Genomic DNA, 71,691 nt, shown 5'->3' with positions numbered 1-71,691 from the left:
CGCCTCTCAGTAAATGTATTACTTATTTATAATTATAAACTAACAGTATTGATATGACTTTATTACAAATATATGTAACAGTATGAATTGTGCAACAACAGTAAGTACTTCTGGAAACTGGTAGTTATCATGTTAAATGTGAGCCAAAATCATCACAATTAAAAGAACCAAAGACTTAAACTACTTCAGTCTGTGTGCACTGAATTTATTTAATACACGAGTTTCACAATTTGAGTTGAATTACTGAAATAAATGAACTTTTCCACGACATTCTAATTTATTGAGATGCACCTGTACATCCTTGAAAGCCAATTTATTGTACATGATTATGGATTGATCTTAACGGCATAGCACAGATCCAGTGCTGCAAACATGACACTTCCAGGAGTGCCAACACAAATATCTCCTGTCATGCACATGGACAAGTGCATGGAGAACAAATTCATGGCCACTGTTTGTGATTAATTTAATCATGGTAGACATCCGTTTATTTATTAAAGTTGCTTTTCCACACCATGGAATTAGACCAAAATACAAAAAAGCATATCATTTCTGTGCACAAAGATGTTTTAAATTAAAAATAAATACACAATACTAGGATAAAAGCTTCAGTGTGCTTTTTTGAAACACTAACAGCCCAGTTCTATAAAATTATTGTTTAGCTTACTTTTGAAAAAAATGCCGACACAATTCCCTGTATTAAATTAAATAATTTACCAAACGAAAAAAGCATTAAATTTAAAAAAATTAAATTATATTTTTAGACCTATATACTTACCTTTTCTTTACACAAACTTAAATGAGCCTTACCCTGTTCTGTAGGCGAAAAAAAGTCAGCTGAATGACATTCTCAGAATGTTCTACACTTCAAGACTATAAACTATCAGAACTATTTGTCCAATGCTGAGTTAACTTTCATAAAACTAGCTTTTGAACATTTTAAAACATTTAAATATTTTAAATCTAACTCTCTTTAACTAGGATCGCATTTGCTGAGCTTCTTCAAACAATGTAAATTGCATTATGACATTAAATTAATTTTAGATGACAATCAAGGTATCAGTTGGTCGTTAAAGTTGCTGGACAAATATACGGGACATAATGCAGTTGTGATGGCAATTCAAAATAGCCTATCAGGAATATATCATAAACACTGATGTTACACTGCATAATTTTTTTCTATAATAGCTGTGTACACAGCATATACACATCGATGGATGGTCCTTATACTAAGACTGAAAGTTCCCCCACTACTAGGTGCAGGTTGCCAGCTTGAACAGGGCCATGACGATTCGCTTTCGGGTCAGAACCAGTGGCAACCTGCAATCAGGACCAATATTACAGTCCTATCAAGGGCAACAGCTCCCTTTTGATTGCAATTCCTCATGTTCTGATTGCAATTTAAATTAAAATGACAGTAAGCTGGCTAATTTCAATGAATTGTCTCAATACTCTCCCCATTTTACCAAAACTTCGGAGGAAAAAAATTAGGGACAGCTGGGAGGCGAATTAGCGATAAGCACACATTTCTGTATGGAAACGGCTTCAGGGCAGATTTCTTTTGTGCTAAACCAAAACTTATGCGACAAAGTGTTTTTTTTAGGCATGATGTCATCATGCACACCATTTTTATCGATAAAAGGCCATTTGAATGGAAACAGGCAGAAGACGGCAAATTTCTTTTTTACTCATTTTCACTTTGTCAATAACAAAATAGCGTGAAAAGTGGATGGAAACTAGGCTCTAGCTTCTGCAATTTCAGCTCAAGAGGACAGAGAGTGAAAATATCTTAAAATAAAAAGTTAACAATATGCAACATAAGCCTTTTTTAGACAAGTCATTACCTCTTAAAGTGCTAAAAAAGGGAATTGCTTGTCTTAACACTCCTTTAGGTAGAGACACCCCTGAGAGAGCCTCTAAAACAGAACTCTTTCCAGAACTTTGGTCTCCCACCACTGCAATGGATGGCAAACCAATGTCTTCATCAATGCCAATCAATCTCAGAGAGTCAATCAATTCAATCAAGGGGCGAACAGATTTATTTAAATGTCTGTGGAATGCCCAATGATTTTGTGAAAAAAAGAGAAAAGGAAAAAAAAAAAGAAATAGATAGGTGCATATCATGGGTAAATGTCTGGGTCATATTTCAGCCCAAATTCAAAAGAAAGACATTGAATATGCTTCAGCATTGTTATACAGTTGCAAAAAAAATTATTCAACCCCCCCAAGACAGTAAGGATTTACAAAGGTAAGCTTTTCTGATGACCCAGAATTTTTAAACATTACATCTATATCGGTTGAGTGACACATTCAAGTCATAGTGTGAATATATAACCTAATATTTCTAAATAGCGGGACTTTTTAAAAATACAGCCGTGTCATAATTATTCAACCCTTATTGCATGTAGCTGTTTCATAAATATGTAAGGCTACACAAGTAATTGTTTTAAAACAAAATTAAGCCATCACTCTACAATGGCACTTATTTAAGTTTTAAAATGTAAGTTTAGTGTTGCTTGCAAAAATGGATTTCTATGCAAAAAATGCAATTAAATATAAGCTGTCACAAAAGCTAATAGAGGAGATTATTTAATTATACAAGAAAAGACCATGGCTAAAAGTACATTTCCAAGGCACTTCAATTTCCAATAGACAAAGTTGGCAGCACCATTCATACATTTTTTAAATATGGTACAACAGCAACCTTCTTGGGTGTGGAAGAAAGCAAAACTTCAAGGAAAATGTTGACTTGAATTTTAAAGAAGGAATTTGGAAAGACCTGTGGAGTCCTGGAAGAAGGTTTTTATGGACGTATGACACTAAACTGAAAATGAGTTTTAGACCCATGGGTAAGCTGTACATCTGGAGTAAGAAATGCAAGGTGATGACAAGAACGACACCATCCACACAGTCAAGCATAAAGTGTTATGGGGGTGTTTTGTGACTGCAGGAAATGGTTATCCTGACAATGTGACAGACGTCATGGATTCTTTCGGGTATCAGGCCATTTTGGCAAAAATGTGATGCCTTCAGTGTGTAAATTGAAGCTCGATGATCACTGGAATTTCCAGCAAGACAATAACACCAAAGATACATCCAAGTTGTCCAAAATCTGGTTCAGGGATGGGTCGTGGAATGTCCTTGAATGGCTCTTTCAGTCCATCATTAAAATCCCTTTGCAAATCTTTGTTGGGATTTCAAGGAAGCAGTGGCAGCACAGAAACCAAAGAATGTCAATGAGCTGGAAGCTTTTGCTCATGAGAAATATGTAAAGATTCCAATAAAGAGGTGTCCAAAGCCTGAGAACAATTACCTGAAACATTTATTTGATGTTATTAAGGGTAAAGGATGCTCCACAAATGATTGACTTTAGGGGGTTGAATATTATTGACATGACATTTGTGGAAATAATTAGTTATTTTTTATTTTTAAATTTGGGTAAACTGAGTTCAGCCATAGCTTTAATGTCATGGTACATCAGTTGTCAAACAGTGAAACTAATGCATCTGAATACTGTACCTCTCTTAGCCTTGGGAATCAGAGTCTGAAAGTTTGTTCTGACTTTCCATGGTTTGTCTAAAATGTAAGTACATTCTAAACTGAAATTACACTGAATTTGATGTTAGATTAAATAATTGTTGTGAAATGCTAGAATAGGCATTAAAACACTGAGGTAGAGCCCAACATCATCAAGCTTTATGTTTTGCTGTAAGAAACTTCACAATCATTTCAGTTCTTTCATTTTAATACCCCAAAAACTATTACATGATATAAAGGTAAATTGCCATCTTACCTTGTGCTTATGTCATACAGTATGTAGCAAATGATGATCAGGATCCTGCAAATATAGGCCTACTTTTACTCCAACATTTATTAACAGAATGTACACCAATAAAATCAAAGTTCATTGTTTATTAGCTACTTAACCCTAAAATTAATATGTGGGTCAAAAATTGCACAGCCGTGAACATTTTGACTATAATATTTACATTATACAAGTGGTCTTTTGATCTGCTACCCCAGGTATTCCTCAGATATGGTGTCTTTGACCATGTGAACTGACATTTAGTTGAATATTTTTTAAATTATAAGAGAGTTTGCATCACTACCACTAGAATGCATATGTGGGTCGCATATGATCAATATGTGTTTACAACGGTATTCAGTGCATTTAACACTGGTATTAAACTGGTAATACATTAATTGTTTTAATTTTTCATCTGTTAAGTGATAAAAAAGAATATGTTAAATACTGGGGATGTGCAAAGTAATCCTTCTGATTCTATAGTTAGAGTAGGAGTCATTCTTACAGTATATTTCTTCTTCACGAGGACCGAAGTTCCATCTTTCTCCTTTCTCTTGAGTAAAATATCGTCACATGTTTGTTCATTGTGTGTATACATCAGTTAAAGACCAGGAATGTGGGGCAGAATCCACTTGTATATTACATTTGGTTATGAGGATAGTATAAAGAGATTATTTACAATATAATCACTTTTAGGCTTATCATGGGCAAAGTTTTCAAAATCAATTTCTAAAACATTATGTCAAAGTCAAACTGAAGCATTATGACCATCATGGAATATGCAAAGAACTGACAGTAGCCTAGTTTCCATCCACTTTTTTCCATCCACTCAAACACACTATTTTGTTATCGACAAAGTGAAAATGCGTACATTTTTTGGGGGAAATTTGCCATCTTCTGCCTGTTTCCATTCAAATGGCCTTTTATCGATAAAAATGGTGTGCGTGATGATGTCATGCCTAAAAAAACACTTTGTCGCATACGTTTTGGTTTATCGCAAAATAAATCTGTCCTTAAGCCGTTTCCATACAGAAATGTGTGTTTATCGCTAATTGTGTACCTTTCGCCTCCCAGATGTCCCTAATTTTTTTTTTCTCCGAAGTTTTGGTAAAATGGGGGGAGTATTGTGACAATTCATTGAAATTAGACAGATTAATGTCATTTTAATTTCACAAATAAATGCAATCAGAAGAGGAGGAATTGCAATCAAAAGGGAGCTGTTGCCCTTCTGATAGGACTGTAAAATTGGTCCTCCTGATGTTGTGCCTATCGCAGGCTGCCACTGGTTCCGACCCGAAAGCGAATCGTCATGGCCCTGTTCAAGCTGGCAACCTGCACTAAGTAGTGGGGGAAACTTTAGGACTTAGTACAGGTGCATCTCAATAAATTAGAATGTCGTGGAAAAGTTCATTTATTTCGGTAATTCAACTCAAATTGTGAAACTCGTGTATTAAATAAATTCAATGCACACAGACTGAAGTAGTTTAAGTCTTTGGTTCTTTTAATTGTGATGATTTTGGCTCACATTTAACAAAAACCCACCAATTCACTATCTCAAAAAATTAGAATATGATGACATGCCAATCAGCTAATCAACTCAAAACACCTGCAAAGGTTTCCTGAGCCTTCAAAATGGTCTCTCAGTTTGGTTCACTAGGCTACACAATCATGGGGAAGACTGCTGATCTGACAGTTGTCCAGAAGACAATCATTGACACCCTTCACAAGGAGGGTAAGCCACAAACATTCATTGCCAAAGAAGCTGGCTGTTCACAGAGTGCTGTATCCAAGCATGTTAACAGAAAGTTGAGTGGAAGGAAAAAGTGTGGAAGAAAAAGATGCACAACCAAGCAAGAGAACTGCAGCCTTATGAGATTGTCAAGCAAAATCGATTCAAGAATTTGGGTGAACTTCACAAGGAATGGACTGAGGCTGGGGTCAAGGCATCAAGAGCCACCACACACAGACATGTCAAGGAATTTGGCTACAGTTGTCGTATTCCTCTTGTTAAGCCACTCCTGAACCACAGACAACGTCAGAGGCGTCTTACCTGGGCTAAGGAGAAGAAGAACTGGACTGTTACCAAGTGTTCCAAAGTCCTCTTTTCAGATGAGAGCAAGTTTTGTATTTCATTTGGAAACCAAGGTCCTAGAGTCTGGAGGAAGGGTGGAGAAGCTCATAGCCCAAGTTGCTTGAAGTTCAGTGTTAAGTTTCCACAGTCTGTGATGATTTGAGGTGCAATGTCATCTGCTGGTGTTGGTCCATTGTGTTTTTTGAAAACCAAAGTCACTGCACCCGTTTACCAAGAAATTTTGGAGCACTTCATGCTTCCTTCTGCTGACCAGCTTTTTAAAGATGCTGATTTCATTTTCCAGCAGGATTTGGCACCTGCCCACACTGCCAAAAGCACCAAAAGTTGGTTAAATGACCATGGTGTTGGTGTGCTTGACTGGCCAGCAAACTCACCAGACCTGAACCCCATAGAGAATCTATGGGGTATTGTCAAGAGGAAAATGAGAAACAAGAGACCAAAACATGCAGATGAGCTGAAGGTCACTGTCAAAGAAACCTGGGCTTCTATACCACCTCAGCAGTGCCACAAACTGATCACCTCCATGCCACGCCGAATTGAGGCAGTAATTAAAGCAAAAGGAGCCCCTACCAAGTATTGAATACATATACAGTAAATGAACATACTTTCCAGAAGGCCAACAATTCACTAAAAATGTTTTTTTTAATTGGTCTTATGATGTATTCTAATTTTTTGAGATAGTGAATTGGTGGGTTTTTGTTAAATGTGAGCCAAAATCATCACAATTAAAAGAACCAAAGACTTAAACTACTTCAATCTGTGTGCATTGAATTTATTTAATACACGAGTTTCACAATTTGAGTTGAATTACTGAAATAAATGAACTTTTCCACGACATTCTAATTTATTGAGATGCACCTGTATAAGGACCATCCATCGATGTGTATATGCTGTGTGCATAGCTATTTTTAAAAAAATGTATGCGTGTAATATCAAGGGTTTACATATGATACATTCCTGATATTCAATAGGCTATTTTGAACAATCATCTAATCTAAAGCATCACCATTACAGCTGCATTATGTCCCACATATTTGTCCAGCAACTTTTAACGACCAACTGATACCTTGATTGTCATCTAAAATTCATTTTAGCATCATAATGTAATTTATATTTTCTGAAGAAGCTCAGCATATGCAATCCAAAGTAAAGAGGGTTAGATTTAAAATATTTAAAAGTGAACTAAGCAATGGACAAATAGTTCTGATAGTTTATAGTCTTGAAAAAAGTGTACAACATTCTGAGAATGTCATTCAGCTGACTTTTTTTTTTTGTCTACAGAACAGGGTAAGGCTAATTTAAGTTTGTGTAAAGAAAAGGCATATATAGGTCTAAATATATATATACTTTCATTTGGTAATTAATTATTTTATTTAATGCTTAATTCATTTGGTAATTTATTTAGCCTAATTTAATACAGGGAATTTTGCTGGCATTTTTTCAAAAGTATAAACAATAATTTTATAGAATTGGGCTATGTTAGTGTTCCAAAAAAAAAGCACACTGAAGCTTTTCTCCATGTTTTGTGTATTTATTTTTAATTTAAAACATCTTAATGGAGTAGCGTGGCACCATGCAAGGTTCGGACGCGTGAACGATGAGCTCTGCGCACTTTGCTAGTTTGAATATTTCTTGTGTCATAAACTGGTGAGATTCGATACACCCTGTTCCATAACTGTTCTATGAAGACAAAATGTCAAAGAATTCAAAATCCTCGGGCTCTGGAGACATTAAAAGGCACTTACGTGCTCAAGCTGAAGCCCCCTGAGCAGCAGGCTGAAAGCCCGGGACTCAGTTTGGCCAGTGAGGTAAAAGAGATTCAGAGTCAACTGTTGAACATGTCGGCAATGCTGACGAAAGTCGTTGCTGACTTGGAGGATCTTGCTGTAATACATCCATCGATCACTGCCATGGAGACGAAATTCACTGAGTTGGTTACAAGAGTGGTGGATGTTGAGAAACGGATCAATTATCTGGAGTCATTGGAGAGAGAATTAGCTGCTAACATGCTAGCGACCAAGACAGACTTGGAGCACGTTTGGGAAAAGTTGGAAGACCTCAAGTAAGAGCAGGGGAGTCATTACATTGATAAGTAAACATCTACAATTCAAATGTCTCAAATAGATTAAAGATAAATTGGGAAGAGTCATTATTGTTTTAGCAGAAATTCAAGGGCAAAGGTTGATTTTGGCTAATATTTACACATCTAACGCTGATGATCAGGGCTTTTTTATAGATCTTGAAGGGATGTTGCAAGCCGCTGGCACCCCTCATGATATAATATTGGGAGGAGATTTTCAACTTTTGATGGACTCAGTCCTTGATAATAGTGAAGCAAAAGTGTGTAAGACCCCTAGAGCAACACTGATGCTTCACAGGATGTGTAAAAATTTTGGTCTTACAGATATTTGGAGACTTTTGAACCCATCTGGTAGGGACTATGCATTTTTTTCATCCGTCCATAAGATTTACTCTACAATAGATTTTTATTTATTTATATCTAAGTCCTTCATTTCATCTGTTGTTGATTGCTCAGTTAGAAAGTTCGTAGTCTCAGATCACGCCCTGGAGAATTTAGAGGTGTTGCCACATACAGAGAAAAATAAATCATATAGTTGGCACTTTAATGTATCCCTTTTGCAAAATCCTGAATTCCAACAAATGTTAAAGGCTGAAATCAATGTTTATATGGAAATCAACTGGTCCTTAGTATCCTCTGTGGGCGTGGCCTGGGAGGCACTTAAAGCGGTCCTTAGGGGTCGGATCATACAGTATGCCTCATTCATCAAAAAATCCAAAGCATGAGAACTCGTGGAGTTGGAAGGGAATATTAAAAGTGCAGAGGCAGAGCTGAAGTGCCGAATGTTGTCTGATGGCCTCAGAGAATTGACCTGATTGAAATACAGATATAACACTATTTTGTCACGGAAGGTGGAGTTTTGGCTATTCAGGACAAGACGGTCATATTTTGAGTCGTGGGAAAAGCAGTAAAAATTCAGGCTAGATATATAAAGCAGAGAGTCTTTTTCTACCATTCCCTCAGTGAAATCTGCTGGTGGTGACATATTACTTCGGCCATTGATACGAATAATGCTTTTAAGGAGTTCTATCTTGATCTCTATAGCTCCACGTCTTCGTCTACTGATGAAGATATTAGAAATTTTGCGTGAACCATTAGAACTCCCTAAACTGATGACTGAGCAAAAATATTATCTTGATTCTGTGATAATTGGAGGAGCTTGGCGAGGTAATTAAGGCCTTGCGTACAGGCAAGTCTCTGGGGCCAGACGGCTTTGCTGCTGAATTTTTTAGATCTTATGCTACAGAACTGGCTCCACTTTTGTTAGAAGCTTATATGGAATCATTAAAGAATGGAAAGCTTCCACCAACCATAACACAAGCCCGGATCAGTCTGATTCTTAAAAAGGACAAAGCTCCAAGCAAATGTAAGAGTTACCATCCAATTTCCCTGATCCAGCTAGATGTAAAAATACTGTAAAAAATTCTGGCTAAATGATTAAGTAAAGTTATGACATCTCTTATACATATAGATCAGGTGGGGTTTATTCAGGGCCGCAGCTCTTCTGATAACATTAGGCATTTCATCGATATCATGTGGTCAGTGGTGAATGATCAGACTTTTTAAGATTTTGGAAATATACAGGTTCAGAAATACTTTTATTGGATGGATTAAGTTACTTTATAGACACCTGGTAGCAGCGGTTCAAACAAATGGATTAATTTCAGATTATTATACTCTGGATAGGGGCACACGGCAGGGTTGCCATCTTTCCCCATTATTGTTCTGTGTTGCCCTGGAACCATTATCAGCTGCGATAAGCAGGGAAGATGATTTTCCAGGGGTGGTGGTGGGAGGTATGGCACATAAGCTTTTGCTTTACGCTGATGATATTTTATTATTCGTCTCCAACCCTACTAGATCTATGCCTTACCTCCACATAATTATTAATTCCTTTTCTAAGTTCTCAGGATACAGAGTCAGTTGGTCTAAATCCGAAGCTTTGGCTCTGACAGCATATTGCCCAGTAACGGCTTTCCAGCTGGGTGCCTTCCAGTGTTCCAAACAGGGCATTAAGTATTTGGGTATTTTATTCCCAGCAAATTTGTCTGATTTAGTCAGAGTTAATTTTGACCCCTTAATAAAAATGTTTTTGAGCGATGTGGGCAGGTGGGCTTCATTATATTTATCTATTAATGTGAAGATTAATGTAATTAAAATGAATTGTATTCCAAAATTTAAGTACCTGCTACAGTCTCTCCCTGTAGATGTCCCCCTCTCTTATTTCAAGCAATTTGATAGCATAGCGAAGTCCTTCATTTGGAATGGTAAGCGGCCCAGATTCAGTAAGATGCATAGGCCGATCGACAAAGGTGGTATTGGCCTACCCAAGATTTTGTTTTATTATTATGCATTTGGCCCCTCCCTGGTTGTGTATTGAACAGGAATTTCTTGCCCCTATTTTGCCATTGCAAAGCCTTTCAATCAAACTAATCGGAGAAGTTAAGTTACACCCCGTTATCTCGCATTTGCACTCGGTATGGACAAAAGTGTCCAGAATGTTTAATTATGACATTTATTTAAATGTTGCCTCAAGCATATGGCTAAACCCCAAATTATGTATTACTAAGTCCCCTTTTTGCTGGTCAGAGTGGATTGCGAGGGGGGTTACTACACTTAGTGACCTATATGAGAGTGGAGTGTTGAGATCCTTTGAAAATTTGGTTCAACATTTTGGGATTCCCAGATCTCAGTTCTATAGGTATTTACAGCTGTGCCACCTGTTCTGTGCTGTTTTTGGGAGTAGTTTACACCCCCCTAAAGCAGCAGATACTCTGGAAGAGGTGATTACTGCTTTTGGAAAAAGTCATGAGGCATCAGCGTATTACTCCCTGCTAATTCAGAGTCTGGGGGATGGAGCTTTAACCTCTATCAAGAGATTATGGGAGAAAGATTTAAACTTGGTATTGGAGGAGGGAGTGTGGGCTAGGATTCTAAAAAACATCAAGTCTGCATCTAGAGGTGCAAGGGTGCGCCTTATGCAATTCAATATTTTACATAGATTCTATTGGACCCCCTCTAGACTGTATAGGCTTGGTCTTAAAGACACACCCACCTGCTGGTGATGTCAGTCAGAAGATGGAGACACAACCCATGTCTGTTGGGGGTGTGTTAAGATCCAAGAATTTAGGTTGATGATTCAGAGTTTTATGTGTGATGTATTGGGCACTCAAATTTTATTTTGTCCCAGACTCTGTATTTTAGGCAGTGGGGCTGTTATCAATATAGAGAATAAGTTCATAAAAAATTGGGTCCTGACCAGCATCATGATCGCCAGACTGATAGTTTCAAGGGGATGGAAGTCAGCTGGAGCACCCCCATTTCAGGAGTGGTGATCGGAGATAGGGAGGGGGGCAGCTTTTGAAGAGGGGTCATCCAGAAGACTGGGGAATTTAGACTTGTTTGTGGGGAAATGGGGCAAATATCTGGCATTTTTGGAGGACTTTTGGGGAGGGACAGTGGAGAGAGAGGTGTAGTGGTTAGTGTGTGTGATTATTATTATTTTTTATTTATTTTTTTGTTTGTGTGTCTATAATCATGTGACCACTGTGGTGTTGTTGGGGGTCGGGTTGGGAATGGGGGGGTTAATATTGGGGGTTAAGTATTGATTCTGTTTGTATATAGTTTGCTTTTCTTTGTTTAACAGATGAATCAATAATAAAAAATAAAAAAGTTAATCATAAAAAACATCTTTGTGCACAGAAATAATTTAATTTTTTTTATTGTGGGATAATTCCATGACTGCCATCTATTATTTTGAATGGTGTGGAAAAGCAACTTTAATAAATAAATGGATGGCTTAAATTAATCACAAACAGTGGCAATTCATTTGTTCTCCGTGCACTTGTTGATGTGCATGAAACGAGATATTTGTGTTGGTACTCCTGGAAGTGTCATGTTTGCAGCATCAGCTCTATATGCCGTTAAGATCAATCCATAACAATGTACAATAAATTGGCTTTCAAGGATGTATACCGTTATCATGATTAACACAGGCTAAGTACTGGGGTAAATTCTGTCATGTGACACTACATTTTTGTGTTAATGGCAATTTTTTCAACAAAAAGTGTTTTCAAACCAGTTTATCGTGACATTTGAAGTATCGACATAGAGTTTATGCACTAGAGTTAAACGGAAAAATATTATGTCGACACTTGTGAAATTGTAGCTATAATTTGCATTTTCGTCAGCTTTATTTTGATGCGCTAAAACTTTAAAATCTTTGAGATGTTTCTACACTTTGATTGGAGTCCACCTGTGGCAAATTCAATTGATTGGACATGATTTGGAAAGGCACACACCTGTCTATATAAGGTCTAACAGCTGTAAATGTATATCAGAGCAAAAACCAAGCCATGAGGTCAAAGGAACTGCCTGCAGAGCTCAGAGACAGGATTATGTCAAAGCACAGATCTGGGGAAGGCTACAAAAACATTTTGGCTGCATTGAAGGTTACCAAGAGCACTGTGGCCTCCATAATTCTTAAATGGAAGAAGTTTGGAACAACCAGGACTGGGGGACTGGTCAGTGTTGAAGGAAAGCTGAACACAGCAAAATACAGAGATATCCTTAAAGAAAACCTGGTCCAGAGCATTCAAGACCTCAGACTGGGCTGAAGGTTCACCTTCCAACAGGACAATGGCCCTAAGAACACAGCCAAGACTATGCAAGAGTGGCTTAGGGACAACTCTGTGAATGTCCTTGAGTGGCCCAGCCAGAGCCCAGACTTGAACCCAATCGAACATCTCTGGAGACACCTGAAAATGGCTTTCCACCGATGATCCCCATCCAACCTGACAGAGCTTGAGAGGATCTGCAGAGAAGAATGGCAGAAAATCCCCAAATCCAGGTGTGCAAAGCTTGTCGCATCATACTCAAAAAGACTTGAGTCTGTAATCGCGTCTAAAGGTGCTTCAACTAAGTAGTGAGTTAAGGGTCTGAATACTTATGCCAATGTGATATTTCAGTTTTTTCCTTCTAATTAATTTGCAAAGTTATCAAAAATATGGTTTTTGCTTTTTCATTATGGGGTATGGAGTGTAGATTGATAAAAAAAATAAATAAATAAAAAAAATCATTTAAATCATTTTAGCATAAGGCTGCAACATTAAAATGTGAGAAAAAATTAAGGGGTCTGAATACTTTCTGAATCCACTGTATATAAGTATTAATGTTATACAGCACATTGCAGCTACATAATCCCCTTACTTCAAACAAACAGAACTACAAATTATTATTTTTTTCACCCTAAAATGAAGTATTCAGATTAAAAAAAGATTAGAACAATCATTTTGGAAAAAAAAATTTTTATGATTGTATCAAACATGTAACTATCTTACATCAGATTTTTGTTACAGAGGGATATTGTAACAAGTAGATCATTTCAGAGCTAGAAAATGAAATGAATTTAAAAATAGAGCTCTAAAGATATTGACTGTCTATGGCAATCTCTTTCATTTGGATTCTAAGTTTCATAAACTGTTCAAAGAGGTAAATTAAATATTATTATTTAACATAATATATATACAGCACTGGAAAAAAATATAAGACCGCTCCAAATTTTTCTTAAATCTGCATCTCAACATGTATGGCGGCCATTCCATTCCAGTGTCTGTTGAATTCCAACACAAGTACACCTCATTCTACTTAATAAGGTACTGATTAGGTGATCACCTGAACCAAATCGTATTTAACAAATAAAAGTATAAAAACCACTGCTGTGGTTATCACTATCCTCTTGCAACAGGACCAGCTGGATGGCAAAAACAGTGCTAGTAGTACCTCAAAATTAATTGGAATAAAAAAATAACTACTGACCATACCATAAGAGTTGAAAAGAAAAGATTTCAGTGAGGAAAAGAAGGGTTCAGTTCTGGCTTTACTGGCAGAGGGATACAGTGAGTGTCAGGTTGCTTCCATCCTTAAAATTTCAAAGACGACGATTCATAAGAACAAGATCAAGCAGCAGACATTGGAGACAACAAAGCTACAGGCCGGCAGAGGGCGAAAACGACTCTCCGGGATGACAGCCAACTCATTCTAATGTCACTCAACAACCGTAGGATGACATCAAGTGACCTACAAAAAGAATGGCAAACGGCAGCTAGGGTGAAGTGCATGGTGAGGATGATTCGTAAAAGGCTCCAAGGGGCAGAGCTGAAGTCATGCAATGCTAGAAAAAAGCCCTTCATTAATGAGAAGCAAACAAGAGCCAGGCTGAGGTTTGGAAAAGACCATAATGATTGGACCATAGAGGACTGGAATAAGGTCATCTTCTCTGAAGAGTCCAGTTTTCAGCTTTGCCCAACACCTGGTTGTCTAATGGTTAGATGGAGACCTGGAGAGGCCTACAAGCCACACTGTCTCGCACCCACTGTGAGATTTGGTGGAGGATCAGTGATGATCTGGGGGTGCTTCAGCAAGGCTGGAATTGGGCAGATTCGTCTTTGTGAAGGACGCATGAATCAAGCCACGTACAAGGTTATCCTGGAAGAAAACTTGCTTCCTTCTGCTCTGACAATGTTTACCAACTCTGAGGATTGTTTTTTCCAGCAGGACAATGCTCCATGCCACACAGCCAGGTCAATCAAGGTGTGGATGGAGGACCACCGGATCAAGACCATGTCATGGCCAGCCCAATCTCCAGACGTGAACCTCATTGAAAATCTCTGGAATGTGATCAAGAGGAAGATGGATGGTCGCAAGCCATCAAACGAAGCCGAGCTACTTGAATGTGCCAAGAGTGGCATAAAGTCACCCAACAGCAATGTGAAAGACTGTTGGAGAGCATGCCAAGACGCATGAAAGCTGTGACTGAAAATCAGTGTTATTCCACCAAATATTGATTTCTGAACTCTTCCTAATTTAAAACATTAGTAGTGTGCTGTTTAAAAATAAATATGAACTTGTTTTCTTTGCATTATTCGAGGTCTGAAAACACTGCATCTTTTTTGTTATTTTGACCAGTTGTCATTTTCTGCAAATAAATGCTTTAAATTACTATTTTTATTTGGAAATTAGGAGAAATATTGTCAGTACTTTATAAAATAAAACAAAAATGTTCGTTTTACTCAAACACATACCTATAAATAGTAAATTCAGAGAAATTGATCATTTTGCAGTGGTCTCTTAATTTTTACCAGAGATGTGTGTGTGTGTGTGTGTGTATATAAATATACAGGTATTTATAAATATTTTATTATAATTTTGTTTTAAACTGTCCCACATTCTAAATAGAAATGCTCTTCCAACAGAATATAGGTAAAATATCTATCAAACATTTTTCAAAACACAGACTGCATCAATTTCCGCATCAAATTCCACAGCAAAGGTTTGGTGTATAATTATAATGGTCATTACACTTGAGTTACAGCTCAGCATTCACATTGTGCCTGCAACAATTGAATAATGCTCTGGGGACCTAGCTCAGAGTTTTCTAAGGATTCACAAATTTTCACATTTAATACAAAAAACACAGATAATAAATAAAATTCTGCTTCATTTTCACTTTTGCATTGACTTTGCAGTTAAATACAAACATGTTGATTGTCACAGAACCAGAAACCACGAAATGGTGCATAGATGTCAACAAACAAAATAGCATTCATCAATGACCGTGACCCTGTAATGTGGTTAAAAGAAGTTTGGGTGATACACTGTTAGTATGCCAGATAAATGAACAAATCTTTGTGAGATCCTTGATGATTACTAACATTACCTTGGAAGCTGTGTAATTCAGGAAAATCAAAGGCATTTAGAACAGTAAACAGTAATGAGAAAGTATTTTTTAAAGAAGTTTTTTGGTAAATGATGTTTCTGACTATTCAGAAGAACATTTTAGGGTTTGGGTTTTTTAGAACCTTTGGGTTTGTTATCAAAATGACAAAAAACCTGTCACATATTTGTTTAATATTGCTCCTAGGTTCTTGTTTTGCTTTGCAAACATTTAAAAATGTAATTCAGAGAACAGTTTAAAGTCATGCTGCCAAAATTTGTATTTGAGGATGGTTTATGAGATTTACTACATATATTGTGGCACCATGATTACATAGGCAATTACATAGACAATTAATTAACGGCATAAAATATATTGTTATATTGTTTAAAATATGTTGTATGGTGCCTTAAAGGTAATGTGTGTAATTTTTTCAGATGTTTTGCAAGCTAAATGTCAAAAGATAAGTATAATAAGCCATTTGCAAGTTTGATTTCTCCTCTGTGGCACATTCAATACATTGCTGTCTTTGTTCGAGCGACCAGTTCAACATACTTACATTGGTTAAAGGGATAGTTTACCCAAAAAAGAAAATTCAGTCATAGTTTGCTCACCACTTTCTTTCATTTTCTTAACACAAAGGGAGAAATTGTGAAAAAAAATTTGTTCTCAGTGATGTCATACAATGACAGTTTTTAGTGACTACCTCTTCAAACTTCAAAAGAATGCAAAAATATAATTCAGTAGTTTAATAAATTATCCCATGAGACTCATGATTGTTATGAAAGCATACGATAAGGTTTGGTGAGAAACAAACTAAATCTAATGTATTATTTAGTGATAAGGCATGAGAGCAACAGTTCATGCAGCCCCCTTGCAACGTTGGGGCGTTCAATCGAAAACTCATTTTGTTTATCTAAAAACAGGTCCTCTACAGCACAAAAGAACACAACACAGCTGCACAAAAACCAGAGAACAGAACTTACTAAACATGTCTCAAGAGTTTGTAGTCAAAGAATTGATGCATTTCTATGCCCAGTCTTATTTTTTGGAAAGTTTTTGGACCAATGCCAATTCAAAGTGGACGGAGTTACCCGCGTGATGCTGAAAATAGAAAACAAGTGATCAATAGAATGTACCATCGCTCGTCACTGCCGGTTAGGACAAAAACTCTGATTAACATGGAAAATAGTAGAGTTGGGGTACTCGAGTTTGGACTCGGACTTGAGCCTTTGGGACACAGGAGTCCATGACATTTGTGATGCAATGAAATATAAAAATAAATAAATAACAAAACAGAAATTAATGAACACATCTCTGTCTAAACTTCATGTTACGAGATTAATTAAATTTTTTATGTACTTTTTATTTTACATTTTTATTTTATTTTATTTTTATTGTAAACCACCGGGTAACTTATGCATGTCTCTTTTTAGCCTACATCTCTGACTCAAAATTATTATTTTCCATGTTTTTGCAATTAAAGAAGAGCTCAATGAAATTTTCTTTGGTTGGTATTTAAAGATTTCAGACTGATTGCAGACCAACGCAGCTGCCGCTCAAGCAAATGTACATTTTTTATTTTTTTTATCTTCTCCAGCAGCAGCTGCGAGACGCACATGGACACATCAGGGATTTAGGTACATGAGCAGCACGCAGAACTGCCCTGCATTATGCGATTTCCTGCAATTTAACTAGAAAATCATGTCCGTGACGACATGGCCCTAATATGATCAGTGGGCTTTTCCAGTGTTTTTGGATGTCGCATTTGCAGTCAAATCGTGAGACATAACTTCTCAGCAAGTGCTAATTACTACTGTGTTGATTAATTTATATATACTGTATTTTCCCAAAAAAGTCTCAGTATAGACTATTATCAAGGGATTAATTAGGGATAATTTTAAATAAAACTAAATTAAATTGAATTGAAAATGAAGTAGAAATAAAACTAAATTAAAATTCAAAACATAATAACCTTGGTTGTAATGACTAATGCAGCTTTCACCCTCTTTAGTCTATGTTTAAGTGGAGGGGAAAATGCAACAAATAATTGAAATGTCAACAGAACGCAATAAGAATTGTGTTGAAAGACATTTTTGTCTTCACACACCTAAAGCATATGCTCTCATTCTGAATCCACTTTAAAGTTTGTTCAGCAGGATACCAATCATAAAATACATATATATAAGTCAGCAGAGGTGTTTTAGTTTCATAGTTATTTTAGTTACTTAGTTTATATTGACAAACTGTTTTTCTTAGTTGTGAAGTTTAAAATAAGCTTAAAATATTGATGTTGAGTTTACAGTTACAATTTTAATTCAGATTCATGAAAAGATTCATTCGGACTCTACTCGAGTCCAGACTCGGCCCCTTTTGGACTCGGACTCAACTCTGTTGTTGCTATCGCTGTAAAGGACCTGTTTTTAGATAAACAAAACGAGTTTCCGCTTGAATGCCCCAATGTTGCGAAGGGGGTTTGTGTGAACTGTTGCTCTCGTGTCCTATCACTAAATAATACATTAGATTAGGTTTAAACTGCCATTGTATGACATCCCTTTAGAAGGGAGAAATTGTGTTAAGAAAAAGAAAGAAAGTTATACAGAGTTATAACAACACAGGTGTGAGTAAACAATGAATGAATTTTCATTTTTGGATGAACTATCCCTAACCAACGAAATGAGTCAGGGAGAGGACAATCTGGGTCTGTTTCAAAACTTAGTGAGCTGCCTCGTTGCCTCCTGTCTACATAGGCAGCTGTCCATGTGAAAAACTGTTCTGGTGGATTGTGAGGACCCTGTGCAGGCTGCGATGTGAAAGTGCACTATGATTGACAGGCAGAAAGTCTTCTGATTAACTAAACAAAAGATCTGATTGCATCCCGCGGACATCTTTTCGCCGCTGTTTAATGAGCCTAGGGCTATTACAGAGACAGGTGTGGTATTTCATGGCACCTTTTTTAGTGATATCTGACTGGTAATAAGGACGTTTTCTGCAGGTCATTTAATAAAAAAATCATTTACAGCACCTTTAACGAACATATTGACTTATGCTAAACTCAAGAAAATCCACCTCTGCTTAGCACATAAACTTTTAAGCAAATTTTTTGTTTATGCACATATCAAGCGTTTCCATTAAAGTTTCCTTAAAAAGGTGCACTCAGTAATTTTTTAAAAATGTTATCTTGGACATACACTGACACCTAGCGGCTTGGATGCAGCATTATTCAAATACACCAGTTTTCAGTTATCGATGCCACTGTAGAAATCCGCAATACAAAGTCAACCAGCATTAATTTAATCCCTGAGTGACAGTGTCTAATAAGAGGGCGGTTGCTGAGAATAAGTGAGCAGTAATTGGCTGGCCATGTGATTCTAACATGGCAGCTCCAATGAGGGGACTCTCTCCATGTAGAATAAAACAGCATTTATAAGGCTATTGTTATGACTGGAGTCTTCATCACATGTGAGTGGTCATGATATTATACATATTTTTCAAAATTACAATTAATTTGTTTAGAAATAAAACTTTTTAAATGAGGAAAAAAATACTGAGTGCACATTTAAGTGCAAATTTAAAATTTGCATACAAATTGTTGGATGAAAACTCAGTAATAGTTAAATCTGAAGCAAGGTTGCACTGATGGGTGCACTATGTGGAGACCAGCTCATAACACAGTTGCACCCTAAAGAGTGGAGACAGCTTTCTGAGTTCTTTCTTTTACAAGAACAGTAGCCACTACTAACAGAATGATCACTATTTAATAGTGTAGAGGGAATGCCAAGGTAGACCAGAACAGAATTCATATGTCTGTAGCTCAACTGGTACAGCATGGTGTTAACAACACCCAAGCCATGGGTTTGATTCCCAAGCAACGCACGTATAGTTAAAATGTGTAGCTTGTACTTTGGATGAAAGCATCTGCCAAATATGTAATGTTACTTTGTCTGTTGGTCCCAAAACTACTGCATCTAAGCTGTCTTTTCTTATAAAAAGCATGCAAAAGCTGGGCATCTATATACTTGTACTTTAAGTTCTGTCCAGGTTTCTGTCCAGTGTGGGAAAACCTGGCTTGGGCCTGCACAAAAAGCAATGATTCTTTTTGAGGGAACAAACCGCCCTCTGCTTTGGCATTCTCTGCCTAGCCCTCTCTAGGCATGAAAGTCTCGACAGTACTCTCTTTCTCCATCTTTTCTTCCACTTGTCTATCTCTCAGCACTGATCTTGTAGCGGAGAACAAAGTATGCAATCAGACGGAGTGACACAAAGAAGATGCCTAGCACAATGAAGTCCAGGTAGAGCTTTGCATCTTCAACGTCCAGCTCTTTCAAAATGGCTTCTGACTTCTGGAAGTGGCATGTCTCATCTTTATCGCAGTGCAGGTCCTCACGATCTAGCCCATAGATGGACAAAATGACTCCTTCAAAACCATACCTAAAAATCAGAAGACAAGTGGCTTAGAAGGGGACCACTTGACATATTGGATGCTTTGGTATATTGGTTTGGTATATTTACTTTACAGACAACATGAAACAACATTCTCAAAGCATTTAACATCCATAACGTGACATATTTCACTGTGAAACAGAATCTTCAGATAAATAATGGAGGGTTGGATTTTATCCATCGGAATTTGATTGGAAACTTGATTAATTATGGAAAAAGAAATGCTGACAGGGTTATTAGGATGCTGTCTCACCCTGAAGGGGTGTATTTTGTGATAATGTCCAGCTGACTGTACATTATCCCACTTATTTCATGGCTACCTACCAAATAATTAAATAAATTGACATGAAATATTGATTTGCGTTGAAATGTTGTTATTATGTGAGAAGAAAGAGATTATGTGGTCTATAGAAATTCCACCTCCTGTTTGGATTGGAGTTCAGTTGGTTTACTTTGAGAAAATGACTGTCTGACTGCTCATCCTGCTTATTAAAAGACTATTTGCCAAACAAATTAATAAATGGACAAGAAACATTGGTTAAATTAGTTTATTCGCTTACTTGTAGTAATCACAGAGTGATACAAGAAGTAGGAAATATATCTTGCAATACCCGGATAACCAGTCCGAACCAGTCACTTAATCCACTAATGTGCTGTTGGTATTCAGAAATATCAGACCGCTAGATGATGCGATTGACCAAAGAGAATCAAGTATTCTAGAGAGCCGTATAATAATATTGGTTAGTATTATTTTTAAATCAGAAGACAAGTTGTTGCGGAGAACATTATTAGTGTTCCTTTAATTTTTCTGTAGCCTAACCTGTAAAGCATAGCGCTAGCAACCCCAATGTTGTAGGTTATGATGCCTTCATGTGCTATCGGAATTATCCTACTTCCTACTTCTGAGGGGTAATTACGCCTAAATCGCGTTCAAGTGCTTTGTTGTCGAAAAGAACAGGAAACATGGATGATGCCAGGTTCAGTCATACATATCTCTTTAGGAACTTTTATTTTGACAACATAATACATATTACTAATTTAGCTTGCTGATGATAATTAAATTTTGGACAAATACAAGCCATTTTCATGGTGTCAAAATGAACAACTTGCATCAAATGGATGCTGATATGCATAAATGAATGTTTACGATCAAAACGGCAAGCACTAAGAATTAGTTGTTTTAGAAAAATGAATAAACTACAGAAACCGTACTCTCCTCCGCAATGTTGAAAGTTGACGACTCCTCCCAACTTGGAAACACAGGTTATTACGACTTGAGGGGTTGTGCATGTGCAACTTCAGAGTGGGAAACTCGTATTTATGATACTTCCGATAACAAGTGAAGGCAGCATTAGATTCCCAGGGAACAAACAAATTAATAATAAAAAACTACACCTTGCTTTGGATAAAATCATCTGCCAAATGTTTAACTGCATTACAATTTGATGAAAGATTAATAAACAAACATATGCAGTTTTGGGCAAGTTACTCAAAAAAGTAATCCACTACAAATTACTAATTACATTTAAAAAAAAGTTAATAATATTACTTTACTCATTGCTTCATGGGAACATAATCAGATTATTACTTTACTTTTAAGTTACTTCATAAAACACTTCACAGAAAAGTTTTTGTTTTTCCATTCAACAAATTAAAATATAGTCTATATCGCTACGCTTTTTCACCCTTACAATGACTCGATAGGGGGCACACCCCTTTCAGCTGTCAGAGAATTCCAAACAGGCTAGCATAATTCATGTTTTAAATGTATTATACATAAATAATATTATTTTAGAAATATGTGTAACCTAAGTACACCCAACACTGCAAAAATATTTTATTAAATCACTTGCTCTTTCTGAATTTTGCATAATAAAACCAGGAATATTTGTTAAAGGGATAGTTCACCCAAAAATGAAAATTAAGTTATTGTTTACTCACCCCTGTGTTGTTATAAACCCATATGACTTTCTTTCTTTTTCATAACACAAAGGGAGAAATTGTGAAGAAAAAAATTTTTTCTCAGTGATGACATACAGTTTATTGTGACCAACTCTTCAAGCTTCAAAAGGACACAAAATTATAATTCAGTCGTCTAATACAGTGTTTCTCAGTCCTGGAGTACCTCTAACACTACACATTTTGGATGTCTCCTTTATTCAACACACCTGATTCTACTGATTAGCTCATTAGTAGAATGCTCCTGGATCTGAATTGAGTGTGTCAAATATGGGAGACATCCAAAATGTGTAGTGTTAGTGGTACTCCAGGAGAGGATTGAGAAACACTGGTCTAACAAATGATTGTATGCGACTCATGTCTTGTTCTGAAGGAATAACATTAGATTTGGTGAGAAACAAACCGAAATCTAATGTATTATTAAGGGAATCTCTTAACCAGCGGTTGATCTCCTGTGTGCATTCATGAGTCTGCATGCGAACTTTAGAGCTCTTTGCACGAGAGCAACAGTAGTTTACGCGAGGTGGGGCGTTCAAGCAAACAATTTGTTTTGTTTCACCTTAACAGGACCACCAGCGATATTAACAACAGAAAACACAACATAGCTGCACATAAACCAGAGAACAGAACTTACAAAACATGTCTGAAGAGTTTGTAGTCGGAAAATAGATGCATTTCTATGCCCATCCTTATTTGTTTGAACCAAAGTCATCAATCAAACAGAGAGATGGGGCTGAAGGTAGCTAGAGTCACACCATGCCCTACTCAGATGCCAAATGACATGCAATAAGTTATCTTTTCTATGTTAATCAAAGTAAATACGCAACTGCGACAAGCAACGGGACATTCTGTCGATCGCTTGGTTTCCATATTTAGCGTCTATATAAACCTTATCGTGTTCCTTCAGAACAAGACATGAGCTGCATAAAATAATTTATTAGACTTCTGAATTATACTTTTGTGTCCTTTTGAAGCTTGAAGAGGTGGTCACCATAAACTGCTATTGTATGACATCACTGAGCACAACGTTTTTTCACAATTACTCCCTTTGTGTTAAGAAAAAGAAAGAAAGTCATACAGTGCATCCGGAAAGTATTCACAGCGCTTCATTTGTTCCACATTTTGTTATGTTACAGCCTTATTCCAAAATGGATTAAATTCATTATTTTCCTCAAAATTCTACAAACAATACCCCATAATGACAATGTGAAAGAAGTTTGTTTGAAATCTTTGCAGATTTATTAAAAATAAAAACCGAAAAAAATCACATGTACATAAGTATTCACAGCCTTTGCCATGACACTCAAAATTGAGCTCAGGTGCATCCTGTTTCCACTGATCATCCTTGAGATGTTTCTACAACTTGATTGGAGCCCACCTGTGGTAAATTCAGTTGATTGGACATGATTTGGAAAGGCACACACCTGTCTATATAAGGTCCCACAGTTAACAGTGCATGTCAGAGCACAAACCAAGCCATGAAGTCCAAGGAATTGTCTGTAGACCTCCGAGACAGGATTGTATCGAGGTGCAGATCTGGGGAAGGGTACAGAAAAATGTCTGCAGCATTGAAGGTCCCAATGAGCACAGTGGCCTCCATCATCCGTAAATGTAAGAAGTTTAGAACCACCAGGACTTTTCCTAGAGCTGGCCGCCTGGCCAAACTGAGTGATCAGGGGAGAAGGGCCTTAGTCAGGGAGGTGACCAAGAACCCGATGGTCACTCTGACAGAGCTCCAGCATTTCTCTGTGGAGAGAGGAGAACTTTCCAGAAGAACAACCATCTCTGCAGCACTCCACCAATCAGGCCTGTATGGTAGAGTGGCCAGACGGAAGCCACTCCTCAGTAAAAGGCACATGACAGTCCACCTGGAGTTTGCCAAAAGGCACCTGAAGGACTCTCAGACCATGAGAAACAAAGATTGAACTCTTTGGCCTGAATGGCAAGCGTCATGTCTGGAGGAAACCAGGCACCGCTCATCACCTGGCCAATACCATCCCTACAGTGAAGCATGGTGGTGGCAGCATCATGCTGTGGGGATGTTTTTCAGTGGCAGGAACTGGGAGACTAGTCAGGATCGAGGGAAAGATGAATGCAGCAATGTACAGAGACATCCTTGATGAAAACCTGCTCCAGAGCACTCTGGACCTCAGGCTGGGTTGAAGGTTCATCTTCCAACAGGACAACGACCCTAAGCACACAGCCAAGATAACAAAGGAGTGGCTACAGGACAACTCTGTGAATGTCCTTGAGTGGCCCAGCCAGAGCCCAGACTTGAACCCGATTGAACATCTCTGGAGAGATCTGAAAATGGCTGTGCACCGACACTCCCCATCCAACCTGATGGAGCTTGAGAGGTCGTGCAAAGAAGAATGAGAGAAACTGCCCAAAAATAGGTGTGCCAAGCTTGTAGCATCATACTCAAAAAGACTTGAGGCTGTAATTGGAGCCAAAGGTGCTTCAACAAAGTATTGAGCAAAGGCTGTGAATACTTATGTACATGTGATTTTTTTTTTTTTTCTATTTTTTCGTTTTTTAATAAATTTGCAAAGATTTCAAACAAACTTCTTTCACGTTGTCATTATGGGGTATTGTTTGCAGAATTTTGAGGAAAATAATTAATTTAATCCATTTTGGAATAAGGCTGTAACGTAACAAAATGTGGAAAAAGTGAAGCGCTTGTGAATAATTTCCGGATGCACTGTATGGGGATATTACAACACAGGGGTGAATAAACAATGACTGAATTTTCACTTTTGGGTGAACTAATCCTTTAAGGGATAAATATCAAAACTATATTAAGCATTTCCTTAGGCTGCCAACAAGATGCCTTACCTGACATAGGAAATGTATGATATCCATTGGAGGTATTTTGGGATAGTGTCAAAGCTGACGAAGAATCCTGAAAATAGTAGCACAGGAATGGCTGTCACAGGACCAACAAAAGTGGCTACCTGTGAAAGAAATATAATACTGCATCATTATATCATTAGAAATAAAAAAAAATTTGTGTTGACACCTTTTTTTTTTTTTTTCTTCACAAAAATATGATGAAAGTACTTGACAGACAGAATTATGGATTCCAACACAATTTAAAATGTGCATTTTCAACAGAAAGCCATACTGTATGTACAATAGCTACAGAATGGAGTTCCCCTAAAAATATGTGTCAAATAATATACTATATGTTTAAAGTAAGAACTTACTTGTAATGATGTAGATGCTGCTCCTATTAGTAGTCCCAGTGACTGTGCCACAAGTGACGTGAGTGTCCCTAAAGCCAGGAAAAGAATGAAGCGGACAGCATCTGAAGGTTGAGACGTCATCCAGTACACAATGCTGCAGTAGGCCACTGGGAACAAAATCTGTAAGCCAGAAAAAAAATGCTGATTCAACAGTTTTCATTTTTATCAGGGAAATAAATCAAAGAAAGCATCTGCTTCAAAAAGAATATTGCCAATTTCCGGTTTGTCAGAAAATTGAATCCAAGTCTCCATCAATGAAACATCCATTATGTTATTTGTTTGAACAATAGAAGAATATTTCTTCTTGTTGATAAATGCAGTGAGGGACATTTCTGATGGGGAAAACAAAGCATGCTTCTGTAATGTTACTGCTGGATTTGTCTATTTTGGGTAAATGGTGTTTTGACCTGAAAAGCAAATCCCCTTCATGCTCCAATAACAGGTTTATACCATCTTAGTGATTCCTCTGTTGTTTCTGCTCTCTGTTTAACCACTTATTCCATTGTACTTTGAGAAAAAAACAACATAAACTTAATACTTATCCAGTTTATGAATATCTTGTTTAGAACCACAACTGACCAAGCTGTTTTACAGCAGGAAACCTCAGAAGTAACTGGATATCTAATTTGTTACATTACCTGAAACGGGACATCTGCCATGGTTTTGGCCAAGTAGTATGCCTTAAGGCTGTACCAGTAATTCAGGTGTTCTCTCAGAAAGACGCCCATCTCAAGGGGAACTAAAATAACAATGAGGAGGAGAAGATTAGCATGCATCACATGTTATTTTTTGATCAAGTTAGTGATCATCTTGTCAGGTGTTTTCATATTACAGGAATAGTCAGTGTTCTCACACGTTTTAACGAATGAATTTCCATGAATTTTCCATGACCATTCCAGTGGTTTGTGATTACTGGATAAGGATTTTTTAAAAATCATTCTAATTTATAGTGATTTACTTATGAATGATTAAGACCGTTCTGTGGTGTTTATTTGTGAACCAATTCAGCAGTAATAATAAACAGTATTTCAAACAGAAATAATCATTTGCAGCATTACTTATGTTTTTGGTTGTATTTTTGATCAATTTAAAGCATCCTCGGTGAAAAGAAGGATCAATTTCTTGAAAAAAAAAAAAAAAAAATGTAAGTGTGTTTACTATATATATATATAATTAAATATCCGATAAAAAATAAATAAATAAATAAATAGATTTGCTCACAAACCAGCTTACAAGCAAGTGACTTATATGGCTTGCAAGCAAGTTTGAAGAGAGGAGCAATATGAATGCCTATGATATATTTTAGAGGAAAGTATAACATATATTCATTGTAGATATTTCCATGACTTTTTGAAAAAATCCCTGATATGTCCAGGTTTTCCATGACTGTAGGAACCCTGAAAAGTTCTACAAATTACAAGTGCAAGTGTGCATCAAAGAGATTCTTGCAGAATATAATGGACCTTTTTTATACAGATGAAACATAAAAGACAAAAACCCTCACACGTGAGAACGGTGGGCATCAAAGCTGCAAACATGAGGAACAACATGGAGAAGAACAGGAAACCAGAGTTGCTAAGGACTTTTTTGGCCTCATTGCCAATGCCCAGATATAAAAGTCCGATCAGAATTCCAATCCCAAGATGAGAGATGATGCGCAAGTGAGTCAACACCTAAAAAGGAAAAAACATTTTTCAAATCAACTTGTTTATGTACCTACAGTAGTGTGCCATTCGCAGTTAAAATTGAGAATGACTTTTAAATGCTAAAAGAAGTCCCGAATTTGAATTTAATTTGAACTGAGTTTAAAAACAGGATGATGAATTCTAAGTTGAATTTGAATTTAAGATAATTCAACTCGAAACATTTCATTTTTCAGTATGAATTATCAATAAACATGTTGTAATATACACAATATGTGTGTATTTCCAGGAACAACAGATGATATTGATAATAAATGTATAGAAATAGAAATATTGTATTACATTTATATAAATATCATTTTATTTAAAACATTAAAGGAATATACAGAGTTAATCTCAATCAACATCATTTGTGCATGTTGATTACCACAAAAAAATAATATTTTCTTAAAAAAGAGCAGTGAGGAACTTAAAATGAAAGTGAATCGGGGCAATTTTGGAGGCCGAAATGTGAAGCTTATAATTTTATAAAAGCACATTAATTCTTCTGTTAAAACCTGCGTATTATTTGAGCTGCAAAGTTAAATCGTCATGATGAAGTAATGCTGTAAACCCTAAAACCCAAAAAACAAAAAAAACACACATAAGTTAAAGGTTTTAGGGTATTAGGGTTTACAGTGTTACATTGTCTTGGCAACGAAGTTGTAAAATTGTATATAACTTTACAAAAAAAAGGTTGGTATGCAATTTTGTCACACTAAAATCATGTTAACACGCATATTCTTCTTGTGGTTATACTTTTAAAACAGTAACATTTATGAATTAGCCCCATTCACAGATTTTTTTTTTTTTTTTTTTTAAGGAGGGACAAGTCTAAATAGATTTTTGTGGTAATCAACATTATGCTACAAATGCTGTCAATTGAGCTTGCCTTGTACTGAACCCAAAATATTCCTTTTATTTTATTTTATTTTGTGGAAGAACTTCATTTACCAGAATGCTCTAATGTAGTCTATTAATTTAGTCTTCAAAATGGAGCCAAACAACATGAAGCGAGCTTCTTTTGCCCAATTAGTTTTTGTGTTGGATTAAAATCCTATCTTGTTTGACTGTGTTGAATTTGCATTAAGTAAATTCCTCTTCCTGTCATTTCAATTCAAATTCCAACTCAACATCCTGAGGAGCATAGCCAATTAAAAGGGAGCAAATTGTGTCCAAACTTGATTTACAGTTTTTTATTTTTTGACAAGGACACACTTTATTTAAATCCATGACCTTGCTATTATTAGAAAATTACACATTTAGGATGAAAACCAGATAATCTTTTTATTGAAATTAACATTTTATAGCCCTATCTTCTTTTCCTGTTGCATAACATCCAATGCACTTTATAGAGCATTTTGCATGGCTGTGTGTGTTACTAGATCTCTCCACTTGGTCACAGTGCTGCTTACCGAATCTCTCATTATACTGAGTAAGGTTCTCTTGAAGAGAATACAAAACTGTGTCAGGCAGCTGGCAGAAAAACTATGGCAACCCTCAGACAAGGATGAGTCCTACAGAGAATTAATTATATTATTGCACTGATTATTTGCTAAATAGTATGATTTGACATTTAAATCAGGGTGTATTTACTAATGAGCTTAGTGATGCCTCCTATAACAATCAAAGTGTATGCTACATTACAGTTATTACAGTTATTATCTCACACTGTGAGAATATCAATCAAGTATTTACATCTCTCAAAAGCATAAAACATACATTTTACCATGGTACACAATGGCTTTCTATATTTCTTTATTCATACCTCATCAGATGGTCTGTGCCACAGGACGGGGTAATGAACCCCGTTACCATTCATTTCACTTTTGTAGTCTTTTTCACACTTCCGCTCTTGGACCGCCTTCACAAGTCGAGCCGTCTGGTCACCATATTCACCAGAGGCCACTTCCATTACTGGAGAAATTAGTAAAACAAGCTCAAAATGCAGACACATCATGACTCTGGATATCAAACATCTGCACTGAGATTATTTTTATTAATGAATATACATGGTCCAAAATTAACTCTTATCTTAAGGGCTACATTATGTAATTATTATTTATGTATTTAATTTTTTTGTCTCTATGACAAATGAATAATTTAACAACTGATTGGAAAACTTACATAACACAACATGTCTAAGAAAAACTGCTAAATGTATTGTGGTATTTTTCCTGATCATTTTATTTTTGGAGGCTTAATGGCAGGAGTGTTTTGCCACATGGAGATCTAGAGTTATGAACTAAATATTTGTGTTTTCCCAGCTAACCTTTGACGGTTAATTTTCCGCAGGGTTAACAGTTGTTAGAAGTTATCAGACTTGTGACAGTCAGAAGTACTGTAGACCTTTTGTGTCTCTATATTGTAATTTTTAAGGGTGATGTGTTTCATTTCTGTGCTACTGGCATCACCAAACAGAACTGCAAAAAATATGTTTGGTTTTTTAAACAGATATTCCCACCTCAAACTCATGCCAATTGTTGAGCCAATGTTGCTATGTCAGGCAGGTTGTATTTTTTAAAAGCACCACAGATTCACAGTGTTTACACTTTTTGGGAAAATCAACCTACCACTGGCTTACTTACAGCTGTCTCAGCATATTATTTTGGGATACAAGAAAGTATTTTAACAATGATAATAACATACTTCATCTGGACAGTTTGTAGATCATTTTAATTTACATTTGGTGCTTTGCAAGTGTAATTTTTGTCCCCCTATGTACAGAGAGTGATATCTTCTTACTGAAGTCTGCAGGGTTGTGATAGGTGGGGCAGTTGAGTCCCAGTTCTCTCAGATAAGGAATTAGGCTTAATACTCTTCCCCGGTAAATACATTGGCCTTGACTGAGGACATATAGCTGAAAAAAATAAACATTAAGAATGAGATGTGAGATGTGAACACTGAAGAGTTAAGCAATATTTTGCATAAGGAACAGTATGCATTTATAAAAGGAAACACAAATTATAGTAGGTTACAGCTTCGACACAGAGTATAAAATAGTGATCACCTTATCGAAGAGCTCAAAAACTTTTGCACTGGGCTGGTGAATTGTGCATATGACGGTTCGACCCCCTTGAGCAAGAGCTTTCATCAGTGAGACCACCTGGAAGCAAGAGGAACTGTCCAGTCCACTTTAAAGAAAAAGACAGAGAAAATAGGAGGATGAAAGGGCGGGCAACGATCTTCCTAAATTAAAGAATTAAAAAACAAAACCAGTTGCCGGAGCTGTGGCACAGCAATACCACACATGCAGGTTTGAGTCCGGCCTGCATCATCACCCCATTATTTCTTATCTAAGTTACTCAAAAAAGTAATCCACTTCAAATACTAATACAGTTGAAGTCAGAAGTGTACATACACCTTAGTCAAATACTTTTAAACTTTTTTTGCATTTGAAAGTCCTGACATTTAATCGTAGAAAACATTGCCTGTCTTAGCCCAGTTAGGATCACTGCTTTATTTTAAGATTGTGAAATGTCAGGATAATAGTAGAGAGAATTATTTATTTCAGCTTTTATTTCTTTCATCACATTCCCAGTGGGTAGGAGTTTTACATACACTTCAGTACTTGGTAGCATTGCCTTTATATTGTTTAACTTTGGTCAAATGTTTTGGGTAGCCTTCCACAAGCTTCTCACAATACATTGCTGGAATTTTGGCCCATTCCTCCAGACAGAACTGGTGTAACTGAGTCAGATTTGTAGGCCTCCTTGCTCAAACCCACTTTTTCAGTTCTGTCCACAAATTTTCTTTCAGATTGAGGTCAAGGCTTTGTGATGGCCACTCCAATACCTTGACTTTGTTATCCTAGAGCCATTTTGCCACAAGTTTGGAGGTATGCTTGGGGTCATTGTCCATTTGGAAGACCCATTTGTGACCGAGCTTTAACTTCATGGCTGATGTCTTGAGATGTTGCTTCAATATATCCACATAATTTTCCTTCCTCGTGATGCCATCTGTTTTGTGAAGTGCACCGGTGCCTCCTGCAGCAAAGCACCCCCACAACATGATGCTGCCACCCCCCATGCTCCACGGTTGGGATGGTGTTCTTTGGCTTGCAAGCCTCACCCTTTTTCCTCCAAACATAACGATGGTCATTATGGCCAAAATGTTCAATTTTTGTTTCATCAGACCAGTGGAAATTTCTACAAAAAGTAAGAACTTTGTCCCCATTTGCACTTGCAATTAGCCTATCAGAAGCTAATTGGCTAATTGCCTAAAGTCTTGACATAATTTTATGGAATTTTCCAAGCTGCTTAAAGGCACAGTTAACTTAGTGAATGTAAATTTGTGACCCACTGGAACTGTGATATAGTCAATTAAAAGTGAAACAATCTGTCTATAAACAATTATTGGAAAAATTACTCATGACATGCACAAAGTAGATGCCTTAAATGACTTGCCAAAACTATAGTTTGCTAATATGAAATATGAAGTGGTTAAAAAATTAATTTTAATGACTTCAACCTAAGTGTATGTAAACTTCTGACTTCAACTCTATGTATTAGAAAGCTACTATTTACTTATCTTAAATTGTAATCAGATTACTCTACTAATTCATTACTTTCCTTATAAGTAACTTTCTAAAAAAATTTTTAGCTCAACAAATTCAAAATATGTTCATTGTCCCATGCAAGTAAGACACTCTTTTCTCCCTTACAATAACTCCTTTGGAGGTGTACACCCTTCCGCTGTCACAGAAATGCAAACACGCACACTGTATAAAATGTTCATCATTTTTATAGTAAAATAATGTAAAAATGCTACAGTAAAAAAAACTTTAATTGGTAAACGGGTTGTTACCTTAAAGGTGCACTCAGTAACTTTTGTCTTTGTGTCATCTTGGACTTACACTGACACCTAACGGCTTGGATGTAGCATCATTTAAAATCAATAGTTTTCAGTTTCAGATGCCATTGTAGAAATGTAGTATTCACAGTCAGCCATGATTACTTTAATCAATGAGTGAAAGTGTCAAATAACAGGATGGTTACTGAGATTAAGTGAGTAGTATTCGGCTGATCATGTGATTCTAAAATGGCAGCCCCCATGTGCGGACCCTCTCCATGTAGAATAAAACAGCTTTTATAAGGTTACTATTATGGCTGGTGTTTTCAATTTAATGTGAGTGGTCATGATTTCTTGTAACATTACAAGTCATTTGATTTTTTAATGAGGAAAAATTACTGAATGCATTTTTTTTTCTTCTTTTTTTTAATCGCCTTTTTTCCCAATTTGGAATGCCCGATTCCCACTAAGTAGGTCCTCGTGGTGGCGCGGTTACTCACCTCAATCCAGGTGGCGGAGGACAAGTCTCAGTTGCCTCCGCTTCTGAGACTGTCAATCTGCGCATCTTATCACGTAGCTTGCTGTGCATGACACCGCGGAGACTCCGCACGTGGAGGCTCATGCTATTCTCTGCGATCCACACACAACTTACCAAGCGCCCCGTTGAGAACGAGAACCACTAATCGTGACCACAAGGAGGTTACCCCATGTGACTCTACCCTCCCTAGCAACCGGGCCATTTGGTTGCTTAGGAGACCTGGCTGGAGTCATGAATGCACCTTTAACATATACTGTAAACAATTATACTATATTCAACAAGACAATACATGTAAAAAAAAATGTAAAATGTGTTTGTCATCGAATATTGACTTGGACAATGGGGGGCCTTAGAGTCAAAAAGGTCGAGAACTCATATTTAATACAGGTATATTCATTATTATATTTTATGTTTATTACATATCAAAAATATTAAATATATTATACAAAATCCACATAATCAGACACATGAAAAGGTTCTGGGAACAACCATTCTGGTCCTTGCTATATCATTATAGCTACTTAAACATTCACATCAGTGGGCCAGACAAGGTTAAAGAGGTGAGATTAAATTGTAATTTCAGCCTCGATCAATCAAAGCAATACTTATAAGACACAGATGTCTGTCATGTGTATTTTGTTGATTCATGTCTTTTATTTTGAAAAGTTTCGTTCCTGTTCCCTTGTCATGTGATTTCATGTTTTCCCTCCATGTTCATGTGTCATGTTTTCATTGGTTTATTGTTTAATTATCTTGTTAGAGTTCTGTTTGTTCATTGGTTTATGTTCTCCCATGTCTTGTATTTAAGCCCTCATGTTTACCATTGTCCTTTTTTAAGTATTGAATGAATGTGAATGTAGATGTAAGGTTGGTTTAAGTCAAGCCATGTTTATAGTCATAGTCAAGTTTATGTTTTATGTTTCACGTTTGTAGTTAGGGTTATTGGTTATCACGTTTGTAAATAAACTGCACTTGGGTTCTCTCTACACTTCGTCATCGTCTTCGCCATTGCCAGCAGCCTTCGTTACAATGTCAGAGACACTGGATAAATTGAACACATTTATCTTGAAGTACTGCATGTACGACGTTTTAGTGCCACGTAAAAAAAAAAATTTCCGAGAATAAAGTCATAATATTTAGAAAATAAAGTCAAAATTACGAGAACAAAGTTGTAGCTTATGAGATTAAAGTCATATTATTTTGTGAATAAAGTAAAAATTATGAAATAAAGTCATATCACTATGAGATTAAAGTTGTAATATTTTGAGAATAAAATCAAAATTACGAGAATGAAGTCGTAGCATTATGAGATTAAAGTCTGAATATTTTGAGAATGAAGTCAAAATGACCAGAAACCACGCATCATCACAACGATAGAACGAAGAACCAGCAGCTTTATTTCAATACAAGAAATGAAGGTAGATGATTTAGTTATGGCAGTCAGGCTACAAGTGCACAGTAGGGCTGGGCGATATGAAAGAAATATATTCATGACATTTTTAGAAAAAAATATAGCCATATAGCCATATCCGGTTACATCATTCTGCCGTCTGTTCTTCAAAATATAATAAAGTGTGTTTCTTCAAGCATGTGTCTTTGTTTCTATAGTTCAGCCTACTGATGTCCTTCATTTTAATCCTGTTCTTTGTGCATCTGTTAAGGTCCCAGCCAAAGAAACAAAACTTTAGGCTATGTGAGAGCCCCTTATTATGCACATAGTGTACATTCATGTTACATGCATTTTTTTATATGTCACTTTTATTAATCTCTATGAAGTTGAGAATTAATACATTTGAAATTCCATCTTACTAAAGCCATCATTATTTCTGTAATAGTTAATACATTTCGGCACCTCGACCAGGTTACAAACAACTTCCCTATTTGTCAGTATTTCAATGTTATTTTCATTTTGAGAAGACAAACTCCTGGACATATTTTGACCAACGTTTCAGCACCTTTGGACTGGACAGCTCCCATAACGATTCACTTTACCTTCTACTTTATAACGAGGGATCTACGTGCTGATTTGGGAGACAGACGTTACTCCATCTTAAAATAACAAGCAACATTCGATAAGATGATCGTAAGTTGCAACGTTATCGGGAAACCCAGCCACTGTCACTCCTTTCTGCGCAAAGACGCCTTCTTTCTATGTAAATTATGCTCATTGTAGATTGCGCTTCAGTCACAAAAATTGCCTGGCGCTGTGGCGCAGTTTAGATCACGCTATTGCCGCAAATAAAAGTAGAAATGATGATTGTGAACATTTTCAACCCATCATTTCAGCAGTAATTCATCAAAAACTGATCAAATAATGGAGAAGAGCGTTATATCCATGTGCCATGTGTAGTCAAGCACATTTTTTCGTCATGTTCAAGAGATGATTTAGGTCTCTGCATCACAGTGAAAATGTACAGTCTCGGTAGGGTGTGTCAAATGCGGTCTCCAGCATCCTCCATAGCACTCAGAATCGGGCAGCAAAATTGCAACTGTGCGTGCAAATTGCGTTCTGCACACTTTTTGCTGGCACGTTTGCACTGCTGACTGATCTGCATAATTCCTTTAGTGAATGGGGCGCTAAACGAGTGCAGAGAGCACGTGCTAGTAAATATGGCATTTACCGGGCACAGTTAATTCTTAGTGAGTTTTTTTACGATCGTTAACAATCATCTTACGTAAGTGCTTCTTTACGGGAGCTGTCTGTTCCAAAGGTGCTGAAACTTAGTCTTCTCAAAATGAAAATAATGTGGAAATACTGACAAACATGGAAGTTTTTTGTAACCTTGCGAACTATTACAGAATTGAATTACAGAAATAATGATGGCTTTAGTAAGATGGGATTTCAAATGTATTAATTCTCAACTTCACAGAGATTAATGAAAGCCTAAAGTTTTGTTTCTTTGGCTGGGACCTGAACAGATGCACAAAGAACAGAATTAAAATGACGGACATCAGTAGGCTGAACTACAGACACAAAGACACGCGTTTGAAGAAACACACTTTATTTTATTTTGAAGAACAGATGACAGAAATGTCGTCGATGCGCATCTCTGATGTGCTGTTTGTTCAGAGGAGTGCAGCGAGAGTGTGTCTCCTGGAACACACATAAAGCGGCAGGTTCACTTTAAATAGCAGATGTATATACAACCTAAACATGTTCATCTTGAAACTAAAATGTATTTATATTTTAATTATCCTTATCATTATTATGTTTACATTTATTATTGTCTTCGGATCTTAATTTGTATTAGTAATTTTCCACAGATTGGAGAAGGGTACTTGCGTGATGGCAAAAGGAAGGGTGCTTATATATTTTTTAACCACTTCATTATTCTTATAGCTTTTTTGTTTAGTTTGAAGTGTAATTTGAATTTAGAAATATATTTTAAGTTTTTCATGTTTCAAAACATAAATGTAATTTTTAAAGCAAAACCAAAACCAATAATGCAAGGGGGGTTGACGATGTAATCGGATATATTCTAAAAATATCCTGAATATATTTCTTTCATATCGCCCAGCCCTACTGTGCACTTGTAGCCTGACTGCCATTAAGCAGCATGCAATTTGTGACTGCCATGTAAACAGACTAGGACTATTTGAATCATCCATTGGAGGGAGGAAGAAGAGGAGCTGGAGGAGGAAGTGAGAGAGAGAGAGTAAGAGAGAGTGAATCGCTCATTGCACACTCTCACCCTAATCTCCTTTGTTAACCATATTTTAATTATTTATTTTGGCCTATTTAAGTATTAAACTGCAGAGTCACATTACTCACATATGTCTTCTAAGCAAATCTGTTCAATAAGAACATATCTTTCTGTTGCCATTCCAATTATGCTTATCAAAGAAGCCCAATAAAACGTTATACAGTACTGTATTATGTGTCATGTCAATTTAGATCTATCTTTAGAACTAATTTACACCTATTACGTCACTTAACACTGTTTTATCCTCTGAAACCGTGTGCAATGGCTTTCCAATGATCAAAATATATTAATATAATTTATTAAATGTCCCTTTGTATCTAATAAACTGTGAAAGATGCAAGAACAATAGGTGTAGTTGCACTTAATGGGTTTAAGAGCGGTTCATAGCTCTAGTTAATTTACAAGCATTTTTATGTGCTACTTAGATAACGATGCTTTTAGGAAATGTGCTGTAGTAAGTACAATTTAGGTGCTACTAAAGTTCAGTTTAGAGCTTCGGGAAACCCAGCCCAAGCATCACCCACGCCGAGCGGGACTGCGAAAACATCTGTCTGGCTCTTTCTCCAGAATAAATTCAATTCATAACCGCTGCAGTGTCTGGATACCAATAATAACTTTGTGTTGATGTGCCAAAAGATGACAAAGGATTTCTTTGCTGCTAAATCCTAAACTAAAGTATGATTTAACTAAATCATCCACATCCATTTCTTGCACAGATGAAGCTGCTGGCTCAGCGTTCTATCGTTGTGATAATGTTTCTCATAATTTTGACTTTATTCTTAAAATATTATGACTTAATTCTCGAAATCGTAAGATTTTTTATTTTTATTTATTTTTTTACGTGGCACAAAAACGCCGTTGTATGCATGAAAGTAAAGACTTCACTAGCTATGCTGAGAAATACCATGTCAGTCCACAATCAAGACATGCTCTTCATTGGATACCTAAAGCTAAAGTGTGTATTTCATGTGCCACTTGTGTCACCAAATGAAATCGCAACAATAATGATTGTTTTTAAACAGGTTTCCTGAATGCTCCCCCTGTCTACCACTGGTACACTTTTCGGTGTAAAAATATAAGATGGGATAGGATAAAGTATCTTAACATAAAAAAAATTACACACTTCAGCTTTAAATAGCATGATGGATGCCTTACAGAGCCTGCTAGTTAAGGTTAATGGAAAGGCAATAATATTCCTTTGAGCCATGAAAGTGTCTATTAAACTGAAAACAACTCTATGAGATCATATTAATGATAATGACACCGTTATTACGTAACAGCTTTGGCTTCCATAAAAGACAATCTGTTTATCCTTGTGTAAGCATAGCAATTGTACAAATGTGATTTCTACAGAATCGCTTTATGTCAAAATGATTTTGTTCTCCAGAGAATCGTTTTTTGTTCTTAGAGGGTAATCCCAGTGGAGGCTATGGTCTGAAATCCTCAGATGGAAAGCTTAATAGAGTCCACAGAGAGCAGGGCACAACTGTCAAACAATACCCCAAATGGGTGAAGCCTGTAAGTGAATATGCAATTAAATTGCATTCATAGGACATAAGAGAGAAACCTCATGGGTGACAGCTTTTGTTTTCCCCTTTTCAAAAGAGCCCAGATTGGTTTAATTTGTCTCATGAACATCATGCTATGCCACTTAGGCCTTAGTAAAGATGACTTATTATATTAAATATTCAAAGTTTTTGGGTCTCTTTGTTCATCTTTGCACATGAGGAGGGCTTACCTTGTGGGCTCATCGAAGAACATGACAGGTGGGTTGTTGACGAGCTCCAGGGCAATGGCCAAACGTTTCCTCTGGCCCCCTGACAGGTTAGATGTGCGTGTCTTGGCACATTCTAGCAAACCAAGTGCAGTCAGGATTTCCCTTACCTACAACAGCAGCATATCACTCATACATCACAGAGAACTGACTTAAGTACACTCACTTACTGTGATTTTGCCAAGTAGGACATGTTCCTGAATCAACATCCTTGTTGATCCTGGTACAGTTTTCCTATCAACCAATCAGATTTGAAGGTTAAGGTAGTCTTAGCCTCAGGTGGTAAACCCGTGGACTACCTACAGTTCATTCACTGATCATCTAATGGATACACAAAAAAATGGCAAGCACTGAAATTGACATTGTCAATTTGACTGGCTGGCTCTGCAGAACTTTCGGTAATAACAGCACACAGGTTTTGTTATCAGTGTGCCAGCAAACAAAGTGTTTACAGGGTAACCGGTTGATACAATCAGTGTTGGTTAAGTTACTCAAAAAGTAATCCACTACAAATTACAAATTAATTCTCTCAAATGTAATCAGATTTCTTTACTGATTACTTCATGGGAAAGTAGTCACATTACTAATTAATGTTTTTGGTTTTTCCAAAATATCTATATTTATCTATAATATCTATATTTCCTCTATGTCACCTAAACACAAACAGACATACAAATGAACATAATTGATGTTTTACATCTACATAAATAATATTATTTTAGAAATGTGTGTAACCCAAGTGATATTATTATAAGTAATTATCTTAATTGAAAGTCAGTAACTGTAATCTGATTACAAAAAAATGAAATGCAATGTGTTACACTGCTTTTTGACTCTAATGTAATTAGATTACAGTGACCAATTACTTTGTAATCAGGTTACACCCAACACTGGATACCATGAACGCTTTTGAGGAAGAACTAACATCTGGAATTTCCAGTGTATGTCAAGTTAGTGGTGTCAATTTTTTTGAAATAATCTTTCAAGGAATTGTTTGAAATAATTATTACTTTTGGATGGACAGAAATTCTGACTACAAAGTACACATTTTCCACTCTACAACTGTGTACAGAGACTGACACGTCATTATTTTGATTCTTATTTTCCTCACTGGTATATTATTGGATGCATTGTAATGTAAAAACAAAACAAAATGGTTGGTTGCTTTACATGTTGGTCATACGGTTTCTTTCTAGGTAGGTGGTTTTTGGCCAGAAAAAGCTCAGTTGTGGACCAAACCTTATGCCGTAAATCAAAGCTCTGTCTACACAAGACTAGGTGGGGAGTTGGGGCTTGAAAAACATCAACCTATTATTTCTCTCTGATTATAGAGATAGTTAGAGGTAGGTTTGAGGAAAGGAATAGGGTTTGGAAAATGTTTGTTTGATAGGAATATTGTTTCAGGATCTACAAAAGATCTTGATCCAGGAACACATCCTACTTGGCAAAGCCACCAACATACACACATTGTTCATCCACAAATATATTTTTTAAGCTCAACTGGTAGACCATGGTGTTAGCAATGCCAAGGTCGTGGGTTCGATTCCCAGTAAACAAACATACTGGTAAAATATATACCTTAAATGTACTGTAAATCTCTATGGATAAAAGCCAAATGCATAAAAGTAAATGCATCCACAAGTTTCTCATGCCAGATCTCCATTAGTTGCACCACAAATGTGTGATATTTTGTTTGAGGCAACCACGGCTGAAGGTGTCAAAGATTAGGCTGCACTTACATATATAGGTGGAAAGCTTCACACGAATCTCACTTACCATTTCTCTTCTGCCTTCATCCTTTTCCTGGAGTTTGAGATTAGCTGATACCTGAGTAGGGAGAGTGAGTGATTTAGAGCATGCTAAGCATTAGCGGCTGAACTAAAGGTAACAGAGTGATTTACAAAAACTCCTTAACACAACAACTTCAATTACATGAGAGGAATTCCAGTGAAACTGGACTCTGAGAGCCGATTATGTCATTTTTCTGAGTCTGTGTAAGCCACATTTGACATGAAGTAATGTGCCTACCATTAGTAATTTTTCTGAAGTTCCAAACATAAGTTCAGAATGAGCTTGTTCATCTATGCCTGCCAATCATATCCCGAGGATATACAGTATTAGCGGCTGCTTCCCTCACACCATCTCAACCTTTATGTATCATTGTCTTTCTAATTCTTGCTTTAGTCAGTGCAGAGGGGGGATCTCACAGCTCAAGCCCAGTCCTATGCCTGAGCCCCTCCGTTATGAACAGCACACCAAATACATTTACCTTAATGCGGTCCAGGACTATATGAACCAGTGAACTCAGCTTTACAACGACACCAAGATTAAGCTTGTAGTCCTCTCAAAGGCTGAAATATTAGAAGAAACAATGGGAACGGTACGTGGGATCACAAAATAGACTGAATGTCTATGGACAAGCAAACGGCTGTGTTAGAGAGCCAACTGTATTTTTGTATCCGTCTATTGCGATGGAAGTTTTTTTTCCCTAGTACTTGCAGCGATCTAGTGGAATGAACGAACACCACTTTTTCAGGATCATAGAGCAAACAGAACCTGAAATACATGCTTTCAAAGACAGGATAATATAAATAAATAAATACAAAATTGTTTGTTTACCATAAATATTTATTTATGAATAATTGGAATCTTCTTTTTTTTATTTGGGGGGTGAGGGTTCTGTAAAATGATACCAATATTTTGCAATTAGTCCACTGTATTTGTGGGAAAACTGCAGGCATTTTACTGAGTCTACAAAAATCACGCTCACACCTGTATTAAAAAAGCTAAAGAAAACTTTCTCTTTTTAATACGCAAGTACGGTGAAATGTGGTAAATTTTTTGTTTTGTACTAGATATGTTTATATTGTAAAAATGTCTCATACAACCTTATCGCCACTGGTCATAATTCAGTAAAGGAATGAGGATTGTAACATGCACTATGCAAGCTCAGTGACATAATATCAGCAGACACGTACCATCATGGCTTCCTGTATGGTGAGGTGTGGCAATAGCATGTCATCCTGCATGATGTAGCAGGACACTTTCCTGAATGATCGCAAATCTCTGGGCTGTCCATTAATCAGAATTTCTCCCTTCATGCCTGTTTCCCTGTGTGAGAAAGCACATATATTAAGGAAGATGCTAAATATCTTGCTTAAATCTGTTATTGACTCCTTATGATGAATTGCAGCTGTTGTAGCATTCCTTATTTTGGATAAATGTGTCTGCTTAATAAATGCATGTAAAAAAAAAAAGAAAAAAAGTACCATCAGTTTTTGGACATGATACCAGAATACTACCGAATTTTTCTGGACATTTACCATTATAATACCATGCCATTCTTCAGCTTCTCACAAAGGAGACTGCAGATGTCAAGATTTATTGTGAAAAAGGAGTACAAAAAAGTAGTCCAACGGGCGATGCGCTGCATCTGATGTGCTCTCTGATGGCATACAATAGCTTTGTGTGAGGTAGAGAGTGGAATTTAAATTATTAATCACTGTAAATCTTCTCCTGGTGCACAGCACACCGTAACCACGCTGTCATATCTCATTCAAACATATACATCACAAAATAAGGCAGTCGCAAACGGTCACGAGACACTTGAGAGCCAATGAGCATGCGGCATCACTGCAGTACAACCGGTGCTCATAATGCTTCTTGAGGCAGCAATTTTTTAATTTTGAAAATGAAACCAACCAATGCGGGTCAACGGTTACGGTGGGCACAACAGCGGATGGAGACAAAGATGGTTGGAGAATTTAGGTCTGTTCTTCACAGAAAGCAATCTGATGATTTGGATTATAGCTAACAAATTTATAGATACATATTATTATTGTTTTATGGTGTTTTTTGTGGTTTATTTGTTATATTCTGAAAACTAATTTTCTTTCCCATGGCAAACAAAAATAAAATTAAATGTTTAAGAAATGATTAAACGGGGGCCTGGGTAGCTCAGCGAGTAAAGATGCTGACTACCACCCCTGGAGTCACGAGTCCAGGGCGTGCTGAGTGACTCCAGCCAGGTCTCCTAAGCAACCAAATTGGCCTGGTTGCTAGGGAGGGTAGAGTCATATGGGGTAACCTCCTCTTGGTCGCCATAATGTGGTTATCGCTCTCAGTGGGGTGTGTGGTGAGTTGTGCGTGGATGCCCCAGAGAATAGCGTGAAGCCTCCACAGGTGCTATGTCTCCGTGGTAACACGCTCAACAAGCCACGTGATAAGATGCGCGGATTGACAGTCTCAGGCGTGGAGGCAACTGAGATTCGTCCTTCGCACCCGGACTGAGGCGAATCACTACGCCACCACGAGGACTTAGAGCGCATTGGGAATTGGGCATTCCAAATTTGGGAGAAAACAGGAAAAAAAAAAAAAAAGAAATGATTAAACGATTAAACAAATTTTTATTCATTTCAACATTTTAAAGTGTAGTCTTGGTTAAAGTGATATAATTCTTTCAAATGTTGTATAGGGCAGCAGAAATCACAGAACTGAATGACACCATTAAAATCTCATATTATAATGTCAACTGCGTTAAATAAATGTCAACTAATCTCACTGATTATAAAATTTAATGTAATTAACTGATTAATTCTATGAATTCAATATTAATCAATTCAAACAGTACACTTAAACATTTGTACGTTTCTATTAATACGTAAAATTATGATGTATAGATGCTGTCAGTATGTCAATATTGTTTTGGTGTCTGCAACCATAAAAGAATGTACGTTTGCTAGAACCAAATTTTACATAAGAATACATACGAATTCTCATGAGATCATGTTCCGAAAACACATTATATATCCTTCAAAATATCTTTGTTTGTGTTACCCAGAACAAAGAAAGTCATACGAGTATGAGACGGCATAATGCTGAGTAAATAATGAGAGTATTCGAATTTAAAGGGGTCATGAAATGCTCAAATCCTCTGATAATCTTAGTAAAGTTATTTTTGCATTAATTTAGTAATATATGATCATTTTGCACCCTGTCTCTGGCCCTCTGTCTGAAACTCTCGGTTTCAGAATAGGCGCCTCCTTAAAACTTCAACGTAAACGCCCACTGTTCTGATTGGCTAACATCGTGCAGCCCCTAAACAAAATGTCAGGTTTTACACATAACATACATCAAACTCATTGCATCCGAATATAGTATTAAACTGTTAATCTCAAGCATAACAGTTAACACACAACGTCTACACCTGATGCGAGAGTCGCGTCGCATCAAAAGCAATAGAACCCATTATAATCAATGATGTTGTCTACAAGGAAGTGTCTGTTGCAGCGAGTCGCGTTGCGTAGACAGTAAACAGATGTCCCATTCCATTTTGCTCTGCATGCGCTGGTGCTACTACTGCTAAAAACACAAATAAACGATTTAGAAAGTGTGGATCGATGCTGTAAGTAAGTCCACTTAGGATGAATCTCCCATGACAGGCCCAGTCTCTCTTCTCTTCACCTGTGTGACTGATTGCGAACCAGTGGGCAGGGCCAAGGGTGCAATGACGGAAAAATAGGCATTGCATATGCAGATGTATTTGGTCCTTGTGATGTCACAAGTTCCCCGAATTCCAAATTAGTCGTTTTTGCAGCTTGGTTTAAATAAATGCTCTTTTCTATTGAGGAAGTTTTCAGTTCTTAAACTTACAGTATGTTTTTATACTACAATGTCCTCTTATATGTCAAAAGATCAAAGAAAAATTTATTCCTTATGTCATGACCCCTTTAAGATTTGTCTTCACTGGAATTACTGGAATTTTGGCACATGGTGTATGTGCTTGATACTTTATGTTTGATGCAGATCATGCAGTGTTATTTGGTGATACTAACCTATAACCTGCCAGAATGTTCATTAATGTAGACTTCCCGGCCCCTGAGGGTCCCATGATGGCCACCAAAGCTCCGCTGGTAAAGTTCCCAGAGATTCCTTTCAAAAGAGTCTTGTAACCTGAAACAGGTTTAAAGAGAGAAAGATGTGCCCATGTAAGAAACCTCCCACAGATCTGACAATGACCACAAAGAACAACCTGACCTATTCCTCCCGATCATATAATGTACCTGCCAAAATCCTATTCAAATTGTCCTCCCCACATAATGGGTACCCTGTGATTGCTGGTGAAAAGGATTATTTGTTTGTTCAGCAGTGGGTTTCTGAAATTTTCCAGGTGAATGGAGCTGTTCGCAGGTGTGCTTCCAATAAAGCTTGTTCTCTCCCTGATGTTTTTCTCAGTGTCTCAGTGTTGTTTTCATGTCTGACTCTTGAAAAAGAAAAGGGGTCAAAATAGCCCTGCTACAGCCCTGGCTCTTTCTCCCATATTCATCAATTTTCTTTTGTCCAGATGCATAATGCATTCTTCAACATACTAAGACAGCTTTTGTGTGGAGTCTAAGTTTACTTGGTTTACTTTAACAACTAAATATTCTATAGGTCCTTGTCTAATAAATATTAGACTTATCTGAGCAATTTTTGCAATGATATTAACCAAATGTCCTACCAGAATAACCACAGGTGTAGTTCATCACATTAAATATGAACTTGTTCCACTAAGTTTGACAACCAAAAGGTGTCCAATGACTGTCCCCTGTATATGGCTTCTCTGGCCCAGTGTATCTGGACTATAGGGTATTTGTGAAATGATAATTTAGACTGTTGTGTAGTGAAAAGAGAACAGGACAGCTAAGATGCCCGACTGTAACCTGTTATTTATCCAGTGGCTGAAGCTAAGATGCTAATCCACTTGATTGCAATGGCTGCCAGCATAATTGGATTTGCGGTTAAATCTGTCAGAGCAATACACAAATACCTCTGACCTTCCCTGTTCTCTTTCAGTGCGGGATCCCAGGGCTTCTCCCTTTTAGTGTGTGCACCATAGTAACCCCACCACCACAGACAGGTGCACCACACTGTTTCCAGAGTGGAAAGGTAGGGTCTCTAGGTGAATCTAATTGGTCAGTAAATAAAGGCAGTATGGCTTAAAGCATCTGATGTGCTGCGTGTCAACAAAGGAGAGAGCTACTTCTGGCTACAAGGGACACACGGGTTACTTTAAGTCATGATCAAGTGCATTGTGTGCATGAGGACCAAATCAAAACAAATACAGAATAGAATAGAATACAGCTACATAAACAAAAACAAAAAGTACCATAAAGGTTTTGCAATGGGTTTTGGACATGTATCATGGTACATGGTATTTCTGAAGTACATTGTAGTACCATGTAAATACCATGGTAAATTAACATAATTGAGTACCATGGTATACAGTGGGGTTCAAAAATCTAAAACCAAACTGAAAATCTGGAATTCAAAATGTATTCCTGGGAATACACAGATGGTTTTAGGATTTCGTAAAGTCAAATGTTTAAGAAATATTTCAGATTCTGCACTATTTATATTGCACTATAAAAAGGGGGCATACCAATAACTGAGCAATTATGAAATTGTGTTGGTATTGTTTTTCAGTTCTACTTTTCACTCAAATTGTTCTGCTAATAATTTACAAAGACAACCAGTCAAAAGTTTTGAAACACTTACTCATTCTTTTTTATCATTTTTTTTTTTTTTTTTTCACATTTAGTATAATAGTAAAGTCATCAAAACTATGGAATAACATAAATGGAACTATGGGAATTATGTTGTGACTAAACAAAATCCAAAATAAATCAAAACTATGTTATATTTGAGCACCTTCAAAGTAGTCACCCTTTGCCTAGAATTTGCAGACATGTACTCTTGACATTTTCTCAACCAACTTCTTGAGGTATCACCCTGAGATGCTTTTTAAACAGTATTGGAGTTCCCATCTATGTTGGGCACTTATTGGCTGCTTTTGTTTATTATTTGGTCCAAGTCATCAATTTCAATTAAATTTTAGTTTTATAATGAAATAAATTAATATGGTGGCACAATTATATTTTTGTCTACAAAACTAATTTCAAACATTTAAGCATACGCCTTCAGATCAAAATATTTTTAAGATCATGAGAAACACTTCAGTCAAGTGTTTCAAAACTTTTGACCGGTAGTGTATATTAAATTAGAAAAATGCAAAATAGAAGCATTTTCAAGACTTTTGGATCCTACTCGGTTACACTGTATTTTACAGTGTTCTTGTTACACTGAAATTACACAAATAAATACTGAGTAATATTAATTAACAACATGAACTTACTATAGGTTTAGGGTTTGGGTTAGGATTTGGTTTAGGGTTAGCTGCTTGTAATTATGCGTAATTTACTGTTATTACTATAGTCAATAAATGTAATATGTATATCAAGGACACTGTACAATAAAGTGTAATCTTCTACTGTACATACTACCTAGGTATAACCATCTGATACAATCACTGTACCATGATCTCATGGCACATATACCACCACAGTACTTTTCTGTAAGGTTGCTTTTTTGTTTATTTAGTTAGTTAGTTAGTTAGGGTTAGTCTATAATCTTTTACTCCTATACTCTTGCACAGATTTTAAATTCATGCACTCAGATATCAGAGAAGCATTAAAACAATGTTAATTCAATGTTAATGTGTCAACTTTAATATCATTGAATCTATGTTACAGTCTGATGTTGATCCTGCATCACTTTTGCACCTTCAGTTAATGTTGAAACAACATTGAAATTTCAACAAAAATCAATGTTAATGTAATTGAATCAAAGTTAGAATCTAATGTTGATTCTACATCACTTTTGTTGAATCAACATTGAAATTTAAAAATAAATTAATAAATAAATACAAAATCCATGTTAACATCATTGAGTACCATGGAATACAGTGGAGTCAAAAGTCTGAAACAACATTGAAAATCTGGGATTCAAAATCTAATCTAAACCTGGAAATGCAAATAAAATGTTAGGATTTTAAAAAATGTCAAATGTAAAATTATATAAAAAAATTTAAGATTCTGCATTTATAGTGCACAATAAAGGGGGCATACCAATAACTAAGCAGTTCTACAATTTTGTTGTTATTGTTTTTTGATTCACCTTTTCACACAAATAGTTTTTGAAATGAAAAAGAAGTATTAAATTAGAAAAACACACAATATAAGCATTTTTAATAGTGTTCTCAGACCCTACTGTATAAAAGTACCAAGGTTTTACCATCTGATATAATCACAGTAATATGATCACATATACCACAGTACTTTTTTGTAAGGTTGCTTGGTAGTTAGTTATTTAGTTAGTTAGTTAGTCTAAACTCTTTTACTCCTACAGCACAGATATTAATCAGATCAGTACATGTACATCTAAATTATAGTGTGAATAACCCACAGCAAAATTCAAATCTTGGCAAAGACAAATTCCCATGACTTGGGGTTAGATGTTGTCTGGTTTGACAAGTAGTCAAATGAACCAAGTCCCTTACAAACACCTTCGTCCTACATAACTAGAATCATTTAGTGCTTAATTATTGATGCATCAGTAATGTAATTAACATTAATTGTGCATTTTCCATACAGACACATACTTTCACAGGTCTGCAAGTAAATTATTATAGCAGTGAAGGAACTACAGTGAATACAGTTTAGTTTCACTAGTCACGTTTCCACTATCAGATAAAATGAGGGCGTACTAGTGCCTGCCAGGGCCAGTTGTGTTCCCAGTGTCACTTCCGGGGCTTCATTGTGCTTCCTCGGGGACAATAGCCAAGTGCCTTTGGCCTGCTGATTACCCTTGGGCCAAAAAAAGCCAACTGGGAATTGAGGCGGGGTCAGTGTCAAAGGCGGAGTTTCGCTGAGTTAGGTCTCGCTTTCCACCAAGCAAATACCAAGTTAAGTAAACAAAAAGCAGCTTCAGTCTTTACCATGTTCATTTCTAGGGCTAGCTAGTCTCCAGAGTCTGATACCTCAGCTTGGACTTCCCTCTTGCTCATGAAATGGATAGGGTGTGTGACGTTAGCACCAGGGCAGCGTATTAAGGGCGGCTTTTAGGGAAATGCTGCGGGGAAATTGGCCTGATGGTGGGAATGCAGATCGATTTTGGGCTCGAGGTCTGAGGCTATTGGGCCCGGCTGACCAGTTGATAGCCCTGGCTCACACTGGCCTGATTGTGATTTCAACCACTGTAAGCCTCTTTTTGAGGCCTCTTTAATGCCTCCTATCAGTTGTGGGCACATGTCTTCCCATTCTAAAGCTTATAACCCCTCTCTATCCCCCTACATTAATCTGAAGTAGAACAGCTCTCTGAAAGCATTTCTTTTAACTTCCGACAGGAAGAAACGGGGGGCTTGACTTGACATTGTCTTATAGCCTAAAACAAAATGTACTTCTATTTCTGTGACTTAAATATGTTTGCAATTAGGCAAATTTGGAGTTGGACAGCTATTGTATGTTGAACCTGGGTAGGGTGTACACCATTAACAAAAAAGTACTAAAAAGTAACATAGTGTTACCATGTTTTTGGACAGATATCATGGTAATAATATGGTATAACTGTTTTGCAAGTACATGTTGTGTCAGAGCTTTATTACTACTTCTGTTATCCTGAAGTGTTATAGTGGAATAGTGGCAAAACAGCTCAGTTGATAATATGTGGCGTTAGGCACCTTATCTTTCTATTACAGCCAAGTGAAAGAAGCTTTGGTCGGGGCCAGGTGGGGAAGGGCTTGATTGGTTGCTTATAAGTGTGCTTCCTCATCCAATGCAATTTGTGCTAGAAACGAAGTACAATACAGACTAACTGGCATTGTTGTTCACATTCATAGACTGTTTCCAGTGTTACTCTTGTCAACGTCAATGACGGAAATGTTTGTTGACGAAGGGTTTTTTGATTTCTTCAACAATAACGAATATGAGATGAAAAAGAAGCATCATGACGATAACTTAACGATTTTATTAAAGTATACTGTTGATGAAAATATGTCGAAAAAATAATACAGCAAGATATTAACAGAGATTAACAGTTCAAGATATTAACAGAAGAAGAAACATCTTTAGTAATAACTATTTATAGAAGAAGATATTAGATATGGATTAATCTAATCCAATTAAAGCCCAAAGTATACTTCGGTCATACGCGAATGCTCACGCGTGACACAGATCTTGTCATCAGCAGAGTGCTCGAGCACTGAACGTGTGCAGCCCGACTGCGCATGCGCCTGGAATTATTTGCACGAATTAGTGGATCCACAAGGTGGAAATACTCACATTTTTGCCATTGCAGTCAGGAAGAAGTGCTAGAAGAATACATAATCACCGGTAAATAGACGAAGATAAAAACAACAACAGTAGATATGCACGTCAAGAGCATGTGTGTGAGAAGGTCAGGAGATACCTGCATTTGTATAACTGGAGTCTGCAAGTCTCATGAAACAGGTGTTCTGTTTAATAATTTGGAGTTGGGGAATGTACTTTAAAAAGTGTATGTTCCCGATACATTATTCAGTTTTTTTTTTACTTTTTTTTTCTCGCTTAGGCGATCTCTCTCTCTTCTGATGACAAAAATAATCATTCCTTAAGTTAAAAATGAAGATATTCTGACAAGTTACCTAGTGATAGAACAATATACCAAGCATCCCTTATTACCAGCCTTATCTTCGCAAGTGCACAGCTGATGGTTTCATCCTGTTCCAGAGCACCCTGCCTACAGCTCTGAGCAGAGGTTACTGAAGTTTACTGACCGAGAGTAACCAGCTGAGCAGTGACAGCAAAACTAGGCTACTGCAGTCTCGCTCTCTCTTTCCTCCAAGTATGGATTATAAAGATTTGTTAGACAGTAACTAGACAAAGGCCTGGTTTCAATTGCAGTCAACTGATGATACACAAGCTAACTATGCCCGTCATTCTCTACTGCTTTTCAGTAAAACAATGCTAGATGCTACACAAATCAATGTCGCATGTAGTTGCTTTAAGTTAACATGACAGTAAGGGAATAGTTCACCCAAAAATGAAAATTCTCTCACCATTTACTCATGCCATTCCAGATGTGTGTACTTTCTTTCTTCTCCTGAATACAAACGAAGATTTTTAGAAGAATATTTCAGCTCTGTAGGTCCTCACAATGCAAGTTAATGGGTACCAAAAATGTTAAGCTCCAAAAGGCACATAAAGGAAGCATAAAAGTAATCCATATGACTCCAGTGGTTAAATCCATATCTTCAGAAGCGATATATTAGGTGTGGGTTAGAAGCAGATCAATATTTAAGTGCTTTTTCACTATAAATGATCCTCCCTTCCTGGTAGGTGGCGATATGCACAAAGAATGCAAATCGCCAAAAACAAAAGAAGAAGAATGTGAAAGTGGAGATTGATTGTAAAAAAGGACTTAACATATTACTTCTGAAGATATTAATTTAACCACTAGAGTCATATGGATTACTTTTATGGTGCCTTTATGTGCTTTTGGAGCTTCAAAAGTTTGGTACCCATTCACTTGCATTGTGAGGACCTACAGAGCTGAAATATTCTTCTAAAAATCTATGTTTGTGTTCTGCAGAATAAAGAAAGTCATACACTTCTGTGATGGCATGAGAGTGAGTAGCCTAAATGATCAGAAAATTTTCATTTTTGAGTGAACTATTCCTTTAAAATCTATCTATTTTTATTTTATTTTTTACATTGGATTAGAAATGCACATTTTTGTTTCCAAAATGATAACTGGACACCACTCACGGAATTATACAAGTGCATAATGAGGTCATGTGACAGACTTAATAAGGCCATATGACAATTTAGCATAACACTTGTCATGTGTATTTTGTTGATTCATGTCTTTTATTTTGAAAAGTTTAGTTCCTGTTCCCTTGTCATGTGATTTCATGTTTTCATTGGTTTATTGTTTAATTATCTTGTTAGAGTTCTGTTTGTTCATTGGTTTATTTTCTCCCATGTCTTGTATTTAAGCCCTCATGTTTTCCATTGTCCTTTGTCAAGTATTGAATGAATGTAGTCAAGTCAAGTCAAGTCAAGTCAAGTCAAGTCAAGCCAAGCCAAGCCAAGCCAAGCCAAGTCATAGTCAAGTCCATGTTTTAGGTTTTCTTTCACGTTTATAGTTAGGGATTTTTGGATTATCTCGTTTGTAAATAAACTGCTCTTGGGTTCTCTCTACACTTCGTCATCGTCTTCGTCATTGCCATTGCCAGCAACATTACAGAATACTTGACCAACTATGAACCCAGCAGTTCTACTCATACGGCTACGTCAGGGGAATCGTCCCCTGGAGGAGTATGTAGAGGACTTTTGCGCTCTGGCCAGCCAGGTGGATTTTTTTCCAGAGTTCCACGGCATGGCCGCCGCCGAGCCAGAGTTCCACGGCATGGCCGCCGCCGAGCCGTTACAACACTATTTGAAATGTTTATTATTGCATAGTTATTAAATTGTTTTATAGGTTTTACATACTATTTTCTAACAGAAGACAGTCAGAGCATACTGCACACTATGCAGTTAGACATTCACTAGTATTTAATTCAGAATGTAGCCTTTGTCTTCGTCATCTTTCAATAAAATATAATAACTGGCTCCTCCTCTGAAATGAATTTCCTTTTAGTTTGACATCACCAAGCCCTCTTATTTTCAACCCCTCCCTCCCTACCTGTCTTATGGAAACAACTAATTACAATCCAATCAATTCCTGATGGATAAAATAAAGTTTTGCCCTACATTTTGACCCCATAGAAAATCCTGTTTCACTTGGATATGTCACATTACGGAAGTAAAATGGGTTGCAGATGCATTTTTATGTTGACTTTAGCTTTCCATGGAGATTTTGACTTTTATTTTACAGTAATGCTGTTATAGCTGAATTCTAAATCATATGAAAGACTCTTCATGTTAAATTCATAATTATTTTTATTTCTTGCACAAATGGATTTCTGATGCATAAAATGTCTATGGATCTTCATTTTAGGTTTTAGGTCATTTATATACAGTACATTTATAAGGGAAAGTCTACACTCACTTAACACTTTATTAGGAACACTATAGTCCTATTAAAGTTCCTGACGTGGTCTTCTGCTTATAGCCCATCCGCCTCAAGGTTGATGTGTTGTGCATTCTGAGATGCTATTCTGCTTACTACAATTGTACAGAGTGGTTATCTGAGTTACCGTAGCCTTTTTGTCAGTTTTGACCCAGTCTGGCCATTCTCCATTAACCTCTCTCATCAACAAAGCATTTATGGATGATTTTTGTTTTTGGCACCATTCTGAATAAACACTAGAGACTGTTGTGCATGATAATCCCAGGAAATCAACAGTAACAGAAATACTTAAACCAGCACATCTGGCACCAACAATCATGCCATGGTCAAAATCACTGAGATCATATTTTCCCCATTCTAATGGTTGATGTGAACGTTAACTGAAGTTCCTGAACCGTATCTGCAAGATTTTATGAATTGCACTGCTGCCACATGATTGGCTGATTAGATAATTGCATGAGTAAGTAGGTGTACAGGTGTTCCTAATAAAGTACTCAGTGAGTGTATATCCTGTAACTGGTCACCATTTCTTTTTTCATAATTTTTAATAATTTTTGCGTCTCTTGTTCATTTTAAATGGTTCTGTCATGTGATAAATGATTTTTTCAAAGTACAAATATTCCATATATCCTCACAATAAATATGAGGTCATAAATTGTAAAACAATTAGCAAAATGTTGTTTAAAATAACTTTACATGGCTTTTAGCATGTCATAGCGCAGGACCGGAGGTCAGCTTTCCAAAGTATTTCATGTCAATTACCCATTTGCACTTTTGCATAATCAGTTAATTCAGTTGACAACCTAGTTAGCTATATTAAATTAAAGATCATCTCCTATGACAAAAATACATTAACTGTAGCGGCCACAGGGTGCTGTTTTTAGGTCTAAAAGCTTTGATTCCTTGTTATATCTGCAACTGCACCAGGATCAAACTGGCCCCCTCCCAATCTGTTCCATATTCCACTCTGTGGTACTCTCCCTGATCATTATCTGACAAGATACTTTCATCCATGGTTGACTGTTTGCCAACCCAAAGCATTTACTGTCTCTGATGTTGAATGTGTAATATGAAGGCAGGGCTTTGTGTTGAACATGCTGTTGCCCTGTTTGGAGAAGGTCTGTGAAAGCTGATGGCCAGGGAGTGAACCAAAGTCAATGAGTGAAAGTGAGGTCACCTGTACAATGAGCCAGTTGGCTATGGGATCAGCACTTATGTATATTTCATGGGACGAGTGTTGGAGGAAACAACAGTGAAGCCTGGCTTTGAAGTTTCACTGAAAGAACAAGCTTGCTTCTGTATTTCAGGCAAAAGCTTCTACATTTCAAACTAATTTTTCACAATAAAGTAAAATTAGCCTAAATTCAGAGTTCAAAATTATTAAAGTGTATTTATATGTATTTCTTTTAATGTTAAAATACTTTCTCCTATACCATCAGATTAATACATCGAGACAGTATATGTCTCACAGTCCATACACTGAACATCTGTTATTGCACTTTAAACTGGAAAGCACTTTCTCTATGTACTAAGCTCTAATCTGATTGGCTGGCTTTAAGCAACTTCCAAGAGTAAGAGCACACAGTTTTTTTGTGTGTGTGTGTGTGCATGTGTATTAACATGGTACTGAGTTGATACAATGAGTGCTTTTGAGGATTAAATAACCACCAGATTTGCCAAAGGTTTGCGAAGTTAGTGGGATCAAATCTTTGAAAGATGTTGTTTGAGACACTCAAACAAAAGAGACTGCGACACCAATTTTTTTCACGTAAGTCTATTATTGTGGTTTAACCTATTTCAAAAACATTTTTCGCTAAAGAGCACATAAACATTTTTAGTTGTTAACATATCAATCAGACAGTCTCTTCCTGTCTAAGGAGGCAGTTCTTTGCCAGAATAAGGTGCAGTGTGGACCAGATTTGATCATGTTTAGTCAAAGGTCTGGTGTGAGACTTTGAAACATAGGGCTCTATTTTAAGACCACTTTGTCTTAAGCACAAAGCTATGCGATATGCCATACTCGCAAAGTGAGTGGGTATGGCTAAAGAGATTTGGTATTTTAGGTGCAAGTGGGATGATGAAATCAAGCGTGCAAAGAACAAGCTATAAATGAAGACAGCCCAATAGTAAGATGTTGGTAGCTAGTGTAAAGGGGCTGTTTGCATTGGCGCCGATTTTTGTTCTTGCAGCTGGGTGCCCTAAACAATCGAGAGGAACCAGGATGCAATACCTACTGACTAGTGAAGGATTATAATATGGCAAAATTTAAAGTGTTTACGACTGTCGAAATCGTGCATGCAAAGTGCAAGCCATAAATGAAGACAGCCTATTCGTAAGACGTTGGTGCCAGTGTAAATTGGCTGTATGCATTGGCGTCAATTTATATTCTTCCAGCTGGGTGCCCTGAACAATCAAGAGGAATCAGGATGCAATACTTACTGACTAGTGAAGGATTATGATATGGTGAAAATTAATGTTTTTACGACTGGTAAGAGTACGATTCAGACAGAAATATAAAGCTAACTTTTATTAGACTAGTTTAAAATGAAGATTAAAAGGCTCACTGAGACTGCAGTTTTAAGCAAACATGAAGAACAGAAAGAGTAAATATGCAGTAAATCTTTATGTGCATGGAAAAGGTGGTGCTCGGACTATGTAGACTGTTAAATTGTAGAGAACGAAAGGATATTTCATCATATTGCTCTGCTGACATGCAACATCAACAACATCTCTTATTGTATCGGTAAAGATATGGTACGACTTGGCTCATATGAAAAGGTACGGCTTTAGACCAACCAGTCAACAAACAGAATTTCAAAAGGCAACAAAAAACAAACTTCTTGTATTGTATCGTTAAAGATCCGTACGGCTTAACTTTTATGAAAAGGTACAACTTTAGAACAACCAATCAACAAACAGAATTTCAAATCGATACAATTCAGGCAACAAATTTTAGCAAACCTCCTATCCAACACTTTATTTAAGAAAGGAACCTTCTGTGAACAAATTTGGTTCCTTAATCCATATTTATTTATCCAATACAAATGGCTGATGTCAATAACCTGTAATATGCTTTCCTCATTACGTTACAAACCCCAATGTTTTCTTTCTTCCATGGTACACAAAAGTTATTTTACTATTAAAATCATGGTTAGGTTTAGGATTTGTGTAAGGGGTTAGACTTTAAGGTTAGGTTTGGTTTAGGAGTTAAACTTAGTAAAAATCGTGATAACATAGTATGTTTATTTTTCTCTATGGGATTTAAATTTGTACGTTTTTGTACATGACAACTCGTATTACGACTTGTCATGAGATCGGGTTGGACATGGACAGAAGTAACTGAAGAAATCTGCAGACTTCGTCCTAAAAACAATGTCATCAGGGCCTTTGGCTATGTTCATTCTGCTCTGCAGAGGCGCTAGGTCACACTAAGCAGCGAATGAGCATGTCCAAAAATACTCTGGAGCTATAGGGGAAGGATAACAGAAATAAGACCTGACATATGATGTCTGTAATAACAAAGAACAAAAATAGTAATAACAACATATTAAGCAAATTAAAATCCAGATGGTAAACCAAATGAAGACTGCCCATCAGAAAAACAACCTTGTCCTTAAGATAAAAGTAAAAAAATAAAAATAAAAAAATAAAAACTCAAAAAGCTGGAAAGCAGACAGCTGGGCTGTTATGTCAAATGTAGTACTACTTAATTAATTAACTGCACTGCTGGGTTATGCATTGTGGTGCCATTTCAGGATAACATCCAGTTTTTGGAACCAAAAATGTAAAAACTGCATTTGGCTGTTCCATTCCACATCCCATACTACCCATATAAAATATGTTGAAGATGAGCAGTCCAGTGTGTAGTGTAGCACTCAAAAGACTGCTTATGTTTCAAATTATTTGTATGCTGAGCACTAGTCAAGTACTCATTCGCCAAGGTGGAAGCAAAACTAATTCTGATGCTATTTCCAAAAGAATCCATCAAATCCCTCCTGCAGTAAGTTAGATTACAATATACAGCTAATTATATGCACATTTCAGACAGATAATGCTACAAAGAGATTTAAGATTTAATGAATAAATCTGAATAATGCTTTAAAAAAAATAAATTAAAAAAATTCTGCATTAATATTGCTGTATTTAGATAGAACTATTATCTTAAGAGGTACCATATAAAATAATATATTTCAGTCATATGTTCCTTTTTTCAACACACTCTCATAACTCTGTGTCATTATAGAAACTTTTTGCCTGCGCCCCCAAAATGTTGCCCTTGGTCCGTATTTTAAATATCACTCTAATGCCGTATTTAACTCATTTCACAGGATTTCAATACTTTGCTCAAGGTTACATTTTAAAATAAAATGAATATGAAAATTAAATTTACCCATTTATCATTTTATTTTATTTTGTGTGCTGTGTGACACATAGGGCTCTGTTTTCTAAATTCAGTTCCTGCATTTGCAGTTTGGAGATTCCACCAGCAGGTGCTAATAAAGTTCATGTCTAAACTCAAATGGAACATCAAATAATGTCCATGACAATCACTGTCGTAGAGATTTGTCTTAAACTATCTATAGATCATGGTTTATTTTTCAATTATTATTATTATTATTATTATGTTTTTATTTATTGTATTTATGATCTAATTTGTATTGGTGTTTTTCCACCTGTTGTCATGGAGTGATTTTTAAGGGAATGCAAAATAGCCAGGTGAAAGAAGTTGGAGAGGGTAAAATGTTTGCATATGGTATGATTTTTTTGACCACTTCGTTATTTTGATTATATTTTCATTTTGTTTGAAGTGTAATTTGAATTTAGAAATAATTTTGGTTTAATTTTTTTTGTTTCAATAAATGAATAATTTTTCAAAATCAAAATCAGCCAGTAGAATTGAAGTGCGTTACAATTCAAACACTGTTAATACAGTGTCAGTAGATGAAAATGATTAATATTACTTACATTCTCTATAATTTAACAGAGCCTACATCCATATCCTGAACCACATTTTCCATGCATATAAAAGGAGTGTGTCACATTCAACTAGCATGCAGTTAATGCACAAAATAATGTGCATAAAAAAGTCTATATTTCTATTCTAATTCATTGCATACAGTCCATTTACTCTACCAACTTCTTATGAATGCATTGTCTTTATTTCGCTGGTGCTTGAGGGAATGGATTATATAATAGTATGCAGATGCTGCAATAACCAGAGAAGAACCTCCAAATTAAATTGCATTTGACCCAGCCCATTAGCGCCTTGCGCGTACGATTTCGCCAAAATACACTTGACCCAGCCCATTGCCCACTTGCGCCTAGACATGCTTGTATGAAAATACCAAAACTTCATGGCATTGCCCATTGACTTTGTTCTAATGAATTATGGCATAACACTGCGCTTAGTGCTAGCACTCTTAAAATACGGTCCAAAGAGCGTTTTCCGAATGTCCAGGCTGCGGCTCATTTAACAAGAAAAGAACCATAAAAAGTAATCCTCTATTTGTGTGCTGTATTCTGGATCTTCAGAGGTTGTGTGATGGCTTTGTGTGAGGAAACGATAAAAATGTAGGTAATTATTAAATGATCTGCATTTCCATTCACCGTAACAGTCAGATCCCGACTCGCACTCATTTAAACATTCAAAAATTGCCGCCTCAAGAAGCATTACGACAGCTTTGATGATGTTAGTGCCACTGGCTTTTGTGTGTCTTGTGACCGATTGTGACATTCTAATGTTTAGATGTACAGTATACTATATTTTTAAATGAGATATGACTGCCTTCATGGAGGGGGAGAATTTCCAGTGATTAAAACCTTCAGTTTCACTCTGTTTCTCACACAGAGCAATCATATGGTTCAGAAGACTTTAAATGCTTAATGAGTCATTTGGAATACTTTTATAGTTTTCTTTTTTTTTTCTTCAAATACATTAATGAGACTGTTTACCTTTTTATATTCATGAGAATTTGTTTAGATGTAGGGGTAGGGTTTGGATTTTAAAAATATCTACATCATAGTGTAATGTAACTAAAATGATTAACTATGTAACTAAAATTATTGTGACCAAATTTACCTGCCTGTTACGTGTTTATGTTGTTTATAAGTGGTTAGAGTTATGGGATCTAAAATATTGATATGATAGATTAATGTATTTTATAGTGTCCGTGTTACACATATTACATGTTATTATTAATAATTACTATAGTAATAGCTATAACAATATGTAAATACAAGAAGCTCTACAAAATAATTACACAGCAAATACATGTAGTTGATTAGTATTACTCAGTAATTATCATAGTAAATACTCAGTAACATGAACATTTTAAAATAAAGTGTGATCCTAATGTATTTATAAGTATAATAAAACATATTGCGATTAAACACACGGAATAAATCTGAAGATTGTCGAGCCTTTGACAGAATTCTCTGAACTGAGGTGAGAACCAAACGACAAGAATGTTTTATGACGCATGCAGGCAAAAATCTCTACGGTGAGGTCTTCAGCATGACACTGCACTGTTTTTTGTGTTGTTGTTTTTTTTTTTTTTTGTACAGTACAATTTTTAACATGTACCTTACAAAACCCCATGATATCATTTAATGAGTGCAGTTTTTGTTCCTACGTTATTGTATTTGCTATTGAAATTTGGGTAAGACATTTTGAAAGGCCTTGTCACTTTAAAAAAACAAAAAAACAATAGGCTTTAATGTACATTGCAGCCATGAACATGATTTGCTACTTGCTAGTGCTAATCAGAGGCAGGTGGTATTAGGTTGAGGGACATTCTCATTCTAGAGATCATTTTATTGGATAAAATGCTTTTTTCTGGACTAATTTGGATTCTGAAGCAAATGATGATTTGTGGATTGCTTTCTACTCTTGGTAGATTTACACTAACACTCTCTTTTGATATTCAGTAGATCTGTCAATATACTTACAATATACAATAGAACTGAGGAAATTAAAGTTTAGAAAAATTATTCAATGTTGCATGCAAAAATGAACAAACTGTTTAAACATCCTTCTTCTGTGACCTTGTTTGAGCTGCCAATCTTGCTTCTTTGCCTCCGTGTTACATCCTACATATGCATTCTTAAATGGTACAAACTTTTTGACATATATTAGAATAAACGTTAAGGTTCTTTGAAGCATAAATGTCACACATTACCTTTCTTTCTCCACCATGGTCCCTCAGGAACTGAGAATGAGAGATCTTGGAATTCGATGTTGACCGCTGGTCTGCGGGGAAGGTACGAGAATCGCTGGGCTTCAGTCAGATTGTTCTCTACTTTTTTTAGGTGTGCGTGTAACAATGGCATCTGTTGACTACCGACGTGATTGGACATCACCTCGTCGATGGACACACACACACTTCTTGGGTCCAGCATAAGATCGGGAGGTCCATTTGTATTCTGGAGACGGAAAGACGGAGAGCCTATGTAATACTCTGCAGTCATGAGGGGAAAGACTCAAAGTGTTTAGTCTGAGAAAATAACATTATTGCTGAGGAACTTCTCAGGTTCTGAAATGATGATGGATATGTAGTAATTCTCTTATGGAAAGATTTATGATTTCAGACTTTTAGATAATGAAGATTCCATTAACAAAACAAAACTTTATGTCCTCTTGCCAAATACTAAGTGGTTGTATCATTTTGTCATGTCAGAATACAAGATTTTCAGCACTGAAATATCAAACTAATTGAACAAATATAAAAATGGCAAAGTTTTTGGAACATGTAACATGGTAATATCATGTTTTTGGACATATCTCATGGTATTGTGTGAAGTGTCTTGGAATACCATGTAAATACCATGTGTTCTTATGAAAAGACTAAAAAAACTTTTTTTTTTTTATTTATTCATGTATTTATTTTGGAAAAGTACAATGGTAGTACCATGATTTTTGGACATGTCCCAATTCCACTGAATTCTCCAGGTACCTTAGAGTAGTAGTGTGGTATATGAATATGGTAATTATTTAGTACCATGGTATACACATCTGATACAATCACTGACTGTATATGTTACAGCCACAAAACTTTTTAGGGGAATTCCATGCTAATATTAAACCTGTACAAACACTTGGTTCTTTTATTTAAATAAAAACAAGAGCTGCAAACTTTGAACGTGGTGCAGAAATGTACAGTAGCCTACAGTAAACTTTATCTGGAAAATGTACACTAAATATAAATGGAGATAACCTGATCCCTCTCCCTCCAGCCACAGAAGGCAGATGGGGTTACTATCAGACAAAGCTTATTTTAAGCTCAGGGAAAACAGTAATGCCCAAATGTCAGTGTAATGCATTTAGTGTGTTTTCATTTTAAAAGTGTCCAATGTTTTGTAGAGGGATATGTTAAAATCCACATCTTCATTACAATTGAAATTTTAATAATATATTCCAATTTGTCTTAGTGCTAAATTATATTGCAAAGTGAAATATTTTGCAATGGACCATGCATTAGTAAAGTTATGCAGCTGACAAAAAAAACAAAAAAAACAAAAAATCACGTGAAATACATTGACTAACAGATATGTGCATAGCATTTTAGATGGTAAACTCATGGAGTCAGTGAGGGTTATTCTAGTTCATTTGGGATACAGACATAAGTATATACAAATTAATAATAGAATATTTAAAAAAAAAAAAAAAAAGACAATACCAGCATATTTTCTAAATAGATGTTAATGAAATTAAACAATCTTACCATTATGAAAGAGTTGGTCACTGTAGTATTGTTGACTGAAAAGGCTGCCATCAGACATGCCATTCCTTTCAAATGTTCTGCGACTAAATCCGATTTTGGCCAGTGCAATGCAATCTTGTGCATTTGTTTTGGTCCTGAGCTCCCCTCCGAATCGTCCACTCTCTCCACGGCTGTATTATTGTTTACAAGCAAGCTACCTGCGCTTGTTGTTTAGAAGGTGACGTCACTATCCGCTGTACCGGAGCACTGATGAACATTGGAGGGCGATGCGCGCGCATATAGATACAGTGGCAGCTGACAATCTTTAACAGCACTCCTCTAAAGTGACATAATTCTCTGATGCCACTGTAACGTTTAGACAGAACGATAATGTGTAGGCTACATGCAGCAGACGGATGTCTTTGGCCGTTGCGTCGCGTTTTGAAGTTTTTCCAGTGTAGCGTAATGAGCGTTGCGTTAAACCAGTGTGTCTTGTTCACTCCGGTCAAGCCCGCTGCGATTAAAATCTAGATGCACGCCTATTGCAATAATTACGGTAATTTGCGGGAGGCACAGAAAGACGTGTTTTCTGACTACTTTTCACTGGATTGGATAGTGAATCTAAATATAGGTTATAGGACATACACCATCCAAATAATTGAATTCAGGTGTTCCAATCACTTCCATGGCCACAGGTGTATAAAATGAAGCACCTAGGCATGCAGACTGCTTCTACAAACATTTGTGAAGGAATGGGCCGCTCTCAGGATCTCAGTGAATTCCAGCGTGGTACTGTGATAGGATGCCACCTGTGCAACAAGTCCAGTCGTGAAATTTCCTCGCTGCTAAATATTCCACAGTCAACTGTCAGTGGTATTATAACAAAGTGGAAGCGATTGGGAATGACAGCAACTCAGCCACAAAGTGGTAGGCCACGTAAAATGACAGAGCGGGGTCAGCGGATGCTGAGGTGCATAGTGCGCAGAGGTTGCCAACTTTCTGCAGAGTCAATCGCTACAGACCTCCAAAGTTCATATGGCCTTCAGATTAGCTCAAGAACAGTGTGTAGAGAGCTTCATGGAATGGGTTTCCATGGCCGAGCAGCTGCATCCAAGCCATACATCACCAAGTGCAATGCAAAGCGTCGGATGCAGTGGTGTAAAGCACGCCGCCACTGGACTCTAGAGCAGTGGAGACGCGTTCTCTGGAGTGACGAATCACACTTCTCCATCTGGCAATCTGATGGACGAGTCTGGGTTTGGCGGTTGCCAGGAGAACGGTACTTTTCTGACTGCATTGTGCCAACTGTGAAGTTTGGTGGAGGGGGGATTATGGTGTGGGGTTGTTTTTCAGGAGCTGGGCTTGGCCCCTTAGTTCCAGTGAAAGGAACTCTTCAGCATACCAAGAGATTTTGGACAACTCCATGCTCCCAACTTTGTGGGAACAGTTTGGGGATGGCCCCATCTAGTTCCAACATGACTGCGCACCAGTGCACAAAGCAAGGTCCATAAAGACATGGATGAGCGAGTTTGGTGTGGAAGAACTTGACTGGCCTGCACAGAGTCCTGACCTCAACCCGATAGAGCACCTTTGGGATGAATTAGAGCGAAGACCGCGAGCCAGGCCTTCGCGTCCAACATCAGTGTCTGACCTCACAAATGCGCTTCTGGAAGAATGGTCAAAAATTCCCATAAACACACTCCTAAACCTTGTGGAAAGCCTTCCCAGAAGAGTTGAAGCTGTTATAGCTGCAAATGGTGGACCGACGTCATATTAAACCCTATGGATTAAGAATGGGATGTCACTTAAGTTCATATTCGTCTAAAAGCAGATGAGCGAATACTTTTGGCAATATAGTGTATATTAGCCATTTGTGAGGTGTTGGTGTTTATTAATATGTTAATATAAGAAATATCCAAATCTACAAAGAAAAAGCAACAGTCACTATAATATTAGGGTACAATAAAGGCACTTTTGGTTTTATTTTCTCCCAGAACACTTATAGCAACAAAAACTACCACAGTCTTTTCCTAAACACCTGTTTGTCACTATGTAGGCTACTGCAAACATTTTCTGATCCATGAGGTCATCAAGTACAATGTCTAAAGGTTGATTTTGAGGTGATTTGATGTTATATTTAATCACTTTTAAAATGTTACAAATGTATGTATGAGAATCCCTGAACTTATATATTTTTAGATAATGTGACTGAAATTAACAGGAAATTGTACACACTTATAAAATAACCAGTGTTTTATTATTTATTTATTTATTTATTTATTTGTCTTAATTTGTTCTTCATCTTACTGTCTAAAAAGTATTTTGACAAATTTTGTCCTACAACTATTGACATCTTTATCTATACTATCAATATTTCACCACCAAGGGCCTTTTACCCCAAGTGTGGGGCAAAATGCCCCCTCGCCACCTAAAATAAATAAAATAATAAAATAAACCAAAATAACCTTCTGTTTATTTCTGCACAAATTATGTTGCTCCATCAATATTCAATAAAAAGATATTTATTTTTTCAATATTTACACACTTTGCAACCAGAAAAAAGGCACATTTTCCTTAAAGACTTTTGTCTTTGTGTCACCTTTGACTTACACTGATAACTAGCGGCTTGGATGCTGCATCATTTAAAATCAATAGTTTTCAGTTTCAGATGCCATTGTAGAAATGTAGTATTCACAGTCAGCCATGATTACTTTAATCAGTGAGTGAAAGTGTCAACTAACAGGACGATTACTGAGATTAAGTGAGTAGTATTCGGCTGGTCATGTGATTGTAAAATGGCAGCCCCCATGTGCGGACCCTCTCCATGTAGAATAAAATTGCAAAATTGCAATTCATGTCTTTAGGAGTTAAACTTTTTTAATGAGGAAAAAATTACTGAGTGCACCTTTAAGGGGTGCCTTACGTTCCATTGCACCCTAAATTTGAGCCTATTTACTTTGAAGCCAAACAGAAACGTCAGAAATAAAGTGGCCCCAACACGTATGAAACAGGTGTGTTTTCTTTTCTCAGAACTAATTTTCCTGAGCCATTTTTTAACCAAATGACCCCACGTTTATTCGAACCCTTCTTTTATGTTTAAAAATAATGACACCTCTGATGTTCGGGTAAAAAATTACCGATATTGTGTTAAATCGATTTTCAGCAAATTTACAGCACACTTATCTATAAATTATTAACTTGAAAATTGGCATAGGCTTACCTACATGTTTTCGCACTGAATAAAGGCTTCTATAGTAGCACTTTAACTGGTAAGAGTGCCACCTATTTGTGAGTTGTGGTACTACACATGTACAATAGATATACAGTAAATCTTTAGCTTTACAAGCTTTATAAGCTGATACTCATATTACTTACAAATTTAATTAGTCTGAAAGAAAAACAATCATGGTTTATAATCTGTAACATTACAATCATAGGAATATTGAGGGAAAAAAAGAACATATATTATTGTACAACAAATACATTGTCAGCATTGTTGAATCAACATTGTGCAGTTGAACAACTACATATAACTAAGTGTGTGTGTGTGTGTGTGTACTACACACAGTCTTGTCAGAATGTGCAGGTCTGTGTAACATCTGCAAATATTAACCCTATAAATCTGTGCATATCATATTTCATAAACGATTTTCTAAAAACTCTACATCATCAACATGATAAATATTTTGCTGAAACCGTGTTGTATGCAATGTATTAGATGTTTACTGCTTCCCAATGAAAGTTTCTGTACTTCTGGAACCAAAAGACCTTGAAAAATGGTCGCCTAAAATGATCGCCTTCATATTTTTATTCACATGTTTGTTTTTTTTCTGGGTGAAATCTTGGCTGATTTTGATAAAGTAAAATGAACAATAATGTGTATTATCTCTTTAAGAGAGAGAGAGATCTTGTGACACTCTTGACTCAAGAGACGCTTCACAGCTGCATTGAAAACCAGCAGTATTTACCCCAGGGTCAGATTTGGCCCGAACATTATAGGTTTAGGCAAGAACGCTGACATTCCATAAATATAAACAAATATTATAAAAACGTAAAAACTTTTTGTAATTATTAATATAATTAATTAATATTAATTTTGTCACTGTTAAGGTTAAGATTAAGTCTAGTATTAACCCTTAAACAGGTCAAAAATGACCCGAACATAACAGGAGGGTTAAAGTTAGTTCCCTCAAGCTCACACAGGTGTCCAAGCAGAGTAACTACAGGTGTAGTTCATCATAGTGATTATGGACATGTTCCACTAAAGCAGTGGCTCTCAAACCTGTCCTGGAGGCCCCTCAACACATTTTGGATGTCTTCTCAATCAAACACACCTGATTCAACTCATCGCCTTGTTAGTGGAGACTCCAAGACTTAAATTGGGTGTATCTGAAAAGGGTAACATACAAAATTTGCAGTGCTGTAGGGCCTCTAGGACCAGTTTGAGAACAATTGCATTAACGTTTGACAACTACAAAGTGCCAAAATGCAGTTGTATCTTCATTTTGAATATTTCTATATCTATATTTAAAAACATAACAATCTTTTTGTGAAATGTTTTGCTTGAAAAGTGTTTTTGTGCCAACTGTTGTTTAATGCAATGACATTTATATTATTTTAAGTGCGGATTAACGGTCCAGATACTTTTACTCATTGAACCAACTGTTCAGAATGCACTGAGAATATGCTTAATGCAAATACCCCCTCTGGTGGCTTTTGATTGAAAATAATTTTGTGATGCTTAAAGGACCAGAGTAAACATAGCTGTCATGGCCATCATCATTTTGTGTTACACAATATTAATTATGCCCATTTTTATAACACTGTAACAGGTAAAGGATGGGCAAGGAGGAGGCGGAAACAGGCAGAACAGTCAACGTAAACTTTAATGACAGAAATGAACTTAAAACAACATAACACAAACACATAGAAACACACAGTGGCAGCATGTGTCTCTCTCTCTCTCTCGAACTGGCACCTCCAGCTCGTCTTTATCCCCCTCCCGGCTGATTATCCCAATTCCGGGCTGGGCGTGTGTCCGGGCAGACAGCAGCAAGTCCTCTGACCCTTGGCAGATGGAACGGCTCCTCCCCTTCCTGGCGGATGGCAGGGGCGAGGACTCTACTACAGCGCATCCCTACTCCCTCCTGGGTTTTGGCACCAATGTAACAGGTAAAGGATGGGCAAGGAGGTGGGAACTGTCATGATAGAAACGGACTTAAACAACTTAAACACATAGACACACACACACACAGCGGCCACATGTGTCTCTCTCTCTTGAACTGGTGCCTCTGGTTTGTCTTTATAGCCCTCCTGGCTGATTAGCCCAAATCAGGGCCGGGCGTGTGTCCTCGCGGCCCAGCCCCACCCTCCTCCTCGTCACAAACACAAATGTATGTCAGTGAAGTAAGCTTCATTACTCAACAACTTCAACAGTTTTGAAACCAGTGTGTGAATTGAGTGGGTGGGTGTAGGGTCCTGGTCACAAGGGCTGGCATGTGAGCTGTGGCGTGTTCTGAATAGTACTTTTTTTGCTGACAAAGTCCCTGGCTGTACACAATTGCACAATTACCTGTTAATAAATGAGTTTCAACTGGAGATGCACACACATATGAGTGTTAATTGAGGTCATACACAATTATAATCTTTCATGTCTTGACTGAACACATCCCATTAAACATTCACAGTGCTGTGGAAAAAGTAACTGAACCCTTGGATTTTATAACTGATCAATTCTCCTTTGGCTGCACAACATACAGAAGGAATGTTGGACCATTCTTCCTTACAGAATTGCTTCAGCTCAGCCATATTCTTAGGATGTCTGGTGTGAATGGCTCTCTTGAGGTCATTCTACAGCATCTCTATTGGGTTAAGGTCTGGGCTCTGGGACATTCCAAAAGGTGGATTTTCTTTTTTTGAATCCATTCTGTAGTGGATTTACTCTGATGTTTAGGGTCATTGTCCTGCTGCATCAACCAACTTCTACTGAGCTTCAGCTGGCACAAAGCCACCCTGAAATAAACCTGTAGAATATCTTAATACATTTCAAAATTCATTTTTCCCTCTATGATGGCAGGCAGTCCAGACCCAGAAGCAGCCCCAAATCATGATGCTCACTCCACCATACTTCAGGTGCCCTTTTTATGCCAGATACAGTGCTGCGTGTTCTTCCCAAACAATTTACCTTAGTATCATCAGTCCACAAAACATTTTCCCAGTAGTGTTGTAGAGTGTCAAGGTGGTCTTTGGCAAACTTCAGACCAGGGGCGGGGCCAGAAGGGTGGCATGGGGTGGCAGCTGCCACCCTAAAAATGAGCTTTGCCACCCCACTTTCCACCCTAACTCGGACCCGCTCGCGTCCTGGAGGCAGTACGCAATGGATTAAAGGAATAGTTCACCCAAAAATGAAAATTTGCTGAGTTTCTTTCTTCATCAAAACAGAATCTAAGGTTTTTAGGATTTCATTTCAGGCCTCCTCCTTTAAACAATGCAAGTGAATGTCCTCCATTTTTTGACGGTCCAAAATACATATTTAGAGTGCATCAAAATAATCCACACGACTCCAGTCGAACGATTCATTTAATAATCAACGATTAATTCTTTTTAGAAACAAAACAATACTTTTTAACTACAAATGTCCGCTTCCGTACATCTCTGTGACATGCGTTCATGAGAGGGATGACGTAAGCTCGTTGGTAAGGTCACGCGTCACGTAGAGGAGGAGTCAGGAAGCGCGTCATTGTTTACAAGAGAAACTTGTGCCGTTCACAAATCAAAACAGTCCAAAACAATTTCAAAACAATATGAATTCCAAATAATAATAATAAAAAAACAATGTAAACAATGACACACTTCCTGACTCCTCCTCCACGTGATGCGTGACCTTACCAACGAGCTTACGTCATCCCTCTCATGAGCGCACATCACAGAGATGTAAGGAAGTGAACATTTGTAGTTAAAAAGTATATAAGTATTGTTTTGTTTCTAAAAATAATCAGTTGTTTGCATTCAGAAGAATTTTATTTGTCGACTGGAGTCGTGTGGATTATTTTGATGCACCCTAAATATGCATTTTGGACCGTCAAAAAATGGAGGACATTCACTTGCATTGTTTAGAGGAGGAGGCCTGAAATGAAATCCTAAAAGTCTTAAATTCAGTTTTGATGAAGAAAGAAAAACTGAGGGTGAGTAAATTATCAGCAAATTTTCATTTTTGGGTAAACTATTCCTTTAAAACGTCTGTGTTGTGCATGGTGCATAACAACGTTCCGCCCAAGTCAAAGGTCAGGCGTGGGTTGACTGTGGGGATGGTGTCATTCTTGTTATCACCTTGTCATCTTACTCCAGACGTACTGCTGACCCATGGGTCTAAAACTCATTTTCAGTTTAGTGTCATACGTCTATAAAACCTTCCAGGACTCCACAGGTCTTTCCTAATTACTTCTTGAATATTCAGTCAACTGGAGTCAACATTTCCCTTGGTGAAGTTTTGCTTTCTTCCACACCCCAACAAGGTTGTACCATATTTAAAAAATGTATGAATGGTGCTGCCAACTTTGTCTACTGGAAATTGAAGTGCCTTGGAAATGTACTTTTAGCCATGACCTTTCTTGTGTAATGAAATAATCTCCTCTATTAGCTTTTGAGACAGCTTATATCTAATTGCATTTTTTGCATAGAAATAAATTTTTGCTTACAATGCTAAACTTAAATTTTAAAACTTAAATAAGTGCCATTGCAGATTGATGACTTAATTTTGTTTTAAAACAATTACTTGTGTAGCCTTACATATTTAAGAAACCACTACATGCAATAGGGGTTGAATAATTATGACATGGCTGTATTTAAAAAAAAAAAATCCTGCTATTTAGAAATATTAGGTTATATATTCACACTATGACTTTGAATGTGTCACTCAACTGATATAGTTTAAAAGTAAAAAAATTCTGGGTCATCAGAAAAGCTTACCTTTGTAAAACCTTACTGTCTTGGGGGGGTTGAATAATTTCGATTGCAACTGTATGCCACCCCTTACTCGACTCTTGCCACCCCTGGCAAAAAATCCTAGACACACCCCTGCTTCAGACACACGGCAATGTTTTTGTTGGAAAACAGTGGCTTCCTCTGTGGTGTCCTGCCATGGACATCATGCCTGTTTAATGTTTTGTGTATAATACTAATTATAATAATAATAATAATAATAATAATAGTAATAAACTTTTATTTTGTATAGCGCCTTTAAACGTGGCTTCTCAAAGCGCTTTACATAAGAACAACTCAAAAACGACAAAATACACATAAACATAGAATAAAAATACACACAAATACAATAAAAGTGAATCAAACACTACAAACACCACTCAAAAAATGGGTTTTTAGGCAAGATTTGAAAATACCAAGAGTCTTTGACTCACGAATGTCAACTGGAAGTAAATTCCACAGCCTAGGAGCATAATTTGAGAATGCCCTATCACCCATTGAGCACATACGTGTTTGAGGGACTACTAAAACGCCATGCTGAGACGAACGAAGGTTATGCTTTGGAGTATAATTAATTAGAAGGTCTGAAAGATAATTGGGAGCCAGACCATGAAGTGCTTTTTATGTAAGCATGAGAACTTTAAAGTCGACCCGATACTTAACAGGGAGCCAGTGCAAGGACTCCAAGACTGGGGTAACATGTTCACCTGTTTTAGTCCGAGTTAAAATCCTGGCTGCCGAGTTTTGGACATACTGCAGTTTATTTAAGATCGACTTTGAAACCCCAGCAAGGAGTGCGTTACAGTACTCGATGTGTGAAAATACAAATGTATTGAATACAAACTTTTCAGCTACAGAAAAGGATAGCATTGGATGCAACTTTGCAATGTTTCTGAAATAAAAGAATGATGTCCTGACTGTATTTTGCACATGAGGTTCAAACGTCAGAGAAGAATAAAAGATCACACCAAGATTCTTCAGTTTTCCCTGAAACTCAAGTACACAGTTGTCAATAACCAGTGGTGTCGGATTAGCATTACGACGCTGATGATGGGTGCCAAGCAATATCACCTCGGTCTTGTCACTGTTTAAACAGAGAAAATTATTGGACATCCAGATTTTTATCTCAGAAATTCTTTTGGAGAGGAATGTTTCAACTTTGTTTTGACCATGCATGGAATGTATATAAATTTGCGTATCATCTGCGAAAAAATTATAGGTACGACCAAGAGATCTTAGGAACTGGCCTAACGGGAATAAATAGAGGCTGAAAAGTAGGGGACCCAGAATGGAACCCTGAGGGACACCAGTGTATACTAGACCAGTCTCAGACCTGTGCTCACCCAAAATAACAAACTGTCTATGTTCAAAAAAGTAAGACTTGAACCAATTCAAAACTGTCCCAGAAACACCAAAGACAGTTTCAAGGTGGGTGAGTAAAAGATTATGGTCAATAGTGTCAAATGCAGCACTAAGGTCAAGGAGGATAAGGATCGAAGGAGATCCTGCATCAGATGCCATTAATAAGTCATTGGTAACCTTAACAAGAGCCATTTCTGTACTGTGGAATTTCCAAAAACCAGACTGAAGTGGATCAAAGAGATTATTGACAGTGAGATGATTATACAACTGAGTGGCAATGACACGCTCTAATATTTTTGCCAAAAACGGGAGATTAGAGATGGGATGGGAGTTATTTAGATTATCCAAGGCAACGTTTTGCTTTTTTGCAACTGGATTAACAGCATACATTTTTATTGCAGCTGGAACGACACTTGTGCACAGCGATTCATTGATTATGTTGAGCACCACCGGGCACAAGTAATCAAAGCAAGACTTGAATAGATTTGTAGGTAAAGGATCAAGTATGCAAGTGGAAGTTTTCATACCCGATACTACAATAGCAAGTGCAGCATGATCAAGCTGCAAAAAATTTGAAAAACGCGTACCTGAAAAACTGGACAAATAATGACGGGATGTAAGTGAGGCAGGTAAAGAGAGAATTTGTTTACGGACATTAGCAATTTTAGAATTAAAAAAATTAAGAAAGGTGTTACATAACTGATGAGAAGCAGTCAAGATGTTGGCATCATTGACTTTGAAAAGTCTATTTATGGTTTGAAAAAGATGTCTTGGATTTCGCTGATTATCCACAAAGATATGTGCGAAATACTGTAAACCAGTTCCAATTATTCCTTCAAGTCTTTGTCTCCATTTATAGACACTTTGTCTAACTGTGGACAGATGACTATCTAAGCTCTTCAAGATAACTTTGTAAGCCTTTCCAGCTTTATGCAAAGCAACAATTCTTGCTCGTAGGTCTTCTTAGATCTCTTTTTTTGCAAAGCAAGGCCCACATCAGATGCTTCTTGTGAATAGCACACTCAAAATTTTTCAGTGGTTTTTATAATTCTAAGTAGCTCCAACTCAGCCAGAGAGAGGAAGGACCTAAGTCAGGCAATATATCTAAGGTGGTAAAAGGCTGTTTTGGAAATATTTTTAATGTGTGCATCAAATGTCCCAGGTTCCACACTTGAGAGGAGGGAAGCACAAGGCTATTGTCAACCATCAATTTAAGATTTAGGTCAACTTTACGTGTAGCAGCCAGTGTACCAGTGAGCATGAGCTCAGTTTTGGAACAGTTCAGCTTTAGAAAACTATGCTGCATCCAGGTACTAATTTCATGCAGACACTCCGCACAGTTAAAGTGCAGTTAATATCAGGGCCAGTGCTGATGTAGATTTGTGTATCATCAGCATAGCAGTGATAACCAAGGCCATACTTCCCAATAATCTGCCCGAGGGGAAGCATATAAATGCTGAATAGAGTGGGGCCCAACACAGACCCCTATGGAACACCCTGATGCACTGGTACAGACTCAGACTTATTATTACCCAAGATGACAAACTGAGAGTGATCTGTAAGATAAGATCTGAACCAGTCCAGCACTGTCCCAGAGAGACCAAGCCAGCTGTGCAGCCTATCCAGTAAGATAGAGTGCGATATAGTGTCAAATGCAGCACTGAGGTCTAACAAGACCAAAATACTGCATGCACCTGTGTCAGCTGCAATAAGGAGGTCATTCAGGACCCTCACCAATGCTGTCTCAGTGCTATGCCCAGTTCTAAAACCTGATTGAAATTGTTCAAATAAATGATTTCGAGATAAGTATGTAATTGTGCATACAAACAAAAACAAACCAAATCTAATGTGTGTCCTAACCTATGAGTAGGAAAGTTGACATGTTGGGTAAAATTAA

At 36.9% G+C, this 71,691-nt stretch overlaps 1 protein-coding gene across 1 annotated transcript; it reads right to left on the bottom strand.

Moving 5' to 3' along the window:
- Positions 1 to 15,158: 15,158 nt before the first annotated feature.
- On the bottom strand, positions 15,159 to 60,733 carry LOC127421991 (ATP-binding cassette sub-family G member 1-like). The gene is made up of 15 exons (XM_051665284.1): positions 60,474 to 60,733; positions 58,932 to 59,175; positions 43,662 to 43,779; positions 40,806 to 40,938; positions 39,604 to 39,654; positions 37,792 to 37,937; positions 30,031 to 30,154; positions 29,766 to 29,880; positions 28,789 to 28,937; positions 28,436 to 28,537; positions 26,843 to 27,011; positions 25,977 to 26,077; positions 25,300 to 25,458; positions 24,929 to 25,047; positions 15,159 to 20,122 (listed from the first exon to the last, which is right to left on the bottom strand). The coding sequence occupies exons 1-15, from the start codon at positions 60,594 to 60,596 to the stop codon at positions 19,894 to 19,896; spliced, it is 2,082 nt and encodes a 693-aa protein (XP_051521244.1). The 5' UTR covers positions 60,597 to 60,733; the 3' UTR covers positions 15,159 to 19,893.
- Between the last annotated feature and the right edge of the window lie 10,958 nt (positions 60,734 to 71,691).

This window comes from Myxocyprinus asiaticus, chromosome 31 (genome assembly GCF_019703515.2).
Source record: "Myxocyprinus asiaticus isolate MX2 ecotype Aquarium Trade chromosome 31, UBuf_Myxa_2, whole genome shotgun sequence".
Lineage (NCBI taxonomy): Eukaryota > Metazoa > Chordata > Actinopteri > Cypriniformes > Catostomidae > Myxocyprinus > Myxocyprinus asiaticus.
The sequence above is the reverse complement of the archived record's forward strand: the minus strand, read 5'-3'. Positions and strand labels throughout refer to the sequence as shown.

Excerpts from the sequence above, each read along its gene's own strand:
- LOC127421991 (XM_051665284.1), bottom strand. The coding sequence starts at position 60,596 with ATGCACAAGATTGCATTGCACTGGCCAAAATCGGATTTAGTCGCAGAA. Across the intron at positions 29,881-30,030 it reads TTTTTGAGCTCTTCGATAAG|CTATATGTCCTCAGTCAAGG; the intron begins GTGATCACTATT and ends TATTTTTTTCAG. Across the intron at positions 28,938-29,765 it reads TCACAACCCTGCAGACTTCA|TAATGGAAGTGGCCTCTGGT; the intron begins GTAAGAAGATAT and ends TAATTTCTCCAG.